We start from the raw sequence: 72,089 nt of genomic DNA, 5'->3' as shown, positions 1-72,089 counted from the left end.
GATGATTGTATAGGGAATCATAGATACAAATATTTTGTGTCCTCAAGAGGATTTCAATTGCTACCCAATGATTGTCGTTCACCAGCACCGAAGTGTAAACCATATCAACCTCGGACCATGGTTTACCATCAATGTCGTATTTCCCCGCCATATGCAATTTTGTATAATATAATTGTTGCTTTTCTTTGGTCTTGGATCTCAGTGTTTGATCTCTAGTGTGTCGCTGTTTTTCTGGACGATGTTTAATAAAACGTGAGAAACCTCACCTTACAAGCCATCGTTAACATGTACAAAATGCAAGTATGTTTATAGTGCAAATGTGATAAGTTTCATAGTTTTCATATAATACTCACAGCGAAGTAACTACCAACCGACCACTATTTTTTGGTTCCCTGTCTTTCTTGACAACACTGGATTTATTAGTTTTCTTTCCATCCTTCACAACCAGAGTTGATCGAAAGCTGCAAATGGTTTTTCTAAGACTAACATGACCCCATGGGAACTTGTTGAAGTTATTCAAGTTGTCCACCAAATGGAAATATTCTCCCTTTAGTACATCTCTCGCCGGACAACCCAAAAGCAAAACGTGCACAAAAAAGAGAAGCGCCAACTTAGCGTTCTCATCATCAGCGCAGGTGGTCAAATCTCCTTTCTCGAATCGCATCCGGAGTTTGCTTACTGTTACCCTTTTTTCCCATGGAAATGAGTTTTCATGATTGGTGAATCCGCGACACATTTTGGGAGTGGGTTATCTAGATCTTCCTTTGTTGCCACTGTCAACTTGAAGTTAAGTCCCGTAGCAAGTGCAAATTCTTTCATCCCAAACCTCAATATATTCCCTCCAACCCTAAAGTTCATACAAAATGGATCACCATCATCTTGTCTCACAATTTTTCGTGAGAGTAGATAATGTAAAATTGTACTGCTGTTATGGGTTCCTGGCATATCCAGGAAGTGGCCAATTATCGTTGAAACAGATATTGCGTAAGCCTTTTCGCTCAAACGACCCTTGATCGTGGACATTAAGATTCATAGTTGTATGATTTGTTGCTTTCGGGTAGTTATCCCGATACTTCTGTGGGTGAACAAACTTGTTATACACATGAGATGCTTCAAGTCAGTTCATTCCAAGGATATGCATAAACTACAATATTTTGAAGGAAGGAGGATTCTTTGACATGGTTATTCTCAAACCATCTAACAATTTCAACACCAATGTAGTTATAAAACGCAAATACTAATGAATCTAAAAGACTAAAACTAACTTTTGGTAATATGTTCATCTTACAATCATCTACATTACTATTAAAAATTATTGCATCTCCAAATGGCAAACCTCACCATCTATAAAATTTACCAAGTGGTAGATGGTGGTGTTATTAAGTAATTCATTACCGGTTTCCTTTGGTAGTATCATAGAGCACTATAAGGAGAACATATTACCAACTAACGGATCTTCTCTCTTGAAATCTTATCTCTAAAAAGTACTCTTCAAGAAAATAATTTATGAGAACGATTCAACAGATGCAAAAGCCGTCTCTAAAGATTCTTTGGAATTGACATCATCTTGGAGGTCAGTATCCGCTGAACCTCCCGTTGTAGTAGCATGCAGCTTTCCCTAACACCATGGACAAACAACCAATTTACCATAACGGCAATTCACTCTTTAAAATATATATAACAAATCAGGTTCATAATTTCAGTGGGTTTCGAGAAAGAAGAACTACTGAAAAAGTGGGGGTCTAATAACACCACCCAATATTTCGCTTAGCAATCTGTATGGACTAACTCCAATATACTTACTAGAGAATCAACTAGACAGTCAGACTCAATCTAGATAAAATTATATCAAGGAGTTAATATCTCTCTCTTGATTTGATTTACTCAAGAAGAATCTGCAACTCCTATCAAATACAAGGAATAACTTGGATGGTACCAAAGACCAATATCCAAGTGTCAATCAATTTAAATCAACAACCATAAGGTCGGATATTCTAATTGATTGATATTCAATGCACAACCTGTATTATTTCAATTATAAAGATAAACAATATAATGCGGAAATAGGAATAACACAGACACCAGAATTTTGTTAATGAGGAAACCGCAAATGCAGAAAAACCCCGGGACCTAGTCCAGATTGAACACACATTGTATTAAGCCGCTACAGACACTATCCTACTCCAAGCTAACTTTGGATTGGACTGTAGTTGAACCCCAACCAATCTCACACTGATCCAAGGTACAGTTGTGCTCCCTACGTCTCTGATCCCAGCAGGATACTACGCACTTGATTCCCTTAGTTGATCTCACCCACAACTAAGAGCTGCTACGACCCAAAGTCGAAGACTTGAAATAAACCAATTTGTCTCACACAGACAAGTCTATTGAAATGATCAATCTGCCTCCCACAGATAAACCCTAAAGGTTTTGTTCCGTCTTTTGATAAATCAAGGTGAACAGGAACCAATTGATAATCCGGTCTTATATTCCCGAAGAACATCCTAGAGTTATCAATCACCTCACAACAATCTTAATCGTATGGTAGCGAAACAAGATGTTTTGGAATCACAAACAATGAGACGAATATGTTTGTGATTACTTTTTATATCTTGCCTGTCGGAGATATATATCTCAAGCCAATAAATCTGATTGTACTCGGACGATAGAAGATGCAAGATCAGATCAAACAACTACGATTAAAGTAGTATCGGTCTGGCTTCACAATCTCAATGAAATCTTTAAGTCGTTAACCTGGTTTTTAAGAAGAAACCAAAGGTTAAAGGAGAATCGAATCTAGCAAACGAACTAGTATCACACATAAGGTGTGGGGATTAGTTTTGCACAGATGCTAGAGTTCTCCTTATATAGTCTTTCAAATCAGGGTTTGCAATCAATGTTAGCTTAGTAACAAAGCATTTAATATTCACCGTTAGATGAAAACCTGATTAGATTCAAGCTAATATCTTCAACCGTTAGATCGAAAATTTATCTTGTTACACACAATTGAAATGCACGTTTCTAGGTTTGTGTAACTGTACCCAAACTTGTACATTTGTTGGTTCAACAATGGTTAGCCATGTGATCACTTCCATATCAACCATATTCTTCTTCACCATAACTAGTTCAAATGACTCAAATGAACTAGTTAGAGAGTTGTTCAATTGCAAGAAAATCTTATGTAACTACACAATACACAATTGAAGCAAAGATGATTTGATTTTCACTTGAATCGGTTCATGAACTTTATAACCACGGTTTGCAAACTGCATTCCTTAGTATTTATGAGTATAAGTTCAAAACAATCATATTTAGATATAACCTAACTCAAGTTCGCGGACTGGGTTCGGGGACTTAAGTTTCCGGAAGGAGTTCACAAACTCCAGCAGATATTCTCGGAATGAGAACTTCCGCCAGTTCGCGGACTGAGTTCACAACACTAGTTCCGTTTCTCTTGATCAAAAAAGTTCGCAAACTTTGGTTCAAGGAATAAGGACTTGTACATATATGTGTTTCCACAACAATGATTATGTCCACCATTGGTTATATAATCTAAACTCTCATTTCAATCATTGAAACATTCCTAGAGGACGTCATATAGTTGTTAAACCATTTCTCGTCAAAGAAATTTTCAAAGTGATTGAAACATAACATGACTTTTGTCACTAGGTAAAGATAAACTTGGTTGAAGCGAAAGCTTACCAACACATATTTCAAGATATAGATAGGCGAGATATACTCGGCTCAAAATAGCAATTGTGTATAATCAAAGTCTATATAGAAAAACGACTTTTGTCTCAAAGTATGAGATAGAGTATATAGACTTTTGATTGATAGATAAGTTCAAGTATCCACATACCTTTTTGTTGATAAAGTTCCATCGGTTCCTTGAGTAGTTCTTCGTCTTGTATGATGAATCGCCATGGAGTTATTGAGCTCAACTACACTTTCTATCCTAGTCTGAGACTTAACTATAGTAGACCAGAAATAAAGACTTATAGTTTTGATCACTAACATTGGCAAACATGCTTGAGATAGCAAAGCATGCGAGTTCGACCGAGCAATGCTTTAACTATCTCCCCCTTTGTCAATTTTAGTGACAAAACTATCAATGCATATGGAATACAAAAAAGATACATAAACTTTAGTAGCTCCTATTCCACATGCCTAATATTCAACATTACTCGAAATCTTCGTCACTTCCAAGTACTCCAATGATCCCAAAGGTTGTAAGTTCAGCATCACCGTTGTCGAAAATCCGTAGCTATAACAATGAGAAAACATAGTTCTCGATCATTCTTATACAGTGTCATAGTATTATTACACAGTATCAAAGTTCAATTATATCACAACTTCGACAATAATACTATGGTGATATGTATCACTCCCTCTTATTCAATACTCCATCTCACATGGAAATCACTCCCCCTTACATAATGATCCGAAAACCATATGTATTTGTAGTATGAACCATATGTTAATTCTCCCCCTTTTTGTCAATAAAATTGGCAAAGGTACAAGAACGGGATCCTAATGAAATTTCTGAAAGAGACATTTCATGACTAAAAGAAAAATACATACCAACTAGTTTAAATTCAATCATAAATCCGAAGCTAAATGCATTCATCAAGGAGTTTAAAGATACAACATAACCCCTATAATATTCCACATCCTCACTCCCCTCAAATTGGGAAATTATGCACAAGTTCAAAAGAACTCTCCCCATTTGAGGTCATTCTTGTTAGAGCATTGCTCGGTCGAACTCGCATGTGTTGCTATCTCAAGCATGTTTGTCAATGTTAGTGATCAAAACTACAAGTCTTGATTTCTAGTCTACCATAGCTAAGTCTCGGACTAGGATATAATGTGTAGTTGAGCTCAAGGACTTCATGGTGATTCATCATACAAGAATAAGAACTACTCAAGGAACCGGTGGAACTTCTCGACAAAAAGGTATGACAAGACTTGAACTTATCTGTCACTCAAAAGTCTATCTACTCTATCTCCTACTTCTTGAGACAAAAAGTCGTATGATATATATAGACTTAGATTATACACATTTGGTATTTCGAGACGAGTGTACCTCACCTATATATATCTCCAAATATTTGTTGGTAATCGTTTCGCTTCGACCATGTTTATCTTTACCTAGTGACGAAAGTCATGATATGTTTCAATCACTTTGAAAATTGCTTTTACGAGAAATGGTGTAACAACTATATAACGTCCTCTAAGAATGTTTCAATGGTTGGAATGAGAGTTTAGATTACATAACAAATGATGGGCATAAGTATTGTTGTGGAAACACATATGTGCATAAGTCCTACCCCTTGAACCAAAGCTTGTGAACTTTGTTGATCAAGAGAAACCGGAAGAATGGCTTGTTACCAAGTCCGCGAACTGCCGAACTTCTCATCCCGAGAAATTCTGCTGGAGTTGACAAACTTGTTGCGTGAGTACCAGTCCGCGAACCGGGGGAAAGTATTTGCCGAGATTTTCTGCTGGATTTTGTAAACTCTGATCGGTTTGCTTAAGTCCGCGAACCTAGTGTGCGAACTTAAGAAGGTTATATATCTGAAGATGATTTCTGAACTTAAACTTATAAAGACTAAGGAATGCAATTTGCAAACCGTTGCTATAAATTTCATGAACCGAGTCGAGTGAATCAAATCATCTTTACTTCAATTATGTCTTGTGTAGTACATAAGATTTTCTTGCAATTGAACAACTCTTAAACTAGTTCAATTGAGTCATTTGAACTAGTTATAGTGAAGAAGAATATGGTTGGTATGAAATGCTCATATGGATAACCTTTTGGTTAACTATTGTTAAACCAACAAATATACACGTTTGGGTACGGTTAACAAACCTAGTAGTGTGCATTTCATTTGTGTATAAAAAGCTAAGTTTTCGATCTAACGGTAGAGAAATATTAGCTTGATTCTAAATCAGGTTTTCATCTAAAGACAAACTTCAACGAAGATCAAATCGATTGGCAAGGAAGCTTAAACTTCCTAAGAAGACTGCTGAGGTATGTAGGATTTTATCTTCGTCTAAGAAGTTGGTTTCCAAAGACAAAATAAAACCATTAGAGAAGAAGGTATGGTCAAATCGCTTTGATAGACAGAAGTCTGAGGATTCCTCTGGAGAGGAAAATGGTGTACAAATTATTGTTCACCACATCACAAATTAATTGTGTTGTTTGGTAAATCTTGTCTCATGTGCCTGATCAAAAAGAGATAAGATTGTGTACCGCTTAGGCTTTAGGAAAAGTTTTTTTTCTTAGGATTGTTTTTCCTGTCTATCAAATAAATTAAAGGGTTATTATAGACAATTATACTCTCTATAGGGTTTAGAGTTGGGCGTCTACGAACCTGTTTAATGGTTGCGAACCCTACATTCTTTTTTCCTTTCTGATATCTTTTATATCTTAAGACTTCTTGATGAGATTGTGAATTCCACTCACCAAAACCAGTTGTTTATAACTGTTCTCTAAGCATCATGTCTTTGGATGGAAAAGATGTCAATATGATTATTAAGCCATCAATCAAGGAAAAAGAGAAATCTCCAGTAACTCCTTCCTTGAAAAGAAAGAGGAGGAATACAAGAAAGCCAAGGGTTGTCCCTTCTAACTCTCAGAAGTTTTGCGATGTTTTTGATGAGTTGAAGGAAGTAAGAAAGGAGATTAGTGAAATAAATGCTTGTGTTTTAATATCTTTGGAAATTCAAAAGGCCCTGGTTCGACATCATCATCCAAGACGGTTTGTTGGTATTGACTCCTTCCTCCACGAACCTTATATTTTGATGGCTGTTGACGACAAGGAGTTCGGGAACGATAAGGAATTTCTCAAAGATATTGTTGCCTAGTATGTATTCTTTTTGTTTAGTTGGAAGAATAACTAGTGCTTGAATAGCAATGGTTGTGACTACACATAGCTATTATTTTTCATCTTCTTGTGCTTTTTTTAGGTTTATTGATTTAAATTCTAAAAATATTTGGAGGATGATGGTTTGCAGTATTTAATCTTTATGATTTTTTATATTGCAATTTGTTATGGGATATTGGTGTTTACGTCCGTGAACTATGTTGTCCCATATTTTGTCAAAAGTAAAGTCGTTCATGATCGGTATTCATGTATTGATTTAAGGATGAATAGACTTTAGACATATACAAAAGTTAAGCCTATATTTTCAATTATTTGATGGAATATAGGTTAAAATCTTTTGCGTTCAACGATTATGTCTATTAAATATCGTTATGCAAATAGTGATGGAAGATAGAATGAATCCTTGTGTATTCCACAGTATTGATCTTCACTGATCCATATTTTATGTAATACTGTGAGGCTCCATAATGTGTCTTATGTTGAGCACGATACAACCAAGTTGATTAATTTTTGATTAGGTTTGTTGGTTGTTCCGTAAGGTACTTTATGTTGAGCATTCTTGAACTAAATTAATCATCTTGTTTGCTTATTTAGTTATTGCTCCATAAGTCTTTTTATGTCGAGCAAAACAAATGACAATTAAATTGATTACTTTTGTAATTAGTTTGGTTGTGTATTCCAATTAGATTAATTATGGGTTCTCTTGTAATTAATCTAGTTGAGTATTTTCATACTCCGTAAGATTCCTCTTATGATGAGTATATGAACGACTATCTTAATCATTTTCTAATGGTTATGTTAGTCGTGTGCTCCGTAAGTTCTCTTATGTCGAGCATAATCAAATAAGTTGATCACTTTTGTGTTTAATTTGATTGCGTATTCCGATTAAATTAATCATAGATTTACTTGTGATTAATTTGATTGATTTTATGGATATAGAAAATCATTCTCATGGTTTTTGGTGTCCAATCAAAATCCTTCTTTTCTTTTGAAATTAAGGTCGCTCTTGTTGTTACCTTGGGAATGACATCAAATAGGGGAGAGTTCTTTTGAACTTGTGCTTAATGGTCATATCTTGAGAGGTGTGCGGCTTTGGAATTTTAAAGGGGTTATCTTGTATATTTAAACTGCTATTAGATTCGGCTATATGATTGCATCTAAATTAGATGGTATGTATTTTGTTTTAGTCATGAAACGTCTCTTACGGAAATTTCATTATGATCTCGTTCTTGTACCTTTGCCAATTTTATTGACAAAAAGGGGGAGAATTAATATGTAGTTCACACTACAAATACATATGGTTTTCGGATCATTGTGTAAGGGGGAGTGGTTTCCATGTGAGATGGAGTATTGACTAAAGGGGAGTGATACATATAACCATAGTATTATTATTGAAGTTGTGATACAATTGGACTTTGACACTGTGTAATAATACTATGACATTGTATAACAATGATCGAGACCAATGCTTTCTCATTGTTATAGCTACGGATCTTCAACAACCGTGATGATAAACTTACAACCTTTGGGATCATTGGAGTACTTGGAAGTGATGAAGATTTCGAGGAATATTAAAGATTAGACATGTGTAATAGTAGCTACTAAAGTTTCTTTATCTTTTTTTGTATTCCATATGTATTGATAGTTTTCTCACTAAAATTGACAAAGGGAGAGATTATTAGAGCATTTCTCGGTCGAAATCGCATGCGTTGCTATCTCAAGCATGTTTGTCAATGTTAGTGATCAAAACTATAAGTCTTGATTTATAGTCTACTGTAGCTAAGTCTCAAACTAGGATAGAAAGTGTAGTTGAGCTCAAGGACTTCATGGAGATTCATCATACAAGAAGAAAAACTACTCAAGGAACCGGTGGAACTTCTCGACAAAAAGGTATGTGAAGACTTGAACTTATCTGTCACTCAAAAGTCTATCTACTCTATCTCCTACTTCTTGAGACAAAAAGTCGTATGCTATATATATACTTAGATTATACACATTTGGAATTTCGATCCGAGTATACCTCGCCTATCTATATCTCGAAATATGTGTTCGTAAGCGTTTCGCTTCGACCATTTTTATCTTTACCTAGTGACGAAAGTCATGATGTGTTTCAATCACTTTGAAAATTCTTTGACGAGAAATGGTGTAACAACTGTATAACGTCCTCTAAGAATGTTTCAATGGTTGGAATGAGAGTTTAGATTACATAACCAATGATGGACATAAGTATTGTTGTGGAAACACATATGTGCATAAGTCCTATCTCTTGAACCAAAGTTTGCGAACTTTGTTGATCAAGAGAAACCGGAAGAATGTCTTGTTGCCAAGTCCGCGAACTGTCGAACTTCTCATACCGAGAAATTATGCTGGAGTTGACAAACTTGTTGCATGAGTACCAGTCCGCGAACCGGCGGAAATTCTTTGCCGAGATTTTCTGCTGGAGTTTGTAAACTCTGCCCGGTTGCTTAAGTCCGCGAACCTAGTGTGCGAACTTAAGAAGTTTATATATCTGAAGATGATTTCTGAACTTAAACTTATAAAGACTAAGGAATGCAATTTGCAAACCATGGTTATAAAGTTCATGAACGGATTCGAGTGAATCAAATCATCTTTGCTTCAATTGTGCCTTGTGTAGTACATAAGATTTCCTTGCAATTGAACAACTCTCTAACTAGTTCAATTGAGTCATTTGAACTAGTTATGGTGAAGAAGAATATGGTTGGTATGAAATGCTCATATGTCTAACATTTTGGTTGAATATTGTTGAACCAACAAATGTACATGTTTGGGTACGGTTAACAAACCTATAAGCGTGCATTTCATTTGTGTATAACAAGCTAAGTTTTCGATCTAACTGTTGAGAAATATTAGCTTGAATCTAAATCAGTTTTTCATCTAACGGTGGATATTGTTTGCTTTGTGACCAAGGCGAAACCCTCGTTTGAAAGACTATATAAAGGAGACATCTAGTATTGTGCAAAACTAATCCCCACACCTCACCTGTGATACTAGTTTGTGTGCTAGAGTCGCTTCTCCTTTAAACTTTGTTTTTCTTCTTCTAAAACCAGGTTAACGACTTAAAAACTTAATTGGGATTGTGAAGCCAGAACGATACTACTTTTATCGTAGTTGTGTGATCTGATCTTGCATTTTCTATCGTACGAGTACAATCAGATTGATTGGTTTGAGATTAATATCTCCGATAGGCAAGATATAAAAAGTAGTCACACACATCTTCATCTCATTGTTTGTGATTCCGCGACATCTTGTTTCGCTACCATACGATTAAGATTGTTGTGAGGTGATTGATTTATCTAGGCTATTCTTCGGGAATATAAGACCGGATTATCAATTGGTTCCTGTTCACCTTGATTATTATCAAAAGACAGAACAAAAAATTTAGGGTTTTTCTGTGGGAGACAGATTGATCCTTTGATAGACTTTTCTGTGTGAGACAGATTTGTTTATTGTCAAAGCTTGTGATTTTGGTTCGTAGCAACTCTTAGTTGTGGGTGAGATCATCTAAGGGAATCAAGTGCGCAGTATCCTGCTGGGATCAAAGGCGTAGGGAGTACAACTGTACCTTGGATCAGTGGGAGACTGATTGGGGTTTAACTACAGTCCAGTACGAAGTTAGCTTGGAGTAGGCTAGTGTCTGTAGCGGCTTAATACAGTGTGTGCTCAATCTGGACTAGGTCCCGGGGGTTTTATGCATTTGCGGTTTCCTTGTTAACAAAATTTCTGGTGTCTGTGTTATTTCAGTTTCCGCATTATATTGTTTTATCTTTATAATTGAAATAATACAGGTTGTGCGTTAGATCATCAATTAGAGTAATCCAACATTTGGTTGTTGATTGTCATTGATTGATCCTTGGATATTGTCTTTTGTACTATCCAAGTTATTCCTTGTATTTGATTAGTACTCGCAGTTTCTGTTTGAGGAAATCAAATCAAGAGAGAGAGATATAAACTCGTTGATGTACTTTTAATTGATTGAGTCTTGTTGATTCTCTTAAAAGTATATTCGAGTTTGTCCATACAGATTTCTAAGAGAAATATTGGGTGGTGTTGTTAGACCCCTGCTTTTTCAATTCCCGAAGGAACAACAAGAGCGACCTTAATTTCGAAAGAACAGAAGGATTTTATTGGACACCAAAAACCATACGAATGATTTTCTATATCCAAAAACTCAATCAAATTAATCACATGTAAACCCATGATTAATTTAATTGGAATACTTAATCAAATGAAACATAAGAGTAATCAATTTAATTGGAAATGCTCGACATAAGAGAACTTACGGATCTACGACTAAGTTAACCATAAGGAAATGACTAGCTTAACCGTTCATATACTTAACACAAGAAAAACTTATGGAGTATTGCAGTATACACATAAAATATGGATCAGGGAAGATTAATATTGCGGAATATACAAGGATTCATTCTATTTTCCATCACTATTTGCATAACGACAATCAATAGGTATCCATATGATCACTTTCATATCAACCATATTCCTCTTTACCGTAACTAGTTCAAATGACTCAAATGAACTAGTTAGAGAGTTGTTCAATTGCAAGGAAATATTATGTAACTACACAAGACACAATTGAAGCAAAGATGATTTGATTCACTTGAATCCGTTCATGAACATTATAGCCACGGTTTGCAAACTGCATTCCTTAGTATTTATAAGTATAAGTACAAAACAATCATCTTTAGATATAACCTCATCAAGTTCGCGGACTGGGTTCACGGACTTAAGTTCCCGGACTTAAGTTCCCGGAAGGAGTTCACAAACTCCAGCAGATATTCTCGGAATGAGAACTATCGCCAGTTCGCGGACCGGGTTCGCGGACTGAGTTCACAGCACTAGTTCTGGTTCTCTTGATCAAAAAAGTTCGCAAACTTTGGTTCAAGGAATAAGGACTTGTACATATATGTGTTTCCACAACAATGCTTATGTCCATCATTGGTTATATACTTTAAACTCTCATTGAAACATTCTTAGAGGACGTTATGTAGTTGTTAAACCATTTCTCGTCAAAGCAATTTTCAAAGTGATTGAAACATAACATGACTTTCGTCACTAGGTAAAGATAAACTTGGTTGAAGCGAAAGCTTACCAACACATATTTTGAGATATAGATAGGCGAGATATACTCGGCTCGAAATAGCAAATGTGTATAATCAAAGTTTATATATAAAAACGACTTTTGTCTCAAAGTAGGAGATAAAGTAGATAGACTTTTGAGTGATAGATAAGTTCAAGTCTCCACATACCTTTTTGTTGATGAAGTTCCACCAGTTCCTTGATTAGTTCTTCGTCTTGTATGATAAATCGCCATGGATTTCTTGAGCTCAACTATACTTTCTATCCTAGTCCAAGACTTAGCTATAGTAGACCAGAAATCAAGACTTATAGTTTTGATCACTAACATTGACAAACATGCTTGAGATAGCAACGCATGCGAGTTCGACCGAGCAATGCTCTAACAACTACATATACTTAAGTTTGCAAAGAATTCTACATCCACCGATTCTTAATCCCAAAGGTGCCAAAGGACTAAAAAAATATGTATTTAAGATATACTCCCTCCTTTCCAATTTAAATGATGTTTTCGGAATTTTCACGCAGATTAAGAAATGGAGAGAGATACAAAAAAATTCTATTTATCTTGAGAAAAGTCTTCAAACATTAATTACTATTAGCGTATTTAAAAATAAACTTATGGTTCCAAGAAAAATTGTGAGGGTATTGTTGGTAGTTTTGTGGGAAAAATATGAAAACTCTCAAGTAATGTGGAACAAAAAAATAACCCTAAACACTCATCTAAAGTGGAACGGAGGGAGTATGGTTTTATGGGGTCAGTATCTGAAAGGAGAAACAGTTTTGTTTTTCAAGATGTTGAACTAAACCATGGTCTTGACAAATTAAATTCAGCGATAAGACCTTAATTACCTGTCCTAATTGGGTCTCCAATTGTAAAATAAACAAATAATTAAATATAAGCACGATGCATATGATTTTGCATATCACCAACATGACTATGTATCATAACAATATATACAAGATTATGTTGATGCCATATCTACGAAGTTCAAAATAGAAGTATTATACTTTGTAGTTTAATTCCCTAATACTATGTTCATACAATTATGACCATCTCACATCACTAGAGTATTATACAATATGTACAGTATATACAGCTACGCAGTTATGTTTTCAATATAGCACGACTTGAAAGATATGTTAGGAATGAAACAGTTCAATTCAATATTACTAACCTCAAGTGGAAGGATTATGTTGTCGTTGTAGTTTTCTACCTCTTCACATTCTTCAGGTCTTCGGAGTAACACTTGTATGTCTCAACATTCCTAGACTTTCTAGTCTAACCTAAACGAAGTTGACTCTAGTATTTAATCAAGCGACTTTATATGAGTTTTGATATGACAACCAAACTTGACATAGCAACGGTTGGTCAGTTCATTCGAGCTATGCTCTAATAATCTCGCCCTTTGTCGATTTTAGTGACAAAACTCTTATTACATATGGATAAACAAATTACAAAAGAATTCATTTTACATACGCTTGATTCCAAGTTTCAACAGTACAATAACCTACATACATTCAATCAATAAATGTCGTTGTTGACATTTGAATTACAAAAGCTTTTACTCCCCCTAAAGGTGTTAGAGCATTGCTCGGTTGAACCCACTAGCATTGGTATGTCAAGTTAGTTGTCAATTTTAGTTTCCAAAATGCATTCATGATTTAGTATACTAAAGATAGTTTCAGACTAGATTAAGTGTAAGAAGTAGAATCGAAGCTATCCTAGACGGATGAAGTTTGAAGACTACAAGAAGACATCAACAAGGACTTCATAAACAAAGGTATGTGGTAACTGATTTCATTTGGATTCTTGTTCAATTCTACCTTTCTAATCTATCGAAACAAATCCTCACTCTATGGAACAATTCCTATGACGGTAAATGTACACTTATGTATATATACTCGAGGTTATTTGATACTTTTATGAAAATAACCTTCATCCCTGGAAAGGTTCTCATGTTACAGTAAATGAGCTTATGAATTCAACGAGCCAAAAATCACTCAATTCCGAGTTATAACAATGAAGTTATGAGTGATTTATTAAAGTAACAATTATAAGTGTTGTTGTAATTGTTATAGTTTGTTAGTAGGAAACTATCCACGAACTGTTTGTAACGGTTCACGGACTTGAGCCAATTACGTGACTAGAAGCCATTTTTGGTCATGTTCTTGATGTTTCCTTATCTAGGAAAGATAGCTATTACTCCAAATAAATTTGATTACCATGTTAAAGTGTTTGTGATTACTTCCTAAGATAAATTGTGATTTATTCACATAAATACAATATTTGCTAAATTAATTAATTATTTTGGAAAGAGTTGTAACTTAGGAAAGACTCCCAAAATTAGGAGAGTCTTAAAAAGGAAAATAGCTTTGCTTAGCTTCTAAGATATTATTCACTATAAATAAAGGGTTTGTGAGTGCTACACGTTTTTCATCCCCTTTGGAAAATTGGTGTAAGCTTCATAAGGTTGATTTCCATGTCTTCTGTTCTTCGTGAACAAGAGTGAGATAAAAGTCTTTGTATTGGGGATCACAAAGCCGAGTTGGATTTAATCTTCATGATTTATTATACAACTTGTAATCTAGGTTTTTCACCTCTTGTCTATTCTAAGGTTTTTTCTTCTGATATAAAACCATTCAAGAGTTATTGATCATAAACCCTAGTTTTGATAGATTTCAGTTTCCGATCGTATATCAACACTTGTTAGACAAAATCGGAAGCTAGAAAGAAAACTTCGATTAAGGTATCTCGTAAAAAACCTTAAGAAGTTTAAACAAGATATCTCTAGATTTATTCTAGTTGTTCTTGTTGTAGAATTGGTTGGGTTTTCTTAACTTGGAAATTGATCTTTGGAATCCCCCAAGTTCACTTACGAAAATCAGGTTCACGGACTCCTTGTGCGTACGCATACTGATTGTAAGTTAAAATCCTAATCTACAAGTTTGTTTCGGTATCTCTACTTTTACCTAGTAATTGTTCGAAACAAACACAATATTTCCAAACCTTTATTTACATCTAAAGGGAAATCAAATCGGTATTTTGTGAAAACAAAAGATCGAAAAATATCAACCGTGTTGTTGTATCTTTTGAAGAGAACTTTCTTCTGCTAGAAGATTTTCGGGAATAACTTCTAAAGAGAATTTGTGTTCTGCTAGAAGTTATACGAGAAGAATTCCTAAAGAGAATCGGTGTTCTGCTAGGAGTTTTGACAAGTGCTTGAATACAGCTGAAGCAGGTATTACATCTAGTATGAATAGGTAGTAGGAAATTGGTGTAACAACTTATAATCAGTGTGTGTTTATTCTGGACTAGGTCCCGAGTTTTTTTTTTGCATTTGCGGTTTCCTTGTTAACAAAATTTTCTGATGTATGTGTTATTTCTTTTCCACATTATATTGTTTATCTTTATAATTAAAATATCACAAGTTGTGCGTAAGTTCAATCAACTGGGAATCCAACCTTTGGTTGTTGAATAAATTGATTGACACTTGGATATTGGTTTTTGATATCGTCCAAGTTATTTCTTATATTCAATCGTGCTCGTAAATTCCTATTTGTTTGATTGCGGATTGAATTGAGAAATAGAGATATAACTCTTTGATATACTTTTCTTAAGATTGAGTCTGACTGTCTAGTTGATTCTCTTGAAAGTATATTGGATTTAGTCCATACAGATTTCCAAGCTACATATTCGGTGAGGTTGTTAGACCCCCGCTTTTTCAATTGGTATCCGAGCAAGCAAACACGCTAAGACCTTATAAGTTTGTGTTTGAAGCAATCTGATTATTATGGAAAAAAGTGCTATCTGTATAAACGTACCACCATCCTTCGATGACATGAACTATTTATGGTGGAAAATTGTTATGCGTTCTTTTTTACAAGTGCGAGATTTTCAATCATGGGTTCGTATTGTTAATGGTAATGATCCTCCAACAGTTATAGTAGACGGTGTAACTGTTGCAAAGGATATTGGTAGTTATAGTGATGTCGAGATTAATGTTGCAGGGAAAAATTCTGACGGATTAAATGCTATCATCCATGCCATTACCCCAGATCTTCAGCACCACGTAACTACGTGCAATAAGTCTAAAGATGCTTGGGATATCTTAGAAACTGTATTTGAAGGGAATGCCGCAGAGAAAGAAGCAAGGCTTCAAAACCTAGTTTCGGACTGGGAAAACCTTCGCATGTCTGATGATGAAATCTTTGATGAGTTTAACCAAAGACTTTCTCAAATAGTTAACTTCTCATATTCATTAGGAAAAACTATTCCCGAGAAAGTTATTGTGTGCAAAATTCTCAGGTCTCTACCATCAAGATACGAGTCTAAGAAACATGCCATTGAAGAAGCAAACGATCTTTCTACACTCTCCAGGAATACTCTTGTTTGAAAGTTAAAGATATTTGATAATAAACACCGGTCTGGAAAAGAGGTGACTTCTCTTAAAGCTGCAAACAATTTTGAATCCTCTAGGGATAAATCTGGTTCGCCAGATGCTAAGGATGTTACTCCATGAAAATTTAGAAAAATCTTGAGATGGGAAAAATAGTTTTTCTAAAGGTGCAATATCACCTAATGATGATGTACAATGCTTTAATTGACGTGGTTCTGGGCACTTTTCTTCAGCATGTCCTAGATGGAGCCGTAGACAATCGGAATATGCAGCAGCTTTGCCTACTCTTGATGATGGACCTGAATATTATGATCACCAAGAGTACGAAGGGGAAGTTGCATTAGCTTCTGGAAAAATTCTTTCGGATACTGATTCTGATTCTGACGAAGAAGTGTTCCATGTAGATCCAGTTGATAATAATCTTCTTAAAGAATGTCATCAGAAGCTCTCGGAAGCTGAAAGCACCATTTTCAGTGAGAAAGTTAAATATGACAGACTTCATAGTAGGAATAAAGACTTGTAAGACCAACTTGATTCTATTGGTGCAATAGATTATCTCAACGAAATACGAAAGCATAAAGAAGAAATTACCGGAGGTCGAGATCGGGAAATTACTCTTCAAGCAAAGATAGATAACGTGGAGAACATTGAGATGAACTTGTTATTTGATTCGGAACGAGAAGACCTCAAAGTTCAATGTGAATCATCCAAGAATGATCTAGTTATTACGCTTGAAAAGGTCAAAAGGTTGGAAGAAGAAAACTCGAGATTAAAAGAGAGTTTGTCTAGAAATAACAGCTCAGATAAATTAACCTCAATATTGGTAGCATGTAGAATTCATAGTGATACACGAGGATTGGGCTATGAAGGAATAGACGCTCCTGGTATTTGCAAATAGGTAAAAAATTTCAGAGCTAAAGTTTCTTCTCATTCCACGGTTGACAAAAGTGAAGTATCTCTACCAACTGCCAATGACGAAAAGAGGAAATTCTGTCAAGTTCCAAAGCAAGCACATAAACATTCATGTAACACTAAACATAACATTTTCCATTATACTAAACATTGTTTTTATTGTGGAAAACCAGGTCACTTGCAAAGGAATTGCAGATTTCTTAAACGAGATAAAACCAGATCTGATTCTGTTAAGATGATAAGATTTGATCTTCCAAACTGGAGAAAAACTGAGTCTCATAATATCAGTTCTTCCAGTATTTCTCCCAAGAAGTTTCATAATTATATTAGGGAGAAAAAGAAATGCGTTGCTCCAAAAGCTGCTCAGAAATGGATACCAAAGAAGATCAATAAATCAACAAGTGTTATTAATAAGGATCTCCCAGACAAGCGTTCAACAAGGGATATAATCTTAAAAAGGTATAAAACAGTTATTGGAAGTTTCAAGGAAGTTGTTAAATTCCTAGATTCCATGCATGATTTTGTTTCAAATACCTGTGGTGAACAAGATTTAGTTCACCTCAACACAGCCTGAGTGTGTTGGAAGTGCATCCTCACCAAGAAGCCTAGTAAATGCGGTGAGGATTGCAAAATAATTGGGGCGCACATATTGTGTTTGGTAATTTTTGAATATGTGGAACAATTTATTGTTTCAAGCTGAGTCTAACTCGCTTACATATTTCTCGAAATATGTGTTTGTAAGATTTCGCTTTAGCCAAGTTCATCTTAACTCGTGACGAAAGTCATATTGATTATTTCAATAACTTGAAAATCTCTTTGATGTTAATAGTTTGTGGATAACAACTATTATAACATCCTCTAAGAAAGTTTCAATGATTGAAATGAGAGTTTAGAACAAGTAACCATGTTTGGATATAAACATAGTGTGTTCTCACATTTGTGTAAAAGTCCAAAACCGGGAACCTAAAGTATGCATACCCGTACGCGTACTGGCGATTGTTGGAAATTCGGGTAAGTATGCGTACCTATACGCATACTGGAGGAAGTTTCACGTCCGTGAATTTCTGCTGGAGTTTGGAAGTAAAAAACAAACTCAATCTGGCTACTTCAGTATGCGTACCCGTTTGCATACTTAAGTAGGTTACTTTATAAAATCGGTTTGTTCATGAACTAAAACATTTATATGTTAAGGAATGCAATCTTTCGCAAACCGTGGATATAATGTTCATGAATTGATTCGAGTGAATCAAAATCGATTTTGCTTCAATTGTATCTTGTATACTTTTATGAGATCTAAGCAATTGAACACTCTCTAACTAGTTTCATTTGAGTCATTTGAACTAATTATGGTCAAGATGAATATGGCTAAATACCACGCGTATGATTCTTAGTTACCTAACTTGATTTGTGATTGAAATTCTTAAGTATAATAGGCTAGAAGCAATAATCAAAGCCATTGGATGTTGGTTTTTATTGTCAAAGAAACTTTCTGATACACTTATGGTAACCATTCTTGGTGTAAATCCTTGTGGAAAGGTTATTCTTCCTTCTAAGCATATCAATTCTTGTTTATACAAGTTTGTATCTTAGAAAAGATGATCACAATACTTGATATTCATGATTACATATTGTGTGTTGTTACCATGAGATAGTTCTATTTTTTAGTAACACGATCTCATGAGAGACTTCCAATGATTGGTCTTTAGCTCGTATCTCCTTGTGAGATTTCTAAAATCCAATATATAAATCCTTCTCCCAGGAGAAAGGTCACTCTTGTTGTTCTTTCGGGAATGACATTTTATGGGGTAGAGTTCTTATTTGAACTTTTCCTTAATTGTCAAATCTTTGTGTGGGGTGTGGCTGTGGAGTATTGTAGGAGTTATCTTGTATCTTAATAAACTCCTTGATGAAGTCACTAAGTTTCGACTCTGTGATATCATCTAAACTAAAGTTGATATTTCTCTTTTGGTCATGAAGTATCTGTACGAAAATTTCATTATGATCCCACAATGTTCGTACCTTTGCCAATTTATATCGACAAAAAGGGGGAGAATTATTTTGTAGTTCACACTACATATACATATGGTTTACGGATCATTATGTAAGGAGAAGTGGTTTTCATTGTGAGATGAAGTATTGACTAAGGGGGAGTGATACATACCACCGTAGTATTATCGTCAAAGTTGTGATACAATTGAACTTTGATGTTGTGTAATAATACTATGATGGATCTTCAACAAGTACATGATTAACACTCGCATAGTTGAAGAACCAAGTAAATCAAGCATGTTGGATTTTGGAGCTGTAATGCTTTTAACAAGTACAATCCATATGTAAAATGGTTGTCACTAAAATTGACAAAATGGGAGATTGTTAGAGCATTGCTCGGTTGAACCCACTAGCGTTGGTATGTCAAGTTAGTTGTCAATTTTAGTTGCCAAAATGCATTCATGATTTAGTATACTAAAAATAGTTTCATACTAGATTAAATCTAAGAAGTAGAATCAAATTTATCCTTGATGGATGAAGTTTGAAGACTACAAGAATACATCAACAAGGAATTCATCAACAAAGGTATGTGGTAATTGATTTCATTTGGATTCTTGTTCAATTCTACCTTTCTAATCTATCGAAAAAAATGCTCACTCTATGGAACAATTCCTATGACGGTAAATGTACACTTATGTATATATACTCGTGGTTGTTTAAGACTTTTATGACAATAACCTTAATCCCTGGAAAGGTTCTCATGTTATAGTGAATGAGCTTACGAATTCAACGAGCCAAGAATCATTCAATTCCGAGTTATAACGATGAAGTTATGGGTGACTTATTAAAGTAACAATTATAATGTTGATGTAATTGTTACAGTTCTTTAGTAGGAAGCTATCCACGAACTGTTTGTAACGGTTCACAGACTTGAGCCCAATTACGTGACTAGAAGTCATTTTTGGTCTTGTTCTTGATGTTTCCTTATCTAGGAAAGATAGTTATTAGTGCAAACATATTTGATTACCATATTAAAGCGTTTGTGATTCCTTCCTAAGATAAATTATGATTTATTCACATAAATACAATATTTTCTAAATTAATTATTTATTTAATTAATTTGGCAAGAGTTGTGACTTAGGAAAGACTCCCAAAATTAGGAGAGTCTTGAAGAAGGAAAATAGCTTTGTTAGCTTCCAAGCTATTGTTCACTATAAATAAAGGGTTTGTGAGTGCTACACGTTTTTCATCCCCTTTGGAAAATTGGTGCAAGCTTCATAAGGTTGTTTTCCATGTGTTCTGTTCTTCGTGAACAAGAGTGAGATAAAAGTCTTTATATTAGGGATCACAAAGAAGAGTTGGATTTAATCTTCGTGATTGATTATACAACTTGTAATCTAGGTTTTTTCTTCTGATATGAAACCATTCAAGAGTTATTGATCATAAACCCTAGGTTTTGATAGATTTCAGTTTCCGATCGTATACCAACACTTGTTAATCGAAATCGAAAGCTAGAAAGAAAACTTCGATTAAGGTATCTCATAAAAAAACTTAAGAAGTTTAAACAAGATATTTCTAGATTTATTCTAGTTGTTCTTGTTGTAGAATTATTAGGGTTTTCTTAACTTGGAAATTGATTTTTGGAATTGCCCAAGTTCACTTACGAAAATCAGGTTCACGGATTCCTTGTGCGTATGCATACTAATTGTAAATTAAAACCCTAATCTACAAGTTTGTTTCGGTATCTCTACTTTTACCTGGTAGTTGTTCGAAATAAACACAAGATTTCCAAAACCTTGATTTTATCTAAAGGGAAATCAAATCGGTGTTTTGTGAAAACAAAAGATCAAAAAATATCAACCGTGTTGTTGTATCTTTTGAAGAGAACTTTGTTCAGCCAGAAGATTTTCGGGAATAACTTCTAAAGAGAATTTGTGTTCTGATAGAAGTTGTACGAGAAGAATTCCTATAGAGAATCGGTGTTCTTCTAGGAGTTTTTACAAGTGCTTGAATACAGCTGAAGCAGGTATTACATCTAGTCCGAATAGGTAGTAGGAAGTTGGTGTAACAACTTATAATCAGTTTGTGTTTATTCTGGACTAGGTCCCGGGGTTTTTCCGCATTTGTGGTTTCCTCGTTAACAATTTCCTGGTGTCTGTGTTATTTCTTTTCCGTATTATATTATTTATCTTTATAATTAAAATATCACAGGTTGTGCGTAAGTTCAATTAATTGGGAATCCAACCTTGGTTGTTGAATAAATTGATTGACACTTGGATATTGGTTTTTGATAACGTCCAAGTTATTTCTTATATTCAATCGGGCTCGAAAATTCCTATTTGTTTGATTGCGGATTGAATTGAGAAGTAGAGATATAACTCTTTGATATACTTTTCTTAAGATTGAGTCTGACTGTCTAGTTGATTCTCTTGAAAGTATATTGGAGTTAGTCCATACAGATTGCTAAGTGAAATATTGGGTGAGGTTGTTAGACCCCCGCTTTTTCAAAAGGTAAGCTAGGTAAATATTCAATCCGAACATCTTTGTTATTCCCCTTTTTGTTGTCAGAAATACTACAACGGAAATATTATATGTTTCTCCCCCTTAGTAAATGTTTTACTCTTTCGTTAGAGATAACATTTAAGCACAATTTTCCTTTCCTTAGTGATTGCAAATCACTTGTTTACTCCACATATTTCTCCCCCTTTTTGTCACAAAATGACAAAGTTTCGAGCAAATCAAACCGAAAGGATCTTACAAATCTAAAAGACTTGTAAACAACCCATAAGAGTTAAGCACGAAGTCACATACCACTTTAGATAACTAATATTTAAACTGAAAATACAAGTAAATTAGTTTTAATATGTTATCAAGGAAACAATTGCCCGAAGCAATTTTCCGTAATAGTTTAACAAATCGAGTAAGAAACTTAATTCCCTCGTTAAACCACGACTGTGAAAAAATATGTTTTACGCATACACAACCGGTTCATTCGATAAGACCAAAATAAAGTTCAAAATTAACTTTATTTTTCTCATCAGGCTCTAATTATTCAGACAATAACTAAAACCATTCTCTTTAGACAATACAAACACTAGGTTAGTTAACTAGTTTTTCTTGTCAAGGCATTCGATTAGACTTGAATAACCGAATCCTCCAATTTGATAAGTCTAACTAAGATCATAATTAACTTAATTTTTCTTATCCGGAATCAAGGACTAAACAAATGATCACGTATTTTGTTAAGCCATAAGCATAGACATGATTATGTGAGGGAAACTTTATATGATATTTTATGGAGAGCCGGTATTTCAGCAAAGAAAGAAGTTGATGTCAACTTTTTGACAAATCCACTCGAAGGGAGATCAACACTTAGGTCAGCCGGTGTTCTTATTTTTGGGTGGTCAAACGGGAAACATGCATGTGTTGACCTCACCGGGGTTTCCCCTTTAGTAGGTATTGGACATGGCTCGTTTACAGTGGGACAAGCAGCATTGAGGGACGCCTCAGGTAAGAAGGAGAAACATGAGAAAGCATGTCATGATAATGGACATGCCTTTGTTCCATTCGCTTTTGACACATTTGGTGTTTTGGATTCCGAGGCGGTTGGACTTCTCAAGAGAGTCCAGAAAGTCATGCACAGTAATGTCATGACTCCTGGTTCGAGAGAGTTTGTTTTTAAAAGGATAGGATTTGCAATTCAAAAAGAGTTTGCGGCGCAGCTTGTTGCGTGCTTACCCAATACGTCAGTGTAACTAGATACTAAAGTCATCTCATTCTAATATCAAAGTATAATTATCGTTTAGGGTTATGTTCTGATGATTTAATTATGGAAAAATAATCGTTTGGTCCTTTTTTAGGTGGTCCCATGTCTGTTTAGTCCTTTGGGAAAACGCCTTTGCTGTTTGGTCCATAATTATTTAACAATATTAAATGGTCCAAAATATCCTTCTGTGTTCATTCCAACTTATTTTTTGTAGCAATTCATTCGTCAAAATGAACTCCTGTTAATTTCTACTTAATTTTTCAGAAAACCTATATGAAACCAGAGTTCATTCCAGAAATGAACTCCTGATAAAAACCTATATGAAACCAGAGTTCATTCCAGAAATTAACTCCTGATAAAAACCTATATAAGCCAGAGTTCATTCCAGAAATGAACTCCTGATGAAAACATATAAACCAGAGTTCATTCTAGAAATAACTTCTGATAAAAACCTATATAAACCAGAGTTCATTCCAGAAATGAACTCCTGATAAAAACATATAAACCAGAGTTCATTCCAGAAATGAACTCCTGATAAAAACCTATATGAAACCAGAGTTCATTCCAGAAATGAACTCCTGATAAAAACCTATATAAACGAGAGTTCATTCCAGAAATGAACTCCTGATAAAAAACAGAGTTCATTTGAAAAAATGAAAAACATCGTCATCTTCATCTTCTTCGACGTCTGCAACAGTAGCAGCAAAAACAACAACAACATCAATCATCAACAACACGATGAAGATGAGTTCGTCTTCATCTTCATCATCATCTCCAATCGCGGCAACATCAAGAAAACCAAAACCTAATTAAATCTTCAACAGCAGCAAATCTATCTTTGAGTTCGTCTTCATCTTCGTCATCATCTCCAATCGCAGCAACATCAAGAAAACAAAAACCTAATTAAATCTTCAGCAGCAGCAGATCTATCTTTGAGTTCGTCTTCATCTTCATCATCATCTCCAATCGCAACAACATCAAGAAAACAAAAACCTAATTAAATCTTCAACAACAACAGATCTATCTTTGACAGCAACAACAGTAGCATAAGATGAGTTCGTCTTCATCTTCATTATCATCACCAACATCAAATCTTCGCCATTCTTCATCTTCTTCATGTGATTCATCGTCTTCATCATCATCTCTAATCGCAACAACATCAACATCAAAACGTCGTATTCATCATTTAATCAACAACAACAGTTTATTTCTTATTCATCTTCTTTATAGTAGTAGAGAAAAATTGTTGCAGAGAAAAGAAAAAACTGAGGAGAGAGAAAGTAGAGCTGAGAAATGAATTTATTTTCTATGATTTGTTTTCTATATATGTGGATGTGGTCCCAAAAGGATATTTCTATATAGTGTTAGTTAAAAGCCCAATACCTTCTTTAAGGACCATTTTTTGGGGACCATGGTTTTTTTGGGGGCACCATGGTTCTATTTTTAGTAAGACATTTAGAAGTAAATCTAGGTCACCCCTTATCTAGATATTTATATTAATACCTAAACTACCCTCCTGATTAATTTTGAGTTGATTAGTGAAATCATTAGTAAAATGATTAAGCTAAAGAAGTAGAATTATTAAGAGAGTAAAGTTAGAGAAGATGAAGAAGAAAAACATGGAAAAAAAATTGAGTTCACTAATCTTGAGTATTCAAGTGATGATCCAATTTGATGACAGCACAACCGGAGGAAGAGCATTTGGGTTATCAGGTATGCTTCAAACTTAGATAATGTTGGTTTGATTGCTCCAAACTTTCAAAAAAATGAAATTTTTTATGTAGATTTGAGCCAGTTCGGTTACCATATGTCTAGAACATGTAACTGAACACACCTGAAAGTGTAGTTCGGTTACGTTTTCCAAACACGCAGGTTACCGGACTCGCTCGTTAATGGAGGTTTCGGTCGTACAGTGTAATGTTCGGTTTGCCCGCAATGTAACCGAACTTTAGGGTCTAGAAGTTCGGTTGCTTTGCAAACAATAACTAACCGAACTTTACGTGAAAATAAAATTTTACCAACTTTACATAGTTTGGTTGGTACGCAAAGTTCATACCAACCAACTATCCAACCAAACTTTACGTTAAAAAAAATTATTTCAAGTGTAAGAAGTTCGGTTGGTTCGCAAACTTTTATCCAAAAGCGTATCTAACCGAACTCATCGATAAAAAAAAAAAACCAAAGTTACAGTGCTATATTCGGTTACCTAGTATAAAATGGGAGGTAACCGAACTTTGAACTTAACAATTTATTTGGGTACATCTTGTGTGTTCGGTTACATATCAAATTGCTCTACCAACCGAACTTAAAGTTCGGTGATATCCTTATTTTGCGAAGGAACCGAACTTATGGACTTCTAATACAATAAGTTCGGTTTAAAGTATTTTTTTCGAATCAACCGAACTCTGCATTCGGTTAAGAAAAAATTAATTCGTGAAAACCGAACTTTTTGCGACGAAACCGAACGTTTTGCGACGTAACCGAACTAAAAGTTCGGCCGAGACTTGTTTTTTGCGACGTAACCGAACTTTTCTCTGGGAAAAAAAACCTCCATTAAACCTCTCTGCAACTTCCATTTTCAACTCATTTTGATGATTACTTCTCATTTATTCAACCAAAAAGGAATGATAAGAAATGGGTTTGTGAGAATATATTTGTTAATGTTTTAAATTAAGCTATATATATAGAGAGAGGTGGTGGTGGTTGGTGGTGGTGGTAATCGGAGGTGGTGGTGGTAATCGGTGGTTGGTGATGGTGATAATCAGAGGTGGTGGTGGTGGTAATCGGTGGTTGGTGGTGGTAATAATCGGAGGTGGTGGTGGTGGTAATCGGCAGTGGTGGGCGGTGGTGGTGGGAGGAGGTGGTGGTTATATATATATATAGGTGGTTATTAGGTTGGTTTTAAATTAAATTAGGTTAAGGGTAGGTTAGTCATTTCAACATTTTAGAACACCCCATATAACTATAGGGAAGGTGGCCTAATAAAACCATGGTCCCCTCAAAAAAACCATGATCCCTAAAAAATCATTCTTCTTTAATCTTATCCACTCAAGTAAAGTCAGCCCAAATATACCAATTTCCAGTCCACCTCCTGCCCTGCTTGTGTCTACTTCGTTGCCAGTCCACCTCCTACCCTGCTTGTGTCTACTTCGTTATTTTGATATGATTTTTGTTACAGGGAGAACAAAACTGGATCCGAAGAGAGCGAAAATCGTAGTCGATTCACCGATTCAAACCTTTTCGATATATTTTTCCATTTAAGATTAAATTAACCTTACTAAATACACCCATTATCCGCTTGTAAAACTCACCATGGTTATCCAAAAACCTCCACCACGACCGGCAATCCACCACCAACCTTCAAGTTTTTCTAGAGAATTTGGAAGAGATATATAAATGGAAAAATGGGGAATTTTGGGTATGTAGAATTCTTAGCAAAACTGAGTGACGAAAGCGAAAAATAAAAATCCAAAACTTTTAATCGAGGAAGGAGTGATTGATTATGGAACTGGCTTTGGTATGAATAGAGATCAATAAAAGACTTCTTTTGCTCGAGTGCGCGGTATAATTATGTTGATATTTCATCATTTGCCAACCACGTACGAGGCGTCGTGGGGGTATATTGCAGCGTCCAAAATGGAAAAAAACTATGTTGTTTTTAATCGAGGAAGGAATGGTTGATTATGGAACTGGCTTTGGTATGAATGGAGATCAATAAAACACTTCTTTTGCTCGAGTGCGCGGTATAATTATGTTAATGTTTCATCATCTGCCAACGGCGGACGAGGCTTCGTGGGGGTATATTGCAGCGTCCAAAATGGAGAAAACTATGCTTTCTTCTTTTCTTTTTTTTACGCTAAGGCATAGGCCCGTCCTGCCCCTGGCAGCGTAACTATCGGCTTATCCCCACTGAGCAAACTCGGCCCTTCTTAAACTCATGTTAAAGTTAGTATAAATTACATTTGAACGGAGACTCGAAGCGCTGACCTCCTACTTGAGAGTCAGGCTCCTGGGATAACTCTTGATGGTTAAATTATGCTGCTTTTAATCGAGGAAGGAGTGGTTGATTATGGAACTGGCTTTGATATGAATGGAGATCAATAAAAGACTTCTTTTGCTCGAGTGCGCGATAGAATTATGTTGATGTTTCATCATCTGCCAACCAACCCCACTGAGCAAACTCGGCCCTTCTTAAACTCATGTTAAAGTTAGTATAAATTACATTTGAACGGAGACTCGAAATGCTGACCTCCTATTTGAGAGTCGGGCTCCTGGGCTAACCCCTGATGGTTAAATTATGCTGCTTTTAATCGAGGAAGGAGTGGTTGATTATGGAACTGGCTTTGATATGAATGGAGATCAATAAAAGACTTCTTTTGCTCTGAGTGCGCGATAGAATTATGTTGATGTTTCATCATCTGCCAACCACGGACGGGGCTTCGTGGGGGTTTATTGCAGCGTCCAAAATGGAAAAAAATATACTGTCAGATGTGGGATTTGAACCCACGCCCTCTTTCGAAGACCAGAACTTGAGTCTGGCGCCTTAGACCACTCGGCCAACCTGACTTGATGGTTAATGTTCACAAATTATGGTTTCTGATAATATGGATACATTTTGAAAGAACCCGGCCATCTCTGCTGGCAAGATAATCAGCGTCATACTCCAGTTCCCCGCTAGTCACTACATGGTTCCTCTAATGTTCATGCACATGCATACTACATCCTTGGGCCTATGATGCGACGTATCTTGATCTAATTATGAGGCAAGGCAGCTTCTCTTTCAGGTCTTCATCTCTTATGGGCTATTATGTCGGAAACCATATACATCAGTTATTATTATTATCACCCAACTATCTGGTCAAACTTTCAACCAAAACGATGTGCCATAATCTGCTTGGCTATTAATGTCTTATGCCGCCCACCAGTTCATTGCATACTGAGGAGTGAGAGCAAGGATTTTAGATGGTTTGATATTCAATAAAACTTCGTCGGTTGAAAGGAATCAGACTGGAAATTGAAGACCATAACTGGGATTGCTGTTATGTGCCATCTCTTCTTTCAGTCTTAGGGTACGAGTGGCAGGTGGGTAATGCCTGCTAACTGGCCGCCGACCCAGCAGGAGATTGAGATCTTTATGGAGATGTACTGAAGTGTCAATGGACGTGGTGCTACTCCGTTTTAAACACGTATTGCCTTTGTGTCTTTTTTTTCTTCTTTTTCTTGTCTTCCCAGCTCTGGTTAGCATCATCCAGAAGTCTCTCCATGCTTTTGAAATCTGTACGCAAGAGGAAACAAGGAGTCAAACTTCAGTCTATATCTCTGATGCTGTGCATCCACTTTAAATGTCTGACTCCACACATGGCATTTTGCTCATGCACCAATGAATGAGAGAACTTGATCAGGATTTTATATTGGATTCTTGAGAAACATTTATTACTGTTCTCCACCTGATTTTGTATCTATTATCCCAATACAAAAAGATGCGGCGAAACGTTGAACTTATAATCAGAGTTTCAGCACCGGCCGCATAAAATTTCTTCCTTCCAATTTACGGAGTCTGATAACCTGACAAGCAGCAGCTGCCTTAAGATGTTCTCGAACCATTCGGGTATTAATTAATGCATGGAATCCAACAAAAATCATTTGATATCCTACTTCAAGCTTATCAAACTTCTAAACTCCTGCACTCATCATCATCTAGTCCTCTCTGGTCCGCATAACATTAAATACTACTACGTGTTTTTGGTTGCTTTTTCTTTTTCTTTTTCTGATAGGACGATGCATATTTCAGCCTACCCAACCAACAAATATTAGTGGTGCGCCATGCAGTTTGCCTTAAAAGCGAAAATGATAATCGAACCACTTATACTTGCACATATAGGTGCGTACGTAGGACCAAATAGAGAAACTTGAAAACCCTAAGAAGCATCTACACACCGACAAGATCCTATAGCAAGTAGGACCAATGGAATAGGATACTGTTCCATCTTTGGATTTCCGTCTTCTACTGCCATTCTTGCTAGTGAAATGCTTGGAACCCAAAGCTACAGATGCTTGATGGAAACACCATTTCCAGCGGTTGGGAAGCTAGATGGTGTAATACATGGATAAACGACTATTCAGTACTTGAAAACACTGTTATGTCCTTGTGGTGGAGTACGTTAATATGTGGGGGTTGCTCTACATTAGATAAATGAGATATCGAACGGCTTCAAGTAAAAACAAAAATCAATTTCAGGTGGTAGTGGAAGCGGTGGTAAAGAAATGGTAGCAAAGTCCCGAGGAGTTGACATTTAAAAAGGACAAGACTAGCATGGTCATCCCTTTTCACACTTTACGTGGGTCTAGCATGTCCCTCAAATTTTAGCGCACATTTTGGGTCCCAAGTACCACCTAACATTTTTGTTTTGTTTTCTTTACCCAGCTCCACTCCACCCGCGATTCCATGTTGCTAAGTATGTTATGGAATTCTACACAGTAGATGTCAACACCAAACGAGCTAAGCAATAGTGTGCTTTTATTGATATTGCACGACTACTGCTACACAAATCTGTCGTTGATTTGCTATCCCATCTGACGTAGTGTCTAGCTAGTAATACGAAGTACAATAGACACTCCATGTTATGGTGAATTAATGTTTGTTTGCTGGATAAGGTTCTGCATTTGGCTGCAAACGCAAGGATTTGCTTGTACCTGAAAAGAAAAATAGTGAATCCTCTTGGCTGAGCTTCTAGTCCACCAAAAGTAACGTTGAAAACATAGTCCGTGCGAATACTTTTTGGTATTTAATTGTTTGGCGAATAATTGCCACATTTACGAACACATGAAAACAGGTAAAATAGTAGAAGTTGGAAATCAAGTACCAAAAGTAATTGCGCTGCTGATCAATCTACTTCATTGACCTTTGAGGTTTGAAAGTTGAAACTGAAAACTAAAAACTGAATTTAATCGACAGAAACCAAACATCGTGACGTAAAATTTAATCAAGCATGGTTCAGTTTAACTCATATGATCATATAAAATTTTAAATATGATAATAAATATCTAAATTAATCAAAGTAATTATCGTTTGTATGTGTATCAATAATTATTGAGCCAAATCCAGGGACAAACAAACATGGAGTAAAGAAAAATGTGGGTTGGAAGGGGAGATAGTCAAAGACACAAAAAATAGTGAAAATGATTTTTCTTAAATAATGCAATTTTTTCTAATATATTATTATGTTTGCCCATTTTCTCAAATTCAAAATGAATTTTATAATTATGAATAATGAATTTTATAATTTTATCTATTTAACCAATGAGGTCATGATAGTGCACTACAAAGCATTCATTCCATTTCCACCTTTAAAACCTCTCAGTATCTTCCTTCTTCACCACATACACTCTCTTTCTCTCATGCACCACTTTATTAATGGTTAATATGATGAAGCTGAACACTAGATTTCTTATAGTATTAGTGGTACTGATGTTCATCTGTTCTTTTATGTTTGATTGTAGAATAGAAGCATCTAGGGTTACAGTAAGTGAGATTGAAAAGCATTGCCTGCACCACCACATGAGTAGTACTTCTCTTAGCAGCAGCCGCCAACCAGTAGTTATTCATCGACACCGTGCTCCTGCTCTTGCGAGAAAAACTAGATCAAAGCGACAGCAGCGAAGTAAAACAACTGAAATGACAACAACGACGTTATCGCCAGTGCATAATAAGTCTCAAGTTCTTGCAGAAGATTCATCTGTTCCAAGTCCTGGCATCGGCCACTAAGATAATCAATATCGATGAATTTAGTTACAATAAACAAAAAAATAGTATATGGGTGAGTTTATTACGTTTTTTTTTCGTTTTTTTTTTTTTGACACAGAAGTTATATTGTGTTCACTACACACATGTTCATAATAGCATCATTATCAATATGGTTCTTTGTGCTATCATGCACATGTATGATACTGCAAGTCTGCAACTATTTACATTATTTTTGATCCTGATCTTATTCACAGTTAGGAGTACTGCTAGAAAGTTTTGGGTTATAGGTATTTAATTATTATTTTCTAAGTTTTTAATAATGTTCGACTATAAGAATTTGTTCTTTTTATGTGAGAAAGATCTAAATATTCTCAACTTAAATTCTTAAAGAAAAGTTGTCACATTTTTTTATTCGTTCGGTTTGTATATATTCATCATCCATCATGTTCTCGTCAGAGTTGAAAACGAGATGAACCGCGCGTCCTGTATTAGTAAGCTTGAGGGCCTTAACCCTTAATTTCCTTAAGCTTGATACTTGGTGGTGCGTCTACTCAAAGCTGTTAGACGCTCAAGTATGGTACTTATTTTTTGGACAACGTGATACAACAAAATATCATTACATTAAAGGTTTTACATAAAAAAAATAAAATTGGAAACATGATTACGACTTAAAAGAGATCAACGATAACAGAGATTCTGATTCCAAGTATTAAGAGGCTCTTGGTCAATTGGGCTGTTCCCCTGTTTGTTTTTTGTAAGATGAATATCTTGATTTAGGACTCTAGGACGACTGGTGCGAATATTTCGAATGATCCTGTTACTTGGTTAGTATATATGTTATGGGCTAAGGGTTTTGAAGCACATGCCGAGTAGCTTTTCCTGTGTCTAGCTAGCTTGAAGCCTTGAATTTAATTAACAAATAACAAGCCCAACACAGTCTGTTGGACTTGGCCTGAACTTGGTGAAGCTAAACTGTACTTAAAAACTTTTTTAGCCTAATTCTTCAGTGTACCAATCTTGAGAACCAACTAGGATACCTTTGTTCCTCACCAAGACTTGACCGAATCCAAAATCAATCTCGAGGGGATGAGGGAAGGGATTTTGATGCTTTATCTTGAGATCAAGCCATTGGATGATCGTAGGATCATCTCACTGAATCTACTTTTTTACTATGATGTGAAGAATCGCATAGTGGAACTGAGGAAGCGTGAGTCAAGGTCACAGGTATTCGCAGTAGGTATCTCTTATGGTTTTCCCTTTTGTTATTTAACAACTTGCCTAGTTACCCGGTATCAAATTTTTATTTCCACCCAACAACGAAGCTCTTGAAAGAAATGCCTAAAAGATCTTGTTTGGTGTGCCACTAAAAGCCGAAAAGTAGTTTAATCCTGTAAATTGGTCCATCTTTGGCAACCGAGGTTCCACTTAAACGCACATTGTTTCTTACAGATCGACTATTGAGTCGCAGCACTTGTGTGTACGAATAACCATATTCTTTCTTACAATTTTTTGCAGGTTGAGGTCAAGTGAGGATATCAAGTATTTCCAGTATACGGAAGGTGTTGGAGCATCCACGGTGGGAGGATTATCAAAGTTGTCAAATACAGACAAAAAAAAAGAAAGGAAAAAAAAAAGAAGTGGGAGGATTATCAAAGTTGTGAGACGGACTTTAAAGGGCTTTTTAAAAAGTTGGGTATGGAGCCAAACCAAGCTAAGTTTTAGTCATACACGTAATGGGTCGTAATCGATAGTTGCATAGCTTGGTCTTATTATTTGTCCGAATAATTTATTTATTTTTTTATAAACAAGGAACCTTTTCATTAATAGGATTTCAAGGTTACAATAAGTTTAAAATCGAAAATAAGAGAATATAAAATAACAAGAACATACTATAAGAGTACAACATCGAGAAATCCGATAAAAGAAAGAGAAGGATTACCAGAGTAAGACAAATACAAGTATGAATAAGATCCGATTAAATCGGAAGAAGGATGGTTTTTCTCGGAATTAAATTCCAACCATTTAGTTTGTTTTTCTTCTTTAGAAAGAAATGCTCCCAGAATAGGAGTGATTTGCTCAAATCTCTTATAACTAGTGATGAAGCTTCCATCGTCAAAAAGACCACCTATGGAGATTTCGTTGCCGGATAAGTTGATGATGAAGATTCTATCGCCGGAGACAACCAAGATGAAGATTTCGTCGTTGGAGAGCATCGAGAGCATCACTATTGATCTTAAAACCCAACCCAATAACCAAGAATCGCCATTAAAGCAAAGATAAACCTCAAAAGAGTATATAACCACCAAAATGTTGTAGATGAGTAGAAAACATAATAAAAACCAAACTAATTTACTAACTAACCTAGAAGGCAAGGAAAAATGAAGAAATCTGCTCAGATCTAGTCCGTTTTGTTGGAGAAGAAGAGGGAGTAAGAGAGAGGAGAGAGAAATGAATAGTTATTCCACCTAGCTTTCTTTTTTTTTTCTTTTTTTTTGTCTGTCTGTCTGTCTGAAATCGAAATCGAGTATAAATTGATATGGTATTTCAAATGCGTACGCATTCTAAGACTGAGTAATGAGTATGGTTATAAGTCATCATCCTCCACGTGTCAAGAAGATTATACGTGGAAGGCAGACATCTCTTGAACATCGAGATAGGATGCCACGTCCTAACACCCAAAGGGCATCCATTATCTACATTTATTCATCATCAGATCCATCCAACGATAGAAGATCAAGGGGCACCAGAAGAATGAGGTACCGCGAAGTACCACAGAAGGCTAAGAGATTTACTTTACTCCATCCCGAGGAAGATCCAAGATCAAGGGTAGGGATGAATTTTGCAGACAGATGTGACAGGGGAGTCAAACAGCCGTCTGACGCGTGCATGCTACCCCAACCACCCGCATTAAATGACACAAGTATGGGATATGTGTCAAACATCCTATGGAGGAAGAGGAGGTTTGCCTTTGTTTCTGCATAATGCCGTTGGGAGACGATGGACTGAGACGAAGGTAGCATCGGGATGGCACATTAACCTAGACAATAAGGATTGCTATCCTCCCAGTACGGGACCCACAGAAGAAGCTTATATATACCCCTCTACTAAGAGAAAGGGTCAACATTTTTTACAATTAGAGTCATAAAGAGCTCAGGAGAGAGAAATAGGAAGAGTAAGTATGAGTGGTTACTCCCCCGTTAGCTTCGTTTCAAACTCAAAGTCACTTGACTAACTCTGTAACCTTTTTCATATATATAGTGAAACATCAACCCCCGTGGACGTAAGCCTTAGTGTTGAACCACGTAAATCTGTGTGTCATTTACATTTTCGTACTTATAATCTTCGCACTCTTTACATTATGTATCTTTCGAACCATCATAGGAATTCCTATGGTGAGAAGCAAGGACGATCCCTAAGGCTCAGAGCTCCCCCCCCCCCCCCTCTTCTTTACTGAGTTCATACATCTTTTAGTATATCTCCATCACATCGTCTGTTTTATTGTGATTGCGAACCTTGTTTGTGGACACAAAGGTATCATCGTTATTTCTGTGTTCACACTCTGGCGCTAGAAACAGGGACTTTGTCCCGGTAAAAGATTTATCTTTTCCTGTGATTTTACCCTATTTTTGGTCTCTCGGCGCTATTCCCCTCATAATAGTGTTTTGAGAAACTTGTCATTGTTCTTCCTTTTGAAAACCCCTATTTCATCTGCGTTTTCTATTGCCAAAACGACTGGGATTTATTCACATTTCTGCAGCGTTTTCTATTGCATTTTCTATTTCTCTCAAATGTACTATTTGCGTTGGAAGAATTTCTTAGATCTGTGTTTTCTCTAGCAGATTATTAGCCTTAAAAATCTTTTCGGCACCTTCTTTTAAAATGGATCTCTGGGTACACACCTTTATAAACAGTTATTTGAGTTTTTATCATCTCTAGTGTAAATCTGTGTTTATTTAAATAAGATCCACCTGCATTCACGATGTACTTCAAAATCCATGAGTAGATCTATATTTGCAATGATTGGATCTACACTTTGTTGAAAGATTTTTCTCCCAAACCTCGTTTTCCTTGAAAATCTTTAAGTATACATTGGGATTTACGTCTTTTCTCATTAGATTAACTTTGCTAACCAAACCAAGGTGGATTTTGTTTCTCCGACGATGTTTCGCTTTTGCAGAGGGTCAAAGATAGAGAAAGCAAAAGATGTGGGAAAAGCCAAGGTATCGTCAAAAGAAACACCAAGGACGACCCCAGTTATGACACGTGGCAAACAAAAGGGCGAAAAGCTTAAAGAAGCCGACAAGAAACAGGATGGAGAAGAAAGCATGATAACATTGGATGCTGGCGCGATAGCCGCAGCAGCGTTGAAAGCAGCAGCGACCAAAGCAGGAGCTTCTAAAGCAGCAGCTACAACCCGACCCAATGAATAGCGGGAAGGGATGGATAAATCAGTAATACAACAACCCCTCTAAGGGATGCCACTCACCAACAAGCTGAATCAACCGCTGCTAGCTAACCAACCCCTTCTGATAGCTGGACAGCCAGCACAACAGCTGATAGAACTCCCGACTCCACCTGCTGACCCACCGGTTCCCCTAATACAGACTGTTGATGAAGATCACACTGTAGCCTCCAGTGGACAGATGCAAGTGGGAACCCCGAACCAGGGATCGAACCATTCAATCCACATGATGGCATAACTCAAAGAGTTGAAGAAAAACCAGAAGGTGTATGCTGACGCAGTGGCCCTGCTAACACAAGAGAACCAACAACTCAAGGATATGATCGCTCAAAGCGCTCAACTAAGGGACTTGCACGACGAAGCTAACTCCAAAGCACCGCCACCTAACCAGGACCAAAGAATGGTGGTGGTCAATGTCAATAATCCTGAACCATTAAATCGAAGGGCTGCTGGAGGAAACCGATTATCTGACCCAGACTACATCCCCGAAGACTCAGATTATTTCGATAGTGAAAACCAAAGATCAGGAAGATCCACAATAAAAGACGATCACCAGAGGGTGATGGAGGACCTTCGTGCTGAGATGATGGCTGAAATCAAGTAGTTAAAAGCTAGACAAGGGGGAAATACTAGAGGAAGTGATGAGAGAAGCTAACATCACTCCGCTGACTCAACACCTGGTCAAAGCACTTATCCCTCAAAAGTGTCTCGTCCCATCATTCGAATGTTACGATGGATCCAGCGATCCTGCAGCTCATCTTCGGTACTGCATTTTAGCCCGATGGGATAAAAACGATGCGGTCCTCTGCATATATTTTCCTTCAAATCTAAAGGGATCAGCACTATCTTGGTTCCACAACCTACCGCCCAACTCCATCGATTCCTACAGCCATCTCACTGAGAAATTCTTAGGAATGTACATGTACAACAAGGCTATCAACGCCGGAATGGACAAGCTCTTCTCTTTGGCAATTGCTTACAAAGAAAAGATCAGGGAATATACCGACAGATGGCACAAAATTTTTCAAGCTATAGGGAACATAGACCCAGTGGTCAGCATCAACTGTTACAAATGGGGATTGGATAGAATGAGCCCTTTATTTGTGGAGATTCATGGAAGTGTACCTACGATTGAAGGAGACCTTCGAGTAATCATCGAAAAGCATGCCAGGTTAGAAGAAATCCATCGGGAAAATCCCAAAACCCAAACTCAAAGATCTCATCGTACTAACTCAGAGGAGCAAACCAGTGGATCAAAGAGGAGCGGTTCAACTAAACGTCCTAACGAAGATAAGAGAAGACGAAAGGATGACCGTCGGCGGGATGACCAAAAATTCGAAGATTAGGTCTACACGAAGCTGAACACCAACTACACTCGCATCTTAAGGGAGATCAAGGATCGGGAAAACCTGGAATGGCCTTGGTCCAAAGGGAAGCAGCCCCCAAGGTCCGAAAAATCAAGAGATTACTGTGAATACCACTGTTTCAACGGGCATCCGACCGAAAAATGCAAGAATCTCAAGATAATGATCCAAAAGTTGATTGACGCGGGTGACCTCAAGCAATACCTACAGAAGACCGACACCGAAGAGAGGGCTAAGCGAAGCAAGCAAGTCCATCTACCCGAGGATAATCGAACGCTCAATACCATCTCATGTTCTGAATCCACTAGATCGTCACTAACTGCCCAGATAGGCAAAAGGTTAAGGAAGCAATATTAAGATTACTGTGAGTTGTACAAGATCGATGGAGTATAAGTGAACGAGCAGGACAATGGATGAACGCTCCGATGACTTTCGACGCTGAGGATGTAGAGGATGACATGGAGGATCACAACGACCCTCTGGTTCTCACGTTACCCATCGCCGGATGCAATATCATGAAGGTCCTCATCGACGGAGGGATATCGGTCAATGTACTATTTTATGATACGTTCAAATGAATGGAGCTGGATGACGAGCAGCTGATGTCTTCGTACTATACCATATACGGATTCAATGGGGCCCCAACGAAGCCTTTAGAAGACATTGTGTTGCAAATGAACGTAGGACTGATGAAGGTTGATACTCGATTCAGTGTAGTAGACGCTCGTTCTCCTTACAATTCCATTATCGACCAAACATGGTTACGCAATCTTAAAGGAGTCGCAGCAACGTATCACCAATATCTTAGATTCCCGACACCCGAAGGGGTAATGGAAATCAAAGGAGACCAGGTCACCGCCAGAGAATGCCAGGCTCTACAAAACCAAATCAATAATGAGCAAGACCAACAGCAGAAGTACCGAAGAAACAAAAACAAGGAGGCCACCAAGGACAAAGAAATTGATCTTTATCTTGAAGAAATCCCAGGAAGAAGCCTGACGAAGGAAAGCATCGTTCTAAACACCGAAGCAGGTACATCGGTAGCTAAGGGGGATGAAGAGCCTACCAAATAACAATTAAATAATGTCCCTCTCCTAGGGAAACCGAAGCCTACATTCACATCTGTAGAACCCACGAAGGAGATCAATATAGGGACCGGAGAGAACCCGAATATGATCAAGATAGGAACCTTAATGGATGAAGAAAGAGAGAGAGATCTAATCAAGTTACTTATTGAGTACGTAGACATCTTGCATGGAAATTAGGTGACATGCCAGGAATTGATCCAAAGATAATCCATCAAGAACTTCGTATAAAGCCAGGCACGACCCCCTTCAGGAAGAAAGTACGGAAGGTAGCACCGGAGTATCACCAAGCAATCGAGAAGGAGCTCCGCAAGCTGTTAGAAGCAGGATTCATCAAAGAAGTAAAATATCCAACATGGATTTCGAACATGGTCATCGTACCAAAGAAGAATGGGGGAGCAAGGATATGCATCGACTTCACCAACCTCAATAAAGCGTGTCCGAAGGATAGTTACCCACTCCCAAGCATTGACCAATTGGTAGAAGTCGTTGAAGGATACGATGAATTGTCATTTATGGATGGGTACTCCGGTTACAACCAAGTGGCCCTGGAAGAAAAATATCAACAAAACACGGCGTTCTACACCCCGCAGGGCCTCTATTGTTACACACGGATGCCCTTCGGGCTGAGGAACGCAGGGGAAACATACCAGAGGATGGTCGATGCTATCTTCAAGCCATGGATAGGGAATACTTTAGAAGTCTATGTAGATGATATGCTCGTCAAGAGTGAGCTGCGCAAGGACCACCATCAAGATTTGAGAGATATCTTCGAGGCCATGAGAAAGCACAACATGAAAGTAAACCCAGAGAAGTGTACATTCGGCGTCACATCAGGAAAGTTCCTCGGATATCTGGTACGAAGAGGGGCATTGAAGTTGATCCTGCTAATATCCAGGCCATTGTGGAAATGTCGTCCCCAAAGAACCTGAAAGAAGTCCAAAAACTCAACGGATCCCTGGCTGCACTAGGGAGATTCATCGCCAGATCGTTGGACAAATGCAAACACTTCTTCAATATCCTCAAGAAAGGAAGTAAGTTTGCGTGGACCGCAGAGTGCGAAGAAGCCTTCCAGAAGATAAAATAGTACCTGGCCACGATCCTGATCCTCCAGAAGCCTGATCCCGGTGAGGTGTTAGCCATTTACATAGCAGCGACCGAAGATGCAGTCAGCGCAGTCCTGGTCAAAACCAATACGAAGGTTGAGCAACCAATCTACTGCGTCATAAAGACTCTCAACCCAGCGGAAAGAAACTACACGAAGATCGAGCAACTCATACTAGCATTAGTATGGGCAGCCCAAACGCTGAAAACCTATTTCTTGACTCGTCATGTTCGGGTCCCATGTAAAGCACCGTTGGAAGTTGTTCTCAAAAACACTGGGAAAGTGGGAAGAATAGAAAAATGGAATACTCATCTTGATCAATTCAATATCATCCACGAGATCCAAACTGCACAAAAATCACAAGTCTTGGCGGAGTTTTTACCCTTGGACAATGACGAAGAGGTGAAAGACATCCCAGAAGTAGTAGAAGACGATAAAGATCTGATCGATGTACTCGAGCCATCAAGCCAAAGATGGTGGGAGGTATTCTTTGATGGATCAAGAAACAGAGAAGGAAAAGTCATAGACATCGTAATTACCACCCCAACTGGAGATAGGATCGTACATGCACTAAGACTGGAATTCAAGGGGCATACCAACAACATCGTAGAATACGAAACCGTGGTACATTCCCTACGGTTGATAATAGAAATGGGAATAACGGATGTACGCCTAACAAGTGATTCTTAATTAGTCATTCGACAAGTAGAGCTGGAATACAACGTTTATGATGAGACTCTCTCAGCATACATGGCTCTAGTCCAGACCCTAGCATCACAGATACCCAGCATCAAGTTCCGACATCTATGTAGAAGGGACCTTAGGCATTCCGATGCCTTAGCATACATATCATCTATGCTAAGGGATGAAAGCGTCGAAGCCATCAAGGTAACAAGGGTATCTGAGCCTTCGGTCACTCCACAACAATTTTTCGCTACCCATCGTGAAGACGATGTAGGGGAGGATATAGTCGACGACGATGTAGGAGAAGATATCCATGATAACTTCGTCGAAGATGATATCTTATCAAGAGGAAACAAAGACGAAGACTTCAGCAATGAAGAGGACTGGAGAACCGAAATCTATCTGTTCCTTGAAGAAAGAACATTGCCTGCAGACTTGAAGCAAGCCCGAAAGATACAATCAAAGGAGGGAAGATATGATCTTCTTGACGAAATTCTTAATAAGAAGTCTTTTCTCGGACCTTTATTGCGTTGTTTATCCAGGGAAGAAGGCCACCGTATCCTGAAGGACATCCACTATGGGGAAGCAGGTAACCACAACGGAATGAGGTCACTAGCCGACAAAGCTAAGATGCAAGGGTATTACTGGCCAACGATGATACGAGACGCGGCTAAGATGTCTAGAAGATGCAAAGAATGTCAGCGTTTTTTTAAAAGAATCCACACCCCGGCAACGAAGCTAAATTCCGTAGACATCCCCTGGCCATTTTTAAATGGGGTATAGATATCGTCGGACCCCTGATCGAAGGGTCGGGGAAAAGGCGATTATTGATCGTAGCCACGAATTACCTTATCAAGTGGGTGGAGGCCAAAGCTCTGGCCAGAATCAGAGACGTAGACGTATTCACATTCATTTTTCAAAACATCATTTGCAGGTTTGGCATTCCCGCAGAAATTGTCTCCGAAAATGGCAAGCAGCTACAAGGAAAGAACATAGACATGTTATTTGATACCTTCAATATCAGGAAGAACAAATCAACTCCCATCTACCCTCAAAGTAACGGTGAGGCTGAAGCCACGAACAAGACTCTGGCTCTTATCCTCAAGAAATCGTTATATGGACACAAGGGTTGATGGTGTGAACCGCTACATAATGTGTTATGGGAATACCGAACCACGCGCAGATCCGCCACCGGTGAATGTCCGTTCCTCCTTACTTATGGAGCCGAATTCCAACGGAAATCATCACGCCAACCACGAAGACTGAAGCTTGGGAAAAGAACCTAACATCGGATATGATGTTAGAAAGGCTCGACGACCTGGAAGAACGAAGGGAGACAGTGTTACAATGAATGGAGAATTACCAACGAAGGTTGGCTATATAGTACAACAAGAAAGTTAAGATTAGGAATTTCGTAGAAGGGAAGTATGTGCTAAGAACTATACCGCAATATCAACGAGAGAAAAAGTGGGGCAACCAGAAGAATGAGCTACCGCGAAGTACCATAGAAGTCTAAGAGATTTACTTTACTCCATCCCGAGGAAGATCCAAGATCAAGGGTAGGGATGATTTTTGCAGACAGATGTGACAGGAGAGTCAAACAGCCGCATGGCGCGTGCAGGCTACCCCAACCACCCGCATTAAATGACACAAATATGGGATACGTGTCAAACATCCTATGGAGGAGGAGGAGGTTTTCCTTCGTTTCTTCATAATGTCATTGGGAGACGACGGACAGAGACGAAGGTAGCATCGGGATGGAACATTAACCTAGACGATAAGGACTGCTATCCTCCCAGGAAGGGACCCACAGAAGAAGCTTATATATGCCCCTCTCCACTAAGAGAAAGAGTCGACCATTTTTTACAATTAGAGTCATAAAGAGCTCAGGAGAGATAAATAGGAAGAGTAAGTATGAGTGGTACTCCCCCCTTAGCTTCGTTTCATACTCAAAGTCACTTGACTAACTCTGTAACCTTCATATATATATAGTGAAACATCAACCTCCGTGGACATAAGCCTTAGTGCTGAACCACGTAAATTTGTGTGTCGTTTACATTTTCGCACTTATAATCTTCGTACTCTTTACATTATGTATCTTTCGAACCATCATAGGAATTCCTATGGTGAGAAGCAAGGACGAGCCCTAGGGCTCAGAGCTCCCCCCCCCCCCCCCCCCCCTTCTTTACTGAGTTCATACATCTTTTAGTATATCTCCATCACATCGTTTGTTTTATTGTGATTGCGAACCTTGTTTGTGGACCCAAAGGTATCATCGTTATTTTTGTGTTCACAGCTATCTCACGTTCTCAACTTACCATCTTTGGCAAGTTCAAATGACAAACTTAATAAGAAAAATCAGTTTTAGCAATTATATTGTGATCGAAGTATAATTGCTAAATTCCCACACCAAACCACATACCACACCAGTGTGAATGTGATGCTCTTGAGAAGGATAGTTGTAAGTTTGTAACAATAATTATGAACATAATTTTATACAAGCGAAGGGTCCAGACACTTTAAGGCCCAGGTAGAATGAAATGAACTATGATTTTAGGCATACCAAAAACTTTCAAGGCATACAAAATAGTTTTCCCATCCTAGGTGACCTTATAAGGGGTGTCTATTGGGTAGTTCAATTACCTATATACCCTTATACCTAAAATCAAAAAATAAACTATCCTAAACATCTCTTCTTCTTCCTCTAGCTAAACCACCTTCCTTTTCTCTCAGATTTTTTTTTTCATCACTGTAATTAATTATCGATTCGTGAAAATTCGATCATCGGCTAAATTGAACTATATAATGGATCGTACAAAGAAAAAAGCAAACTTCAGGTGTTCTAAATCCTCTTCCAATCCATGAATTAAAGAAGAAGAACCAATTGAAGATGAAGGTGTAAAAACTATAATTGAACCGGAAATTGAATCGAAAATTCAACCATTTGAAGCTCCAAATACTGAAATGTGGATAAGAAGGTATTCCCTACAAACCTAATCTTTTATTTGTTGTTTTTCATGGATTGAATGGGTTAAATTGCTAAAAACTTAGGGTTTTTGACGGTTACAGTAGCGGTTCGGCTGATAATTGAGTTGAGTTTTGAGCCGAACTGTTCTTGAAATTTCTCCCTGAAAGTGTCTATGAACAGTTCGGCTAAACCGCAAATGTCAATTTTTAGCCGAACCCCAAAATGTGTATTGAATACGTCCCAGAATAGTGTCAGGTTCGGCTAATACCTTGCAAACCTTCCCGGCCGAACCTGAGAAGTGAAATTTACTCCAGGTGGTTGTCAGGTTCGGCTGACTCGATTAGATCACTTTCAAGCCGAATCTCTCTCTGTAAACACTTCGAAAATATTGATTTGCAGGCTCTAGGTTCGGCTAGCTCGTGTTGTTGAGTTATCAGCCGAACCTTCTCTTTGCACACTCAAGTTTTTCGATCTTGTTTTGGCCATAACTGTTTTGTCCGATGTCGGAATGACCTCATTCTTGTGTTTGTCTTTTCATTCTCTTGAAGTTGAAGATAAGATATAATTGATTTTAATGAGTTTAATATGGACCTTGGTATTCTCCATCATTAGACTTCACTTTCTTAACACTTTTAGTAATTTCCACTTTTTTTGTTTGGTTCATCCTATGAAAAGGCTGCACAATAGCAAACATATGTAATAAAAAGCCTAACCCCTAAATGTGTATGAATTTAAGTGTTTCATGGAAAATCAGTATCATGTTCGGCTGATGTGATTTTTTGAATATGAGCCGAACTTGGAAAAATATATAGTTCGGCTGATACGATATTTAGAGTGAAAACCGAACCTAACTCTCATGAATAAGTTCGGCTTGTTATTAGACTTTAATTTAACCCGAGCTAGGATCTTGCAAATAGGTTGGAAGTTGGAAAATGAAGGTTCGGCGTATAACGTTAACAAATTCAGCTAGCCGAACTGTTCATCAATTTAGTGGGTTCGGCTTATATTTTTAAGCCTTAGTCCTGGTTCGCCGAACCATGATGAAAAATACAATTTTTTGATGATTTCAAGCTACAAAATGAGATTAAACATAAAATAGAAGTGTACGTGTGTGTTAGAAGCATTGGGTTCCTTTTATCTATGTATTCATCATATGGATTTGGCTCATAAAAATCATCATCTTGAGTTTGAGTTTGAGTTTGTGTAAAATCATTCTCACAATCTAAGAAATCAGCTATTTCTGGATCATTGTTGTAGTTGATATGTATTTTCGTAGGTTTTTTAGATGAAGAATGACCCTCCTCATCCTCCATTGAATCAAGAAGAAAATTTTTCTCACTTTCTCCTTCTCTCCTTCTCAATAAAAACTTTGATTTTTTTTTCCCCAGATTTTTTCATCTAAACAAACCTTTATAATTCTGAAAATTATCTTAATCACTAAATAAAAGTTTTAATCACTAATCCAGATTACTAACACTAATACGTAAAGAGTAGATTTACAATTAAAAAGAAATTTGGTTAAGGAAATTTTTGATTTTGTTATTTCACATCTTTTTTGTTTTTATTCAATATGTCTAATAAGATTTGAGTATGCCCAAAATCATAGTTGAATGAAATGGAGTCAACTAAGTGACTGACATGCCAAAAACTTTATTCGCAAGAAAGCCCAAAAAGTCAGACGCCTCAACTAGAAAAAGAGTCGTCCATCTGGAAAGAAAAACGAAGGTCGAAAGTCGAAACTGAAAAAAATGAATGAAACTCCGCTAGTCTTCTTCACTTCCCCCTTTCAAAATAATTAAATGACTAGGCTGTGAGATTGATATAGAGATTTAAATCCATTAAACTAATTATGATTGGATCAAATCTTATATTTTTTTGTCCTCTACCTTTAAAAGATTAAAGAAACAACTTTAAGTGATTCTTCCTCTCTTTTTATATGCTCGGTCAAATGCAATCAAAGTGATTTCCTGTTGTCCCTCTTCCTTTCTCTTTTGCATGTAACAAAGACATGCTTGATTTCTTTGACTAAACAAAATTATTAATCGACGATAATTCGATTGTTTAGTTGAGAAAATATTTGAAATTGTTGGATATTAATCATATTATAGGAGTAACGTCATTAAAATCTTTGATATCTCTTTTCCTTTGTGCTCCATAGAGAAAAATTAGTAGATAACCTAGCCATAGCCATACGAGGAGAGTAAGATGTCCATCCAAACAGTGTTAACTTAATGTCATTTATAAAAATTTCAACTTTGCATTCTTTGTGGTTGAATATACGATTGTTGCGCTTCAACCAAATGACCCACAAGGAAACAGCATAAAGACGTTTACAGATTTCTTTACCGCGAGCATAAAAACGAGTTGTTGTTGAACCAGTTAGGCTAAAAACTCTGTTGTCCGCGTTTCAAAATTATCCACAATTTCTTTGTAAAGTGAACAATTAAGAAAAATTTGACAATTAGACTCGGTACCAGACCTTCAAAAACAACAATATTCAATAAAGTATTATCCCTAGCAGTAACAAGCGAAAAGTTTCGTTTTTGCTTACAATGCAGATAGTTTGTCTAAAATGCATTGCCACAATAAAAAACCAAATTTGTGCGACCAATCCTTAGACCAGATCAATTTATAAGGGAAAGAAGTAGTAGTATCTTCAGAATTGGAGTTGTTTTAGGCTGATTTAGCTTCCAGTTTTATCACCAATCAAGACAGCAAATAGTCTTCTTTGCGATAAAAAAACGATGAAATCCAACATAGAGAAGATAGTGGACAGCGCTTCCTCATTTACTATCATTAAATCTTTTTTGAGAGTTAAATTTCAAGAGAAACATGGGGACCTAGCACAATAAAAATCAAGAATTAATCGATATATTATTATTAATACAAATACCATAGAAGATAGGGCATAAGCAGACTTTTTTGGGAGCAAGGAAACTCTTTTTTTCAAAAGTCACCAAGACAGAAAATTGCCAACCATTATTAAAGTTATAATTAAGGTTACTGACGTACAAAAAAAATTTAATAACTTCCACGAAAAAAAGAAAACAAAAGGTAGTGATTTTGTTTTTTTTATTTTTTACAAACATGATTAGTGATCTTGATGACCATTTACTTAGACCATACAAAGTAAGTTGATATCTGATTATTTGCTATGATCTCTTCTTTCTTTCCATTATATTAAGTAAAATTGAAAATTATTTAACAATACTAAACCTTAAACTCGATAATATTGATTTAAAAATATTTTAACTGAGTTTTTGGAATCGTTTCCTTTTAATTTGGGTGAATAAGAATCAAAATCTATTTAAATTTTTTTATTTTATGTAAAGATTTTATTGGTGGGGTGTTAAGTGTTTATTTTTTTCGAAGATATAAAAATAATTAGGTATATTTGGATACATAAGATTAATCCATGTTCTCTCCAAAATTTGGTGGGGGTGGTGACCCTGTAGGCCCCCTACTAGATTCGCCTCTGGGCAAAATGAATCAAGATTACCCAGAATATCATTTGTCTTCACGGAGAAAGATTTTGTTTCTTTTACCAGTTTTGAATTGGACGTTGGCGAAGAAATCTTTCTACAAAACACCTATTTGCTTCCAAATTCCAATCCCATGAGAATCTTTGTATTTGTCTGTTCTCTACCAAAAATCTGCGAGCTATGTATTTCTAATATAAACTGCTAGACCATATTTTTCTTTTATAATCTTAGTTGAAAGGAAGTTTTTGGTCAAATTGAGAGAAATGTAAAATCTTTGATAATTAAAACACTAAACTTAAACTACTAGCTGGACGTACGTAGTTGCAATTGTGGTTGGTTGACATTTATCACACTAAAGACGCTATGTTTAGATATTAGGTTTTTGATTCACAAAGCTTTACAAATTCACTGAGAGGAACTATAAATTATATTCCTAGTTAATAGTTCTACTTAAGCTTCTGCCCACGTGTTGTTTAGTATCATAACTTGAAATACATCACAATCGTTCTTAAAAAATCATCGATATCCGTTAAACGCGTCTAAGAGAAACAAAACAATAAACGCCAAGGTGAACCAAACACAATGTCTAATAGTTGAATTCAAAACACAATATTGAGGAACAATGCGATTAATAAAAATACAAAGAAGCCCAAAAAAAAAACTACGAACTATATCTGTTAGTTTGAATTCTTTGACCTCTCCCCAAATCTTTTTACTTTCTTTGGTGTTCTTCGCATTTTATTTTATTCTCAAGAGCTCCATTTATGTTCACTTAGGGATTTGTCCTCACAAGTTGAACGTCTAGTAATTCTCTCACACTCATCATCAGTAAAATCTTCACTATTCACCTCAAAATCATCATTGTTACTTTATCCTCAGATTCCCTTATAAGAACTCCTTCTTTGCTTCTTCCAGCCATCATAAAGGGGTAGGAATCCACATTTCCTTTACAAGACGTAAACCTGCCTTCTTTCAAGCCAAAATACACCACTAAGGCATTCTTGCTTTGAAGAGTCTTCACCTTATCCCTTATGTTTCCCTTAAAAGAGATAGTTTCCATCCCTTTAGCAGGTATCCGAACCCCAGTTGCAGATGAGGTATAAGTTGAGAGAGATTTGTCTTTATATGCTTCAATAATGATTGAGACATTACCTGAACCCTCCGCAGCTGCATTCGCATTTGAGTTTCCTCTACTAGTGGTACTACCACCATTAAATTCCCTTACATTAGGGTTGATTATAACATCAACACCACCTTGACCATTTTTTGCGGTGGATTTTTCTCCTCGGTACTAGCGAATCAACTGTCGTAGTAGATAAAACACCTTAATTCCATGTAGTCGTAGTTAAGCTCAAAGTAATTCCAGTGCTTCCAATGTACTTACTTTTTCATGGCTTTAAACTCGTTAAGTTTTTCTCACCGGATCTTCTCCATCATTGCAAATATTTTCATATGAACCCATGCTAATGTCACCAAAACCACCAAGCGAAACATCTTCATAATTGGTCTCAATACTACCTGAAAAAGCGGGGGTCTAACAACCACACCCAATATTTCGTTTAAGCAATTTATATGGACTAACTCCAATATAATTCCAAGAGAATCAACTAGACAGTCAGACTCAATTAAGGAAAATATATCCAAGATTTACATCTATGTTTCTCAATGTAATCAGCAAATCAAACATATAGAATCCGTGAGCCTGATTATGATGAGAAACTACTTGAACGGTACCAAAGACCAATGTTCAAGTGTCAATCAATTTCAATCAACAACCAAAGGTTGGATTTACCAATTGATTGAACTACGCACAACCTGTGATATTTCAATTATATAAACAAATATAATGTGGAAAAGAAATAATATAGACACCACGGAAATTTTGTAAACAAGGAAACCGCAAATGCAGAAAAATCCCTGGACCTAATCCAGATTTGAACACCACACTGTATTAAGTCGTAACAGACTCTGGCCTACTACAAGTCAACTTAGGACTGGAATGTAGTTGATCCCTAACCAGTCTCACATTGATTAAGGTACAGTCACGTTCCTTACGCCTCTAAATCCCAGCAGGACTCTACGCACTTGATTCCCTTAGCTGATCTCACCTACAACTAAAAGTTGCTACGACCCAAAGTCGGAGACTTGTTAAACAAATCTGTCTCCCACAGAAAAGTCTATTCTGATAGATAAATCTGTCTCCCACAGAAATACCTACGAAGTTTTTGTTCCATCTTTTGATAAATCAAGGTGAACATGAATCAATTGATAATCCGATTTATATTCCCGAAGAACAACCTAGACATATCAATCACCTCACAATAACTTAACTATATGGTAGTAGAACAAGTTATTGTGGAATCACAAAGAATGAGGTGAAGAGCTTTATGATTACTTTTTATATCTTACGTATCAGAGATAAATCTCGAGCAAATCTTAGAGAAGATAGTACTCAATACGATAGAACAAGTAAGATCATAACATGAACTACAGAGCAAATAGTTGGGTCTGGCTTCAGAATCCCAATGAAGTCTTCAAGTCGTTAACCTATAATGGTTTTAGGAAAAACCTAGGTTAAAGGATAATCGAATCTAGTCGGAACTAGTATCACACAGGAGGTGTGGGGATTAGGTTTTCCCAGTTGCTAGAGTTCTCCCTTATATAGTCTTCAAATCAGGGTTTGATAACTTTAGAACAAAGCAATCAATATTCACCATTAGATGAAAACCTAATTCAAGCTAACATATTTCTATTGTTAGATGGTCTTAGCTTGTTACACACAAATGAAATATACCTTCATTTAGATATGAGTAACCGTACCTAAACGTGTATTATTGAGTTGGTTCAATAACAGATAACCGAAGTTAGCCATATAAAAACTTCTATCTTAACCATGTTCATCTTAACACTTCTAGACCAAATGATAATCAAATGAATAATTGCATTATTCATAGAGTTGTTCAATTGTTTATATTCTCATAGAAGTATACAAGACACAATTGAAGCAAAATCGGATTGATTCAAAAGTGTTAGAGCATAGCTCTGTTGAACCCACCAAGCGTTGGTATGTCAAGTTTGGTTGTCATATTTTAGTGAACCAAAACGCATTTAAAGAGTCGCTTGATTATTTACTAGAGTCAACTTCGTATAGGTTAGCCAGAAAGTTACTAGGATATGATACTTACAAGTATTACGTGAAGACTTGAAGAATGTGAAGAAGTAAAGATCTACAACGACGACATCATCCTTCCTCTTGAGGTTAGTAATATTTTACTTGAGTTGTTTCATTCCTAAAGTATCTTTCAAGTCGTGTATATTGAAAACATAATTGCGAAGCTGTGAATGATTATACTCTAGTTAGACATAGTATTAAGGAATTACAATATGAAGTATAACGTCTATCTTTTGAACTTCGTATATAAGACATCGACATAATTGTATGAATGCTATTGTGATTATGTATGGGTATGGGTGAAGATTTTGTCCTATGAAACAATGTTTTACATTCGTTTTAAAGGAAGTACAATTCATAAACTTGTTTTATGAATCGAAAGGGAAATCGCTAGGCTTATTGGTATTGTTATTCATTGCAAATCTTTGGATTACCAATATGTGTGTTTAGTATAACCGTTCATAACTTGTTTATGTATCTTGGTAAAACTATTCACAAGGCCTGACTTTTGTATTGGTATGACTTTTATTAGTGAAACCGATCTTAAGTAATCACCTGAGATGGTATGATCGATTTAGTGTAATTGGTATGATCAACTCTAGACATTGGTGAACCAATCCTAGTAAGAGGTGCAACCGATCACATGTAAGAGGGAATCGATCCTTGTAAGAGGTGCAACAAGGTTTTAGATATTGGTAACCGATCCTATGACCTGTGCAGTGGAATAAAAGTTTATACCATAAATATGTGGTAACCAATCCTAGTACCTAGTCAACCAAGTTTTGGTAACTAGTGTGACTGATCCTAGTACCCACATGGAGGTAGAACCGAAACTTGTTTTGGTAGAATCGTGAAATCAATTAATGGGGATTTGATAGGATAATCAATCACATAGTTCTTGGAAGTCATATGAACCAATTATAAACTTGTTTGGAAGTGTGGCAAATCGGTTCCAAGATTGTAAATATGAAAAAGTATTTACAAAGTAAAGATGTCGACATACTTTGAACATGTGTAGTAACTCTTATCTTTTATTATTCAAAGATATTTCTTAAAAGCTAAAGTAGAATCCCGGATCGAAATAAATTGAGAATCCTTGAATTAAGGTTTTTAGTTTTATATGCTTTTAATTTCCAACAATTAAATGCATATCTTTAGAAAATAAAATTTGGTAATGTGCATTTACTAATTGGATATTTTCTACTGAGATTTCGGTCAATATTTGGACAATGCATTTCCAGGAAATATGGAAACCGAATTTGGAAATATATCGCATATCTTGAGAATATTTTCGGTTTTGGAAATTCCTTGGTGTCCAAACTTCCTTGGTCCATAAATATTGAAGTTTGCATTTCGAGCAAACTTATCCTCAGAGCCAGCAAAACTACCTAGTTGTGTTGTTACTAGTGGAGCCGTCTATTCGGAGAGGAAAGTACCCCAATTAGGAGAAATCTCTTACAACCGCTCGTTTTAAAGACTTCTTTGGGATTGGGAAGCTCTACGAGTACCGTTGGTGGGAAACTAGATAATTGCAGTTTATTATTAGTTTTTGATTGATTTAATTGACTAACGGTTGTTGAACTTTGATTGCACCTAGTTTATTTATGCTTGAGAATCTTCTCTTCTGATATAAGATTCACTCAAACTAGATCGAAGTTTCGAGACTGTTTGTAGATCTAAAGACGTCTTGTGATAATCTATTGTTAACAGACTCCGCTCTGTGTGTGATTGATCACAAGAGATTCAAGTTGATTGTGTGTAGATGTTTATTGAAGATCTAAGAAGATTTGAAGACGAAGAAGATTTCTGATTTGGGTTCATAATCTTTGGTGTGTACAAAACTTGATCGGCTTGGGATCTAACTATAATCGTTTTATATTTGTGATAACCGTGATTGATTAGTTGAGTAGATCGACATCAATACGTTGTGATTCAAAGTATTGATTGCAAAGTCTTGACAATTACTTTGGTAGTTGTTATTGGATAAATCTAAGAACCTAACAAAGGAGATTATTGGGATAAACGGAAGAGCCTTTTGTCAAACTCATATCACTTGTTTTAAAGAGTTGTTACCGAACAGATTTGTTGTTCCTTTACTGTTTGGAATACGAACCAAAAGAATTGTTCCAAGTACGTGACTTATTGCAAGTTGGAGGCGCAGGGATACAAACGGAACTAGGTGAACTATAGGTTTAGTTGCTTAGTCTCAACTTTACGAAGTTGATTTAGATTTTGTATAGCGGCTTAATCCTGAGAGTATTCAATTATGGACAAGGTCCCGGGATTTTTCTGCATTTGCGGTTTCCTCGTTAACAAAATCTTAATGTGTCTTTTACTTTTCTATTTCCGCAATTATAATTGTTTTTATTATAATTAGAAGTAAAATACACAAACGTTAATTCCTATTTAATTGATAGCAATCCTATTATGTTTGGTTAAGTCCGAACCTATTATCAAGTAAACATACTTCGTTGTTGTATTGTCTCGATCCTGTGTCCATAGTCAATCACACAAGTTATCTTGTTGTCGTATTGTCTCGATCTTGTATACATAGACGATCACACGAAGTGTGAACCGATTAGTTGTATTGTCTCGACTCAGTCCATAGACAATCAATTTCGGAGAAAGGACTTATATTTGGAAAAGTTTTAGATTGAGGTATATTTGGGTACCCTCGTCTTTTCAATTGGTATCAGAGCAGGCAAACACGAAAAGATCTAATAATATGTGTTTGGTGCGATCCAACCTATAAGACCGGAATCTAAAAATGGTTTTTATAGAACCTAATAATAATTTAGTTAACGTAAATCAAGACATCAAGAGTTTTGAATTAACACTTGATGATGGGATCTACGATTCAATATCTGAAGACCTTCATGAAAGGGAATCTACTAGACAAGTTGATCTTGTTAATGATATAGAAACTGGTGATAACTGGGAATCATGCCTAGAAAATCAGTTGGATGAAATATCTGATGATGGTGACTCAGATGTGGATCGAGATGTGGATGATGAAATCTCAAAATACTCTAAGATACTGAAGCCTTTGGGAAAGAGCAAACTCAAAACTTCTGATGTCATTGATCTCTTAACTCCTCTATGTCGACATAACAAGAAGTTGAGACTAGTTTTTCAAGGACAATATTGTGGTTCTCCCACTACTGAATATCTTCTTAAAGATCGTACAAACGATCTAAATTCTAAGAATTAGAATATGAAAATCTTCGAAGAGAACTGTTTTTGTCGGAAAAGAAACGTGCTGAATCGGAAGCAGTATTTAATTCTCGACAAATACAGGGTCTTGAAGAAAAATCCAGTGCTAGTCTCTCTCAAACAAAATTGTTAGAGAAAGAGCGTGATGTTGCTCTTGAAAAAATTCACTTGTTAGAAGAGAAACTTGTTGAATCTGATACAAGGATTAACTTTCAAGAAAAGAGTTTTGAAGATAAAGAAGGTGTATATCTCTCACGAGAAAAACATCTTGAGGCTGATCTAGCTGGTGCTCTTGAAAAATAAAGATGTTGGAAGAATAAAATTTGTACTTGAAAAAATCCAATGATGGCACAAACAATTTATTATCATTTTTTGAAGCAGGAAGATATCATGGGGATTAGGATATAAGGAATCAAATTCTTCCAACGATAACAATGAGATAAAATTTGTTAAAGCTACAAATTCTTCTCAATCCGGAGGCTTCCACTGATGACAAAGATGCTCATATTTCTTGTAAAGGAGAAAAGTCTGTCAAGCCTAAGAATAGTGTTCAATCAGCAGTAACCAAATAAGGCATTTCTGCTAATGTCAAGAAAGCAACAACGTTGAACAAAGATAAGAATAAGAAGAAGAAGAAGAAAACTCGTCGAGCTCCAATGCAAGAGGATCCACAAAAAGGTAACATCAAAACTCATACTTCGTATATTTATACTAAGCATTGTTATTATTGTGGTAATAATGGACACTTGCAATGGGGATGCAAAGTTCATAAGATGCAAAATGCATTTTCTTTTGTATCAAACGAATTATCTAAGTTTTCTCCTCATAAGAACTCAGATCGTTATTGTCCTAAGTTTAGGAAAAAGAATTATTATAATGATAGTTCAAATTTTACATAACTCTCGACAAGGTCATCTCAAAAAAGACCCGAATATAGAAAGAGAGTTAACTTTGTAAATGCAAAGACAAGATCTGATGTTCCAAATTGGAGAAAGGGTGTTTCGCAAAATATTCAAAAGGACAATGATCCTAATGGTATGAAGGAGAAAGCTACTCCTGCGAAACCCAACTCTAAATGGGTCCCTAAGTCCTTCATATCCAAGAAGGGACCAAAAGTTAGTCACAAGAATGACTCTCAGCTGTTAATTGTTGGTGACACTAATTACAAGAGTTTTCTTGAAAGACTAAAGTGAGACATCATGTCTGAAATCTCTAGTACTAGTGAACATTGTGATAATGACACTCTTCATCACAAGACAAAGTTGAAAAACAAGAGATGGTACAAGAGAAAACAAACCAAGCAAGAGGTCAAGAGTGATGATTCTGTCTTAGTCACCCGTGACGAACAAGACAAGGCTCATCAAAACACAACCTAGTTGTGTTGAAATGTGCATGCTCACCTTTGTGATCAATCTTATTATAGGTGAGGAAGCACATGAAAAAAATGAGCACATGATCTTTTGGTTATTAAACTGAGCACATGATCTTTCGGTTATTATATGACCAATTAACATCTTTAGGGAGATTTATTTTCTTGTACACTCATACCTTCTTTGTCTATATTTGAGACTTTGATGGAAACGGTAATTTGGAGTTTATGATGTTGATATCTACTGATCATATGTGTGTAGGTCTTGTTTACACGGTTAAAACGAGCCAAAAATCACTGATTTCGGACTTCGTATGCGAAAGTTATGCCTAAAAACAGTCTTGTGTATGAATTCGTGTGGTATGACCGATCCCAAGAAGCAAATTCATATGAATGAATGTTTATATTTTTTTCTTTATGTATTCGGTTTATGGGATGTCTAATTTCGGTTCTCATAACCTTAATATTTGATCTCCGATTGTGTGAACCCTTATGGTTTGAGTGACTTTTTGGTTTAGCGGGATTAAGTTCTAGCCCATGTTAGTAGGCTTTATCAAAGGATCATAAAGGGTTCCGGTTGAAACTAATATGTGAAAAATTCACAATATGTTGAATCGTTTGGTTTAGCATAAAAGCATATGTGTTTCGGGGTTTCAACTTTTGCATCGCATTAATTAAAACCGGTTTTCAACCTTTCTCTGGCAAAGGTTGGTCGTTGTTGTTGTTCTTTTTCCTTGCGAGAGGATGACAACACAACGGGGGAGAGTTCTAACTTGAACTTGCGCTTAATGATATATCTTTATGGGGAGAAGAGGATGCTTAATTTGAGGTAACGAATTTGTTAGTTAATCGTTTTCCTGTTTAAGAAAAGCCTGATTTTATTGCATATATTTATTGCTTTTGCTTAATAAAATTTCGGTACAATTGATGTTTATTCCATTATTTTTGTATGGATGTGTGTGTGATTCAATTGTTTCTGGTTAAGGAAAACTATTGTTATCTTGCTTTATTGTTTGGTATCAATTGTTTAGGCTTACAAAATTTCGGTGCAATTGTCGTACTAAAATATCTATGTTTGTTACAATTTCTTCCGGTTGAGGTAAATAATTATGCAAGTTGATTTATTTGGTTTGTATGAATTTTTTATGGCTTAACAAAAGGTTTTCGGGATGAATTGTTTAGTCCAATTCGATTCCGGATAAGAGAAGCTAAGTTATTTCTGATCTTAGTTAGACTTATCAAAGTGGAGGTTTCGGTTATTCAAGTCTAATCGAATACCTTAACAAGAAATGCTAGTTAACTAACCTAGTACTTGTCTTGTTTAAAAGTGAAAGGTCTAAGTTATTATTTGAATAATTAGAACCTGATGAGAAAAATAAAGTTAATTCTGATCTTTACTTTGGTCTTATCAAACAAGCGTTTATATTTATACAATCATTTTAGCAAAAGAAGTAAAGTGCTTAGTCGATTTTTGATTTGCTAAACTATTAGGGAAAATTGCTTCGGGCAATTTTTCCTTGGTAACATATCAAAACAAAATTACTTTTTAGTTTCGGTTTTGATATTGGTTATCAAAAATGGTGTATGGAACCCCCGTGCTTATCTCTTATAGGTTTTGCAAGTCTTTTGAGATTTGTAAGATCCTTTCGGTTTGTCCTTTATTTGCTCGTACCTTTGTCATTTTTTGACAAAAGGGGGAGAAATATATGGAGTAAACAAGTGATTTGTTATCACTAAGGAAAGGACAATGGTGCTTAAACGCTATATCTAACGAAAGAGTAAAGCATAGACTAAGGGGGAGTAACATATCATATTGATATTTGTGGTTATCTTAACTAGTAAGGAAATAACGAAGACGTGCGGATTGAAAATATACCTGTCTTACCTTTAGAGGGATTATTAGCTTTGTTATTATAATGTCAACAACGACATTTATGGATTGAATGTATACAAATTATTATGTTGTGGAAACTTGGAATCAAGCGTATGTGTAATGAATTCTTGTAATTTGTTTATCCATATGATGTAAGAGTGTTGTAACTAAAATTGACAAAGGGGGGGGATTGTTAGAGCATAGCTCGGTTGAACCCAACAAGCGTTGTTATGTCAAGTTTGTTTGTCATATTTTAGTGAATCAAAACTCATTTAAACAGTCGCTTGATTATTTACTAGAGTCAACTTCGTATAGGTTAGATAGAAAGTTACTAGGATGTGAGACTTACAAGTATTTCGTGAAGACTTGAAGAATATGAAGAAGTAAAGAGCTACAACGACGACATCATCATTCCTCTTGAGGTTAGTAATATTTGACTTGAACTATTTCATTCCTAACATATCTTTCAAGTCGTGCATATTGAAAACATAATTGTGAAGTTGTGAATGATTATACTCTAGTTAGACATAGTATTAAGGAATTACAATATGAAGTATAACGTCTATCTTTTGAACTTCGTATATAAGACATCGACATAATCGTATGAATGCTATTGTGATTATGTATGGGTATGGGTGAAGATTTCGTCCTAGGAAACAATGTCTTACATTCGTTTGAAAGAAGTATAATTCATAAACTTTTTTTATGAATCGAAAGGGAAATCTCTAGGCTTATTGGTATTGTTATTCATTGCAAATCTTTGGATTACCAATATGTGTGTTTAGTATAACCGTTCATAACTTGTTTATGTATCTTGGTAAAACTATTTACAAGGCCTGACTTTTGTATTGATATGACTTTTATTAGTGAAACTGATCTTAAGTAATCACCTGAGATGGTATGATCGATTTAATTAGTATGACCAACTCTAGACATTGGGGAACCGATCCTAGTAAGAGGTTCTACCGATCACATGTAAGAGGGAATCGATCCTTGTAAGAGGTGCAACAAGTTTTTAGATATTGGTAACCGATCCTATGACTGTGCAACTGAATACAAGTTTATACCATAAATATGTGGTAACCTATCCTAGTACCTAGTCAACCAAGTTTTGGTAACTAGTGTGACTGATCCTAGTACCCACATGGAGGTAGAACCGAAACTTGTTTTGGTAGAATCGTGAAACCAATTAATGGTGATTTGATAGGATAATCAATCACATAGTTCTTGGAAGTCAGATGAACCAATTTTAAACTTTTTTGGAAGTGTGGCAAATCGGTTCCAAGATTGTAAATATGAAAAAGGATTTACAAAGTAAAGATGTCGACATACTTTGAACATGTGCAGTAACTATTATCTTTTATTGTTCAAAGATATTACTTCACAGCTAAAGGAGAATCCCGGATCGAAATAAATTGTGAATCTTTTAATTAAGGTTTTTAGTTTTATATGCTTTTAATTTACAGCAATTAAATACATATTTTTAGAAAATAAAAATTCGTAATGTGCTTTTATTAATTGGAGATTTTCTACTGAGATTTCGGTCAATACTTGGACAAAGCATTTCCAGGAATTATGGAAACCGAATTTGGAAATATATTGCATATATCTTGAGAATATTTTCGGTTTTGGAACTTCCTTGGTATCGAAACTTCCTTGGTCTATAAATATTGAAGTTTGCATTTCGAGCAAACTAATCCTCAGAGCCAGCAAACTACCTAGTTGCGTTGTTACTGGTGGAGCCGTCTATTCGGAGAGGAAAGTATCATAATTAGGCGAAATCTCTTACGACCGCTCGTTTTAAAGACTTCTTTGGGATTGGAAAGCTCTACGAGTACCATTGGTGGGAAACTAGATAATTACAGTTTATTATTAGTTTTCGATTGATTTGATTGACTAACGGTTGTCGAACTTTGATTGCACCTAGTTTGTTTATGCTTGAGAATCTTCTCTTCTGATATAAGATTCACTCAAACTAGAACGAAGTTTCGACGAGGATCTTTAGACTGTTTGTAGATCTAAAGACGTCTTGTGATAATATATTGTTAACAGACTCCGTTCTGTGTGTGATTGATCACAAGAGATTCAAGTTGATTGTGTGCAAGTGTTTATTGAAGATCTAAGAAGATTTGAAGACGAAAAAGATTTCTAGTTTGGGTTCATAATCTTTGGTGTGCACTAAACTTGATCGGCTCGGGATCTAACTATAATCGGTTTATCTTTGTGATAACCTTAATTGATTAGTTGAGTAGATCGGCATCAATACGTTTCTTTGTGATTCAAAGTATTGATTGCAAAGTCTTGACAATTACTTTGGTAGTTGTTATTGGATAGATCTAAGAACCTGACAAAGGAGTTCATTGGGATAAACGGAAGAGACTTTTGTCAAACTCATATCACTTGTTTGAAAATAGTTGTTACCGAACAGATTTTTTGTTCCTTTAATGTTTGGAATACGAACCAAAGGAATTGTTCCAAGTGTGTGACTTATTGCAAGTTGGGGGCGCAGGGATACAGACGGAACTATGTGAGCTATAGGTTTAGTTGCTTGGTCTCAACTATACGAAGTTGGTTTAGATTTTTTATAGCGCATTAATCCTAAGTGTATTCAATTCTGGACAAGGTCACGGGATTTTTTTTGCATTTGCGCTTTCCTCATTAACAAAATCTTGCTGTATCTTTTAAGTTTCTACTTCCGCAATTATAATTGTTTTTATTATAATTAGAAGTAAAATACACAAACGTTAATTCCTATTTAATTTATAGCAATCCTATTGTGTTTGGTTAAGTCCGAACCTATTATCAAGTAAACATACTTCGTTGTTGTATTGATCTTGTATCCATAGTCAATCACACAACTTATCTTGTTATCGTATTGTCTCGATTTCGTATCCATAGACGATCACACGAAGTATGAACTGATCAGTTGTATTGTCTCGACTCAGTCCATAGACAATCACTTTCGGAGAATGGACTTATATGTGGAAAAGTTTTGGATTGAGGTATATTTAGGTACCCTCGTCTTTTCAAAAAGAATCAGTTCATGAACATTTTAGCCACGGTTTGCAAAGATTATATTCAATAATATATAAATTTATTTGTTCATGAGTATGAAATCATACTTCACCGATTTTAGAACTTAATCACATAAGTTTGCAAACAGGTACGCAAACATAAGTTCTAGACTTAATCCTTTCTGACAGTTCGTAAACGGGTACGCATATTGTTGTTCCGGACTTGATCTTTTCCGACAGTTCACAAACGGTATGCATATTATCGTTCCAGACCGCATTCAGGCGAAACAGTTTGCAAACGGGTACGCAAACTTAGTTCCCAGACTTTCACAGTTAAAACCGTTCGCGTACGAGTATGCATACTTGGTTCCCGGACCTGAATCATTCTTACAACAGTTTGCATTCGGGCATGCATACTGTGTTATATCCAGGCAATGATTAATTGTTCTAAACTCCCATCAATCATTGAAACATTCTTAGAAGACGACAATAGTTGTCTCACACAAACTATTAGCTTATAAGAAATTCTCAAGTGATCGAATGATCAATACGAAACATTCTGACTCTGAGTCTACATCAAATGACTGTCTCACACAAATCATGTAAGATGTTACAAGGCGATTTTCACATAATCATCTTTTGACTTTCGCCAAGAATAATTATGAACGTAGTTAAAGCAAAAAGCTTTCCAATACATATTTCGAGAAGGATATAAACAGTTAAACTCAGTTCGAAATATCAAATGTGTATAATGTTAAAGTCTATATATCTATACGACTTAGTATCAATAGGAGATATAATAGAATAGACTTCTGAGTGATAGATGAGTTCAAGTCTCCACATACCTTTTGTTGATGAAGTTCCTCCAAGCTCCCCTTAGTAGATCTTCGTTTTCAATCGAAGAACGTCGTGAATTCTAAAGCTCAACCACTCATTCTATCCTAATCCGAGACATAGCTATAAGTAAATTAGTAATCAAGACTTATAGTTTTGACAACTAAACTTGACAAACGAACTTGAGATAGCAACGCTTACGAGTTCGACCGAGTAGTTCTCTAATACTACCATTTAAATTGATTAAGCTACCTTTACCCCAATAAAAAAACATACAAAAGATGATTATAGAATTATTTATTCGTTTCACCCCAAAGGTTTCATTGTTCTCCAACTTAGGATTTCGTAACTGCTAATATGGGTACCAGTTTAGTTGGTGTGTACCAATCTCTTATCATTGATATTTTATCTTTAGTGTAATTTAGTACAGCCACAAAAATTTGGTGCCCCATTATCAACATTGTAGAACTTAGTGTCATGGACGAGGCTTTTAGGGGTTTCAAGATGAAAGATATCATGTCATCAAGTATAGTTCCTGTCAGGTAAGCACATTTTAGGTCATATGGATATTGCTCAGTTGAGGTGCATGTTTTGAGTCACTGAGAAAATCTTGGGTCACGAGACATTTTTTGGGTTAAGTTTAAGACATTTTTAGATTATGGGTTGTCGTCGTAGTTTCACTTGGAAAATTTCGAGCTTCATGTCAAAAAAATTTTGAATTTCAGTGTCAGATTTTGTGTCACTTTCATGGTTATAGCAGATGTGTTTAGAAATGAGGCGTATTTTTAATGTCTTTGATGATACAACATAACTTTTTATCGCTCCTGGTATTTAATATTTTGAGTCTCGGCATTTCATTTATATTTGAGTACATGATGAGTTTTCAGATGATCAACATATTTTCTAGCCTTTTACACTAACGAGTACAGTAGTATGAAAAGAATTGTTGCGCTGAAAGTGAAATGATGAGGGTACCAAGTACACCACAATCTTTCCGATATCAATTATATAAGACACACCTTGTGTTATCTACTATAGACAGAGACTGTCAAAAAGATAGCAACCACAAGATGTACACTTGGTATATAGTATAAGTTCGGACCGAACCAATTATGGGATCAAACCAAGTGTTTAATTAACGTACAAGTGTATTTATACTATTATTATAAAGAAAAGATAAATAATGCGGAATTAAAGTAAATTAACACGACATGAGATTTTGTTAAAGAGGAAACCGCAAATGCTGAAAAACCTCGAGACCTATTCCAGTTTTGAATACTCTCAGATTAAGCCGTTATTCAAAGACTACTACCAATCTGGTCAATGCACGTGAATTCTAAGATAGTGTCCACTATCTTAAGTTTCTCCACCTGCTGTGAAGGATTTTACCACTCAACTCCTTTGAATCATATTCCTACATAACAAAGAATTGTATTCGGTAATCGCTTTATCAATCTCAAGAACTGAATCAAAGATGTTTGTTGAGTTATACAAAAGTTATTCCATTTAAATAATATAAACTCATATTTATCTGTTTAGATCAACCAAAATCTAGATTACCGAGATAATCAAATCTTAGTTTATAACCTATCAGATTCGGCTCTTGAAGAGAACCACCAAATGATAGATCATCAATTTCTCCGACAATATATAACATATCTATCAATATAAACAAGTTATATTGGATCCTAGCCAATCATCTGTGCACGAAGTATATCACGAAGATAAAAAACCAATCAGATATCTTCTTGTCTTCAATATACTTACACAAATAACTTGATTCCCTTATTATCAATTTTGCACAGAATGGAGTCTGTTAACAATGGATGATCACAAGCCTATCTTCAAATCTAAAAAAAAATCTAAAATTTATAGATGCTTGGTCTAGTTCGGGTGAATTTATATCAGGGAAGGATCACAAAATAAACAAACTAGTGATTATCAAGGTTCAACTATTGTTAGTCAATCAAATCAATAATCGAAAGCTAAAATAATAATACGATTCTAGTTTCCCACCAAGGTACTTCAAGACGCTTCTTGATCCTAGAGAAGTCTTTAAAGAGAGGATGTAAGAGATTTTGCCTAATTAGGTTACTTTCCTCTCCAAGATGGTATTACGAATAATACTAACAGTCGTCTATCACACTGACTATAAAATAAAGTGTATGTGTCGGTATAAGTTTGTTATAAGAACAAACTTCACTAATTATAAATCAAGGTAGATTGGACACCAAGGAATTTCTATAACAAAAAATATCAAAAGTTTGGTTTTGTCTAATTCCAACTAATATACTAAAATCTCTCATGGATGACAACTCAATATTAGCTAGCATACAAGTATACTTTACTAGTATATTCTCCAGAGATATATTTTACTTACTAGGTGAAAAGCGGAGTCCTAACAACCTCACCCAATATTTCTCTTAGCAATCTGTATGGACTAACTCAAATAGAATTTCAAGAGAATCAACTAGACAGTCAGACTCAATCTTAAGAAAAAGTATATCAAAGAGTTATATCTCAATTTATCGATTCAATTTGTAATCAAGCAAATAGGAATTTGCGAGCCTAATTGAATACAAGAGAAACAACTTAAACGGTTCCAAAGACCAATGTTCAAGCATCAATCAATTTCAATCAACAACCAAAGGTTGGATTTACCAATTGATCGATTCAACGCACCCACCTATGATATTTCAATTATATAACAAAATATAATGCGGAAAAGAAATAACACAGACACCAGAAGTTTTGTTAACGAGGAAACCGCAAATGCAGAAAAACCCCAGAACCTAGTCCATATTTGACCACCACACTGTATTAAAACCGATATAGACACTAGCCTACTACCAATGAACTTCAGACTGGAATGTAGATGAACTCTAATCAATCTCACACTGGTTCAAGGTACAGTCGTGCTCTTTACATCTCTGATCCCAGCAGGATATTACGCACTTGATTCCCTTAGCTGATCTTACCCACAACTAATAGTTGCTACGACCCAAAGTAGAAGACTTGATAAAAAAAATATGTATCACACAAAAAAGTCCATTGAATAGATAAATTTGTCTCCCACAGATAAACCTACGAGTTTTGTTCCGTCTTTTGATAAATCAAGGTGAACAGGAACCAATTGATAAACCAGACTTATATTCCCGAAGAACTGCCTAGTATTATCAATCACCTCACAATAATCTTCATCGATTAACGAAATAAGATATTGTGGAATCACAAACGATGAGGCGAAGGTGTTTGTGACTACTTTCAATCTTGCCTATCGGAGATAAAATCTCGAGCAAATCTTAAAGAAGATAGTACTCAATCACGATAGAAAACAACAAGATCAGAACACGCAACTACAGATAAAATAGTTGGGTCTGGCTTCACAATCCCAATGAAGTCTTCAAGTCGTTAACCTACAGGGTTTCGTGAAAAACCTAAGGTTGAAGGAGAATCAACTCTATCTTATGCAACTAGTATCACACAAGAGGTGTGGAGATTAGGTTTCCCAGTTGCTAGAGTTCTCTTTTATGTAGATTTCAAATTAGGGTTTGCAATCTAAGTTACCTTGGAAACAAAGCATTCAATATTCACCATTAGATGAAAACCTGATTAGATTCAAGTTAATATCTTTTAACCGTTAGATCGAACTTAACTTGTTATACACAAATGAAATGTAACTTCATTTAGGTTTGAGTAACCGTACCTAAACATTTACACTTAGTCGGTTCAACAATAGTTAACCAATGGATATCCATATGAGCACTTTCATATCAACCTTATTCATCTTCACCATAACTAGTTCAAATGACTCAAGTGAACTAGTTAGAGAGATGTTCAATTGCTTAGATCTCATAGAAGTATACAAGACACAATTGAAGCAAAATCGATTTTGATTTACTCGAATCAATTCATGAACATCATAGCTACGGTTTGCAAAAGATTGCATTCCTTATTATATATAAATGTTTTAGTTCATGAACAAACGGATTTTAGAAAGTAACCTACTTAAGTATGCAAACGGCTACGCATATATAAGTAGCCGGACCGAGTTTGGTTACGCCAGTACGCGTACGGGTACGCATACCAATTCACATTCCAAACTCCAGCAGAAATTCACGGAACCCAAACTTCCACCAGTACGCATACTTAGATTCCGGACTTCCAACAACCAACCAGTATGTGTACGGGTACGCATACTTAGGTTCCCGGTTTTGGATTTTTACACAAATGTGAATACACACAATGCTTATATCCAAACATGGTTACTTGTTCTAAACTCTCATTTCAATCATTGAAACTTTTTTAGAGGATGGCAATAGCTGTTATCCACAAACTATTAGCATCAAAGCGATTTTCAAGTTATTGAAATAATCAATATGACTTTCGTCAAGAGTAAAGATGAACTTGGTTAAAGCGAAAGCTTACCAACACATATTTCGAGAAATAGATAAGTGAGTTAAACTCAGCTCGAAATAGAAAATGTTTATAATTGAAGTCTATATAGCAATACGACTTTTATCTAAAAATAGGAGATATAATAGATATACTTTTGAGTGATAGATAAGTTCAAGTCTCCACATACCTTTTGTTGATGAATTTCCACAAGTTCCCTTAAGTAGTTCTTCGTCTTCATACGATGAACGCCATGGAGTCTAAAGCTCGACTACACTTACTATCCTAATTCGAGACATAGCTATAAGTAGACTAGAAATCAAGACTTATAGTTTTGGCAACTAAACTTGACAAACAAGCTTGAGATAGCAACGCTTGCGAGTTCGACGGAGCAGTGCTCTAACACTAGGAAAGTAAAGACATGTCAATTCGAAAACCCGAAAAAATATTCTCAAATATTTCTTTTTGGGATCTCACCTTAAGTATCAAGGAATATCTTTGAACAATAAATGGAATAGTGGATGGACAATTAACCAAATCTTCCATGCAAAGTGGAGGTAGTTTTTGCACATTCTCCCACTTACCCATTCTTCCACTTCCTTCAATTGTCACCACTTATAGGAGATCGATGTGCTGCAATAAATAGGTTTTTGAACATATAATTTGAGAAGACTAACAGAAGACTCAACGTAAACAAACCTACGACAGTCAATTATCAAACACTTACAAAGAACTTCTCTCGTCTACACACAGAATTCATCTTCAAAGTAGTTCAACACATCGCATCATCAATCAATCAATCTACATAGATCTCCACACATTCTCAGCTTTCCTCCATACAAACCGACCCTTCTCCTCCTCTTGTGACAGGATTGAACCCATTGTTTTGGTTTAGGCCAGGGTCATACAGATTAGTCTCTCGAACTCAAAATACTCTCGTGCAGTACATTTGTTTAAAGGTTCATACAATTTGCTTCATCGAACACTTTCCTCCCGCACCACTTTTCACCAGAAAACCAGCAAGTCGTTTTTACCCGCAAACACTAGGAATATCTCGAAATTGACCATTTCACGAGCTGAAAAAATCAGTTCATGTACGCGAGTTTGAGATTTAATTTATCAAGTCTTTTATTTTATAAGTTCAAGTTTGTAAACAGAGTTGTGAATATAAGAATTAACTTGACAACTCCTTATGAGCTTATTATGCAATTGCGATATTGCGACACAATGAATTGTTATTGATTTATTATGCAACAATTCTATATTTATTGAATTTTTTCTTTGCAAAGTTCATATTAATAGAAAAGTCATATGATATGTCTCAGTAGATAGAATGGTAGAAAAAACGAGTATATAGGATAGTCGGCCTTCGCAAACCTCTGTTGATGAAGTTTCCGATAAAGTTCAACCCGAGATATTGTTGTCAAGTGTCTCAAACCTGGTCAAGACGATCGAAAAGACACGAAATTAACAACTCTGCACTAGATACAAATATATGTTAGAGCAACCTTTTTTAGATTCAACATAGATTTATTACATTAGGTAAAATTTGGGTAGCATGAATAAAATTATGTCAATGATGCAGAATTTAAATCACTTAGAAAACTTTAAGTCCCATTTGAAGATGTAAGATCATATTACAGATTTCGAACCATATATTAAAATGGATCGCTTGATAGATTTTCTTCACCAAGGAAAATTTGGACGACAACACAAATTTTAGACCACAAAACATGTTTGAATGATAAAATATTGGGTTATAGTGGCAAAATTGATTCTATTATTCAGTTTCCTTTGGTTAACAAGAAGTCTCAAATGAACGAACTAAGTAACAATTATCTCAATAACTATCTCAAAAAAAGAACTACCCCGCAACACCATTTTCAATCGTACTGCACGAACAAAATTGTTTATGAAGCGATTCAAGCAATAATGTGCCATATCTATCCCTTTTGTACCTCCAAGCTTCTTTATCCTTAAGTTGACCATGACTGATCAATCCACTTACCCCCGTCATAAACCTATTAAGTTGGTGCAGCAGTTTCTCGTTGGATGGCTAGATTGTTATACATCATTTCACCAAAAAAATAAAAACTAAAAACAAGATCGTTAAACATTAGGATCCATTTTTAACTGAAGCTTCTGGAATGATTAATGAAAAAATAAGACAAAGAATACGATAAATTTCTCAGTGCCATATACATCATAACTATAGGGAAGATAATCTGGCAGCAGAGTCGCCCTTTATATGGGTCCTGTCGTGTCCTGTTTTGTTTGTTTGTGTGATGCAATTTTTGACTCCATTTGTGCTTTGAACATGTAACTGGGGCGGCCTTTTAGTCTACGGTGTAACGAGAACACTGAATGTTACGGTTTAGACGGTTTAGTTTAGTGATACGAATTTGATTGGGAAGATTCCAAATCGTTGGAAATCCGAGAGGATAAAAAGCATCTGGAATTGGAAAACCGAGGGATAACGATAAAAAATTAAACGAATGAAACGACATATTTCTGTTGTACCAATTTCTGACACCACTAGCTCTGTAAATTCCTCAACCGACCTTTGATTAGCCAATTAAACTCCATTTATGTCGGGCATTTAATTACACTTCTATTCCAATTATTGCTCCTAATGTCTGTAACTTCCCCCTCCATTAACAAGATTTAACAACATCAAGATAATAATCTAATGGTAAAAAACACTATGAAGCAGTAATTTTGGAGATTTAACCCAAAACTGGACAATCCAATTCAAAAACAAGAATTTGGTCCAAGAAAGTGACTAAGAGCGTCCACAATGGTGCGAGTATAACCAAAGACCAAAGACTAAAAAAAAAGACCAAATTTGGGTTTAGTCCGTCATGTGGCGTAGTGGGAAAAGAGTATATTTGGTGGCGCGTTGATAAACATTACGCCTGGGATCAGGCGTTGGTAAAGATAACGCCCGAGTGGGGCGTTGGTAAAGATAACGCCCGAGTGGGGCGTTGGTATAGTCTACGCTTCAGAAACAAAAAAAAAAAAAAAATGGGGCGGAGGTATAAAGCCCGCCCCATGCAGAAATCAAAAATTGTGAAATAGAAATTGGAGTGGGGCGTTAAGTATATGAACGCCCCATTTCTCGCGACCACCTTTACCAACGCCCCATCGGGCGTACATTATATCAACGCCCCGTTTCAGGCGTACATTATATCAACGCCCCTTGTATAGCGTACATTATATCAACGCCCGATGAATGGCGGAGATTATATCAACGCCCGATGTGTAGAGGAGATTATATCAACGCCCGACTATATTTGGATTTGGTCTTGATCGCAGACCAAATTTGGTCTGGATTTTACTCTTTGATCAAATTTTGATCGATGGTCCGTCCCACTACGCCAGCCCACTCGACTGAAAATTTGGGTTTACTCGTCCATTGCAGTTGCTCTAAGAGCGTCCACAATGGACGACCAAACCCAAATATTAGGTCCAGTGTATAGGCGTAGTGGGACGGACTATCGATCAAAATTTGATCAAAGATTAAAAACCAGACCAAATTTGGTCTGCGACCAAGACCAAACCCAAATATAGTCGGACGTTTATATAATGTCCGCCTACACAACGGGCGTTGATATAATGTCCGCAATTCATCGAGCGTTTGTAAAGTTAACGTCTGATGCAGGGGCGTTCGTAAAGAATTCGCCTGGAGCGGGCGGAGGTTAAATGTACGCCCCATTGGGCGTTGATATACATTACGCCTGGTAGTCAGGCGGGGATAAACTTAACGCCTTTAGTGGGCGTTGATATACATTACTCCCCAAGCTTACAATTAAGACCACCATCACATGGGGCGGGCTTTATACCTCCGCCCCATTTTTTTTTTTTTTTTATTTTCTGTTTGAATTCCTCCGAGCGTAATCTTTATTAACGCCTGATTTCAGACGTAATTTTTATAAACGCCCCATTTCAGGCGTTATCTTTACCAACGCCTGATTCCAGGCGTAAACTTTACCAACGCTCGATGTACAGGCGAACTTTATATCAACGCGCGACCAAATTTACTCTTTTCCCTCTACGCCACACGACGGACTAAACCCAAATTTGATCTTTGTTTTTTAGTCTTTGGTCTTTGGTTTTGGTCGCACCACTGCAGTTGCTGTAAGACTCTTGAGGGTTTTAAGGGTGTGTCAGTTTCACTATTCACTAGGGTTTAGAGAAGAAGAGAAATAATTTTGGGGGTTGTTGTTGTACGTTTAAAATGAAGAGCACGTTCATTTGCTGTGGACAGAAATGGTGTCTTTCACGTGTTTCTGTCTATAACAAAGACGAAGAAGAATCTTTTCTTCTTCCCTTTCTTCATCTTCTCCTTCTCATATACAGACCCCCAAAACCTTATTTCTCTAAAAAAAAAATAATTAAACAAAAATTCTTCTTCTGGATACTGTGGTGGTGAGTCACTGTTCTCTGAATGTAATTTTTTTTCTTTCTCAATTATTAATTTAATTGTTATATTTCCTTTTTGTACTTCTTTCTTTATAAATATTCTTCTTTTTGAAAGTTTGATTTTTGAAGCTTTTTGAATCAAATGGTGTAAATATGGGAAGGTAAAGTAGGTGAGAAAATACAAACAATAAAAGCATAAATGCTATTTTTTTTTTTGTAGTAATAATTTTTTTTTGTGTGTGATTGTTATTTTTCACTTGTATTTTTCTTACTGCTACAACATCATTTTCATTTTTCTGTTTTTTTGTATTCATATGGGCCTTTTTATTATGACACTGAAATTTCATGATGATAAAGGTTGCAACTTTAAAGATATTATTCCAAAAATTTAACACCATTGATAGGACTACTCTGCAAAAATTTTAAATGAGGATTTGAATTACTCCAACCTTATCTAGCTTGAACTGGGTGTAACAGTTAACTGAAAATTTGGCAGCTGTTGGGTTGATGATGTTTTGCTGGTACTACTCACTTGCAAATATTTGTTAGGTAGATTGATTTTTTTAGATTCTTTCTTCTTACAATCTTTCACTTGATGTTGTCAAAATTTCTGTTTATAAAAAACAATTGAACATGACAAAGTTATGGATGTGTCGTTATGGGAAGTTATTAGGTAATGTGACGGTGGGCCAATTTCTCATGGGTTGTGAGAAATATGTTGAGAGGGAGGTGATGGGTGTGATTGATTTTATGTTCTTTCTGAAATCTCATTTTCTCTGAATATATTTCTTTTGAAAATTTTGTGCAGATCCACTATTATAAGAGTTTGAACTGAATTCTGAGCTACCCATGGATACAAATTGTGGGAATTGGTTGCGTTCTTCTTCCAAGGTTTGTTCTCTCTTCATTTCTCTAGCTCCGTTCACTTCAGATCTGGGTATCTTTTTGTTTTTTTTTTTGATTTTCAGTGATGAATTTAGATGCTTCATTTGAATTTCATTTCATACTGAATTTTTATGTCCATGGGTAAATGGTTTTGACTAGTTAGATGGCAAGCGTTTAGTTTTGCTCGACTTAGATTGTCTAATATGGAGTTAAATAGACAATGCCTTTAAGTTTAAGTAATTTCATTGCAGAAGGAGTCTTGGAGGACTACTCTGTTGCTAGCTTATCAGAGTCTTGGCGTGGTGTATGGGGACTTGAGCATATCCCCTTTGTATGTTTACAAAAGCACATTTGCAGAAGATATTTCTCATTCAGAAACAAATGAGGAGATTTTTGGGGTGCTTTCGTTTGTTTTCTGGACCTTAACTTTAGTCCCGCTCTTCAAATATGTCTTTGTGGTTCTTCGAGCTGATGATAATGGAGAAGGTAAATTTTTTATAAAAAGTGAGACAGTATGTTTTAATAAACGCTATGTTTTACTAAGATTTAAGCCCTCAAATTGTGTTTTTTCAGGTGGAACCTTTGCACTGTATTCACTGTTGTGTCGACATGCAAAGGTTAGCCTTCTTCCCAACAGGCAAGTTGCAGATGAATCTCTCTCTACATATAAACTAGAGGGGCCACCGGAGATCAATAACAGCTCTTGGTTGAAAACTAAGCTTGAAAAGCATAAATGTTTGCATACTGCTTTACTTATATTGGTTCTGCTCGGTACCTGTATGGTAATTGGAGATGGTGTTCTAACGCCGGCAATTTCAGGTGTTTTACATGATCCATGAGTTTTTCTTCATTTACATTCTCTCCACTTTTACTGACCTCCATTCTCCACTTTTCTTTGTATAGTTTTCTCTGCAGTTTCAGGCCTTGAGTTATCCATGTCCAAGGAACACCATCAGTGTAAGTTTCTAGTCTGTAGTATTTCTTGGTTTTCCCTACTGTTATTACTTGATAATGACTAACTGATCACTTTAGAGTAGATAAATGCCTCGTAGTGTAACTTGTTTTTATGTCTTTTTCTACCCGTAGATGCTACGCTGTGAAACTCTAATCATGAAAGTGAAAATGAGAGTATTATTCATTCATTTTATATTGAAGGACTCATTTATTTCTCACTCATTCTCATTTTTTATACTCTTTTGCAGATGCTGTGGTTCCAATAACTTGCGTCATTTTAATATGTCTTTTCGCTCTACAACACTATGGTACACATCGGGTTGGAATGTTTTTTGCACCTGTCGTGTTGCTGTGGCTAATGTGCATCAGCGCTCTAGGCCTATACAACATAATCCACTGGAATCCACAAGTTTATCAGGCTCTTTCACCCTATTACATGTACAAATTTCTGAAGAAGACAAAAAAAGGCGGTTGGATGTCTTTGGGTGGAATTCTGCTGTGCATAACAGGTAACATTGGCTGAAAAAAGATTACTAGTGCTAGTACAAAATGTGATTAACAAATATATTGATGTTACAACTTGTGGGGAAATGATCTAATCTTGTGGGGAAATGATCTAATCTTGTGGGGAAATGATCTAAATATGGTTTTGACTGTACTTACAGGGTCAGAGGCAATGTTTGCAGATCTTGGTCACTTTTCATACACTGCAATCCAGGTAGCGATTACTATGTTTATCAACGCATTTATCATCTGTACTTCTCACCCATGTCTAACCCACTATCCAACGTCAGATTGCCTTCAGTTTTCTGGTTTACCCAGCGCTTATTCTGGCATACATGGGCCAAGCTGCATATTTGTCCAAGCATCATCTGATGGAGACCAGTTACCGCGTTGGCTTTTATGTCTCGGTTCCAGGTATACTGTCATTCATTCTTTTCAATATTATTTATATGCTGTATTTAGTAAATTGAATGTATGCACACCTCTGACAGTTGGCAAGCAATATTAAATTGGTTGGTCAATTCCAATTTAGAAAAGTCAGTTTAGATTAAATGGGAGGTGGCCAAGCAAATTTAACCTAAATTGATTAGCTTACTCGCACACTGAAAAGAAAATGTGATGATATGGTCTGTGGTTGCAGAAAGTGTGAGGTGGCCAGTTTTTGTAATAGCAATCCTTGCTTCCGTCGTGGGAAGCCAAGCAATCATCAGCGGGACATTTTCTATTATCAACCAGAGCCAGTCACTTGGTTGTTTCCCAAGGGTGAAAGTCGTTCATACCTCTGACAAGGTTCATGGACAGATATACATCCCTGAGATTAATTGGATGCTTATGGTCCTTTGCCTTGCTGTGGCCGTTGGGTTCAGAAACACAAAACACTTGGGGAATGCTTCAGGTATGCACATCCAACGCTAACTAGAATTTTAGTTTCTTTCTTCGGATTCTTTTAAAGAAATTAGATATGCCTTTAGTTGATTTTCACAAGATTTGTCTTAAATTGCATCTTTCCTTCGATGATTGTCATAATCAATGCGATGCATCAGATCCATTTTTGGTCAGCTTAATATAAAAAATAAAAATAAAAATCTTGTTATTTGATGTGCAGGTCTAGCAGTGATGACGGTGATGTTAGTGACAACATGTCTCACTTCATTGGTTATTGTCTTGTGTTGGCACAAACCTCCTATTTTGGCACTTGCCTTCCTGCTCTTCTTTGGATCCATTGAAGCTCTCTACTTCTCTGCTTCCCTCTACAAATTTCTTGATGGGGCCTGGCTACCCATTCTCCTTGCCTTAATCTTGATGACAGTTATGTTTGTGTGGCACTATGCAACAATTAAAAAGTATGAGTTTGATCTCCACAACAAGGTCTCCTTGGAATGGCTTCTGGCTTTGGGACCTAGCTTAGGAATTGCTCGAGTCCCCGGCATTGGCTTGGTGTATACTGATCTCACATCTGGAATCCCTGCGAACTTCTCGCGTTTCGTCACCAAT

The 72,089-nt window shown here is 36.3% G+C and overlaps 3 protein-coding genes and 1 non-coding gene across 8 annotated transcripts in view; 3 read left to right on the top strand and 1 right to left on the bottom strand.

Moving 5' to 3' along the window:
- Positions 1-27,548: 27,548 nt before the first annotated feature.
- TRNAL-CAA lies at positions 27,549-27,632 on the bottom strand. Its single transcript has one exon. It is a non-coding gene; the product is annotated as a tRNA-Leu (tRNA).
- An 8,281-nt stretch (positions 27,633-35,913) lies between these two features.
- Positions 35,914-36,618, top strand: LOC113324178. Its single transcript, XM_026572502.1, has one exon. It carries the CDS (start codon positions 35,914-35,916, stop codon positions 36,616-36,618), a length of 705 nt encoding a protein of 234 aa, XP_026428287.1.
- A 2,958-nt stretch (positions 36,619-39,576) lies between these two features.
- On the top strand, positions 39,577-40,643 carry LOC113324176. The gene is made up of 2 exons (XM_026572501.1): positions 39,577-40,148; positions 40,445-40,643. Exons 1-2 carry the CDS (start codon positions 39,577-39,579, stop codon positions 40,641-40,643), a joined length of 771 nt encoding a protein of 256 aa, XP_026428286.1.
- Positions 40,644-68,239: 27,596 nt separating this feature from the next.
- LOC113321744 (potassium transporter 2-like) overlaps positions 68,240-72,089 on the top strand; it is a 4,775-nt gene continuing 925 nt past the window's right edge. The window contains exons 1-10 of one of the 5 annotated variants that reach the window (XM_026569655.1): positions 68,240-68,258; positions 69,061-69,143; positions 69,389-69,623; positions 69,711-69,956; positions 70,041-70,094; positions 70,340-70,600; positions 70,757-70,809; positions 70,886-71,009; positions 71,236-71,490; positions 71,701-72,089. The exon at positions 71,701-72,089 is cut by the window's right edge and continues 925 nt beyond it. In XM_026569655.1, the coding sequence (XP_026425440.1) occupies positions 69,102-69,143; positions 69,389-69,623; positions 69,711-69,956; positions 70,041-70,094; positions 70,340-70,600; positions 70,757-70,809; positions 70,886-71,009; positions 71,236-71,490; positions 71,701-72,089 (1,659 nt within the window). In that variant the 5' untranslated portion in view covers positions 68,240-68,258; positions 69,061-69,101. The other 4 variants (XM_026569651.1, XM_026569654.1, XM_026569653.1 and 1 more) reach the window with 4 other exon arrangements.

Source organism: Papaver somniferum, chromosome 11, assembly GCF_003573695.1.
Source record: "Papaver somniferum cultivar HN1 chromosome 11, ASM357369v1, whole genome shotgun sequence".
NCBI classification, from domain to species: domain Eukaryota; kingdom Viridiplantae; phylum Streptophyta; class Magnoliopsida; order Ranunculales; family Papaveraceae; genus Papaver; species Papaver somniferum.
Note: the sequence above shows the minus strand (reverse complement) of the source record. Positions and strands in the feature narration are given on the sequence as shown.

Bases quoted from the DNA above. Each gene is read 5' to 3' on its own strand.
- LOC113324178 (XM_026572502.1), top strand. From the start codon at position 35,914: ATGAGAGAAGCTAACATCACTCCGCTGACTCAACACCTGGTCAAAGCA.
- LOC113324176 (XM_026572501.1), top strand. From the start codon at position 39,577: ATGGCTCTAGTCCAGACCCTAGCATCACAGATACCCAGCATCAAGTTC. The intron at 40,149-40,444 runs GTATTACTGGCC...CATCATTTGCAG, and splicing joins GACAAAGCTAAGATGCAAGG to GTTTGGCATTCCCGCAGAAA.